We start from the raw sequence: 72,089 nt of genomic DNA, 5'->3' as shown, positions 1-72,089 counted from the left end.
CTCTAGTGGATCAGTCTGGGTTTGCATCTCAACCTGCAAAGGTTTCTCAGACTATTTTAATGCCTCTGTGATTGTTGGTTTCTTTGTTTCAGTGTATACCTCTACCTCAGTTTGTTTCTCTAATGGTATCTCTGTCTCTGATGGCCCTGTGCCAGCATCTTTACCTTCAGTAGGTTTTTCAGTTTCTGATGGTTTCTCTGCTTGGGTTGGGATGTCAGCTTCAACAGTTTCTACTAGTTTCTCTGCCATGTTGCCACTCTCAAAATTGTCTGTCTTAACCTCTAAATTATCCTTATCCACAACAATATTTACTTCTTGAGTATCCACATTCATGGTAAAGAGTATCTCTGATTCAAGATTTGTATCATCATGCATAATACCTTCAGTTTCAATAGCCGATGGATCTTCTGAGTGTACCGGTGTAGTATCCAAAGGTGGTGGTGGTAGATTGTCAGTAATCTTGATGTTTGGAACTCCACCAATTTTTCCTTTTCCCTTGTCCTTGTCTTTCTTATACACTTTGAATATCTTTTTAGGTCTACTCATTTCCTCCTGTTTTTCTTTCTCCACAAAAAATATATCCGAATTATTTGTAGTCTCATCTGCAATCTCTTTCACTCTTTCTACCATTAAGCTTACTTGCTGGTGCTGACTGGCAAAAATGTACCGATTTGCTTCATAAATAAGTTCATCAATTTCTTCTCTTGAGTTAACAGGATGTACAGCTAGAAGTTTTTCAATTTTTTTAGTTTCTTATCCAGGTCCATTACTGCTATCCTTTTTGCTTCCAATCTTCTATAAAGTTCATTTAGTAAATCATCCACAACTTCAATAAGAACCTTCTTATAAATGTCCAAGTGTAAAATAATGCTATTCACAATACTTTCCCTATCTGAATCATTAAATGTATTATACAGTTTGTGTACATTAGTCAAATTTCCATCATCAGTTATCTCATTCAACAAATCATTCAAAGAAGGGGTAACCGATTGCTGTTTCTTCTTTGGTGTTAGTTTCTTGGGCAGTCCCCTTACTGCCTGTTGTTTATTTATCAAAGTCCTTGTTCTATTAGGTGAAGGAGAGGCTACCGGTGAAGGTTTTCTCTTCCTCCTTTCAACTCTTTTAAATTTTGCTGCCTTATCACTGTCAGTTCTAGAAGATGTGTCAACCAATGAAATATGTGCCTCCGCTTGAAGTCCTTCAAGCTCACTAGCTGATATGCCACTAAGGCTCATGACATTTTCTTTGATTTCCTTTACTTTCTTAGAAGCATCTCTAATGTATTTTTCTCTTTTCTTTCTTTTCTTCAATAGATTTACATCACTCTCAATAGTCTCAGCACTACCAAAGACTTTTTCTGATGGTTCTCTCGGTGCTTCCAGTAAAGCTTTAGCATATGTTTCCAAAATAGTAAGATCTACTTCATATCCCATCTTGGTGACCCAAATTATCCTAGGGAGTATTGCCTCCATCCATGTCTCATCTCTTTTGATAACAAAACAAATTTCTTTGTCATATTTATCTACTACACTCTGTGGTAACCTTTCTATAGCTCACATCTTAGCTTGGAAAGTTTTAAAGTAATATGTTATGTTGTTGTCTCTAGCAGTTCCCATGTCGGTAAAAGCTTCCTATAGTTGTTTTCCTACCGGTATATCATAACTAAAGTCTTTGGGTTATGTACCAAGGATCTTTTTGGTGAAATATAGCATTAAACATACCAAAAGGTTTCCAAAATCGAATGTGCCTTTCTTGTCTCCCTTAATCTTTCAAATTGTCAATAAGCTCATCTTTTAGCCATTCACACACATCAATCATTGCATTTTTGTTTACCATCTCATAAGCATTGTGTATACAGAGACTAGAAACAAAATTTAGCCTATTAGCACAAGTGGTGTTGTATCCTAGCACCATACTTACAAATCTCGCATTGATGTTCTTGATATCATTTACCCTAAGCGATCTATTGTCAGATGTTGCTTCGGTTAGGCTTATCAAGTCTACTACCAGTTGAGGGTAAACCTATAACTACCCTAATTGCTTGTCAGGTTATCTTGCAAACAAAATCCAACCATAAGAATTCTCCATGTGCTCTACTCAATACAATCCTTACCACTTCCTTTGGAAATTGAGGGATATTCAGTATCTCCACAAAACCTAAAGTTTCCACAATCTTGTGTTCAGGTTTAACAACACCATGTTCATCACAAATGAACTTATTAAACATTTTCATTAATTCCTCAGATCCTAGATCTTCTATATTTCAATGTATATAAATCCTAGGGTCCTCTACAAATGCTACACCTTTAGGAATTTTTGAAAATGGCCTGATAGAGTCATCTTGTTTAGCAATTTTGGGAATTATCTTAAACACGGGCCTAGGGCCTTTCACATTTTCCACAATGGTAGGGTTTGGAATAAACTTGGGAATAGAAGAGGAGGCGATTGAAAAATACCTTTTACTGCCTGAAAATATTCTGAATGTCTAAAGAAATCACTTCGCACCTTCACCTTGAATTCCTTCGCTCAATTTTCATGCTCTCTAATAATTTGAATGTTCGATGAGTCAAAAATGAGGGAAAGAAGAATCTCCTACTAGTGGATAATTACTCTGTTCTAGGGGTGCAGAGATAGTTTCATCAACTTTCTGATCTCTCTTCTTAATCTATTGTTTTGAAAATTCTTGCTTTACTTCATCTACATTTTCTTTGCCTTTCAAACTAGATCCTTTATTGTTTGTCAGTGAAGTCTTGCTTTTACAAAATTTTGCAATATGTCCAATCTTGTTACAAGCATAACAATTTACATTATTCCTCTAAATATCCTTTCCATATCCTACCCCGGTTTATGTTCTGCATTGATTAGATAAGTGCCCAAATCTTCCACAAACATAGCATTTCACATTCATTCTACAATTTTTTGAATTATGACCAACTTTGTTGCATTTGGAGCATTGACCAGTGGGTGAGTTTGTATTCTAATTATTTGTAAATCTACACTGATTTTCTCTATGACCATATTTGTTGCAATTGAAACATTTTCCATTAAATTTATAAGCATTAGGTTGTCTTACCGATTTGTTCTGATCTAGATTGTTTGCAGTACCGAAACTTTCTCCAACTTCAATCCAAGTCCATTAGTATCTCCATTAGGTTTCTGACTTTTCAGCATGTCATCAAGCTCCTCTAAAATTTTCTTGAATTTGTCTTTATGTTTATTTTCAGTAGCCAACTCATTTTCCAAAATTCCCATTTGTCTCATAAGCTCAGTTTATCATGTTGCATGTGACTCAGATTTGTCTTCAGCATATCATTTTCATGACTAAGTCTTAGATTTTCATTTCTAGCATCATTAAATCTCCTAGCCAAGTCTTTTTCATTCTTCTTCATGTCTTCAATATCTTTACATAACCTCATAGTCATATCCTGCATTCCATTCTTCATATTACTATTTTCTTGTCTCAATTTGTTTGCAAGTTCTCTAAGAGTTTCTTTTTCATCATCATCTTTCTGCATCTTCTCATGAAGTTGTTTTGTTTTATTTTATGCTATAGTAAAGTTCTCCTAAAGTCCTTTAATGAATTCGTGTGCAGTTCTTAGATCATCTACAAGTTTGATATTCTTCAATTTCTCTATATCATAATCTACAAGAGCTCCTTCCAATTGTTTTCTTAGGTTCTCCATCTGTACTGGTGTCAGAATATTCCTCAAGCTATTAGGCTTTTGAAAATAGAGGACCAGGCTCTGATACCAATTGTTATAATCAATGACAGTCCCAAAGACATTGAGAGGGAGGGGGGTGAATCAGTGTCTAACCGGTTAACAAAATATTTATACTTATTAAGAACTTTGCATCTTAAAACAATGTACCGATAAATAAAAATTAATGCACAAAATAAGAATAATAGAGACAACATAGAGAACACACCATAACACAAGATATTTAATGAGGAAACCCAGTGTGGGAAAAACCTCAGTGGGATTTGTGACCCACAATATTCACTCACTGGCCAATGAATAAATATTACTTACATGAGGGGCTTGTACATGTAGGAAGGCTAGCAGCCTAGAGCTCACTGCTCAAGTACAAAATAGAAGTCTCGCTGACTTACAAAATGGATTATCAAAATCCAATACAATGTACTGCTTCAAATTAGCATCAAATACATCAGGTTCAATACTAGTTTAAGCTTAGTCTATTACCAAAACCTTCGCTGTCAATTGTATCACCTTATACAAAATTGCCTTATACATATCATCTCTCTTCCTAATAAAAAAGACCTATAAGATCTCATACATATATGAGTCTTTTACAATATGCCATGTCGGCTTTTACAAGAGATAATTACATTATAAAATAATAAACAAAAGTTTATTCCATGTCAGCTTGAGTACCAGTATGCATTGTTGCCACTGTCGATGAAGTGCATGCTAGTGTATGTAGAAGTCTATTGCCGGTGTCGGTAACTTCCAATTGGTTGCTACCAATGACAACATCAACTATTCTCATAAGAGTGTAGAATTCCAATAGCTACTGGTGCAAAAGTTTCTCCATAATCTTCTCCTTCTTCTTGTGCATAACCTTTGCAGACTAATCCTGCCTTGTTGTGAACTACAACACCATCTTCATTTAACTTGTTTCTGAATACCCATTTAGTACCTATAACATTCTTGTTTATCGGTCGGGGTACTAGGGTCCAAGTGTTGTTCTTCTCAATTTGATCCAATTCCTCCTCCATAGCTTTAACCTAGTCATCATCACCAAATGCCTCCTTAGCACTTCTAGGTTCAATAGTGGAGATCATACAAGAGTTCTCTCTTATTCTCCTTCTAGTTAGTAATCTAGCATCCTTATCCCCAATAATATGTTCAAGATTGTGATTCAATCTCACATACCTAGGAATAACATGATCATTCTCTTCAGGTTCAGCTTCTTCATTATCATCTTCTTTTGAATGTATCTGGTTGAACAAGTGCATCACAATTTTCTTTACCGGTTTCTGATTTAATAGTTTCAGGTTCGAAAAGAAAAATGCAAGGATCTTCATCCTTTTTCTCTGAACTAGTTCCTTCTAAGACTTCAAGACATTCATCTACTTGAACATCAGCACTCTCAACCATTCTCCGTGTCTAGTTGTTGAAACATTTGTAGGCCTTACTCTTGGTGGAATAGCCAAGAAATATGCCTTCATCACTCTTAGCTTCAAACTTTCTAATGTAATCACCTCTTTTAATAAAACATTTTCTACCAAATATATTAAAATAGCTAACATCAAGTGATCTTCCATACTAATATTCATAAGGGGTCTTGTCCTTACCTCTTTTCACCAGAGCCTGGTTCATTATGTAGACAGTTGTACTTACAACTTCTCTCCAAAATGTTTTCGCTACACCTCCTTGTATCAACATTGTCCTAGAAGCTTCAACCACTGACCGGTTGTTCCTCTCTATGATACCATTCTGCTATGGTGTCCTTGGTGCATAAAGTTGCCGTTTGATACCATTCTCATCATAGTGCTTAGTGAATCCCTCAGAAGTAAATTCACCGCCTTGATCTGTTCTCAGACATTTTATCTTTTTGCCACTCTCTTTCTCAGCTAAGGCCCTAAATTCCTTGAACTTACCAAAAGCTTCATTCTTATCCTTCAATAATGTGACCCACATCATCCTTGAATTATCATCAGTGAAGATCATGAAATATTTGTCATGTTGAATGCTTCTTATTCTTATTGGTTCATATAGATCTGTATGAACCAAATCTAACAAGTGCTCTGCTAAGAAGCACTTGCTCTTGAAAGTTGAAGAAGTCATCTTTCCTAACTAACATTCTTTGCAAAGAGCATTAACTAGTTTGTCTAGCTGAGGCAGACATCTTACTGTCTTGGACTTGCTCACTTTAACAATGTTATCAAAGTTTATATGAAAAAATCTCCTATGCCAAAGCTAGCTATCATCTATCTTTGTAATCAAATAGTTGCTAACTTTAGGATTAAGATGAAACAGATTGCCTTTGGTTTGTTTCTCGGTTACAATCAATTCACCTTTCTTGTCAAAGATTTTGCACATACCATTTCTAAAATCCAGTGGGTATCCTCTATCATTAAGTTGGGCCACACTCAGAATATTGTGCTTTAGACCTTGAACCCAATAGACATCATCAGCACTGCTCTTCCCATTAAGAGAAATAATTCCCTTACCTTTAAACATATAGGGTGATTCATTTCCAAATCTGACAACACCGCCATCAAATTCCTATAAGGAAAGAAATTTTCTTCGATCACCAGTCATATGATGTGAACAACCACTATCAATGATCCAATCATTAGAGTTATCCATCCTAGATACTAATGCCTTTTGATTTGATATCTCTTCCTTAATTCCTACAAACACAATATCTTCACTAGCATCATCATCAGATTCTTCATCAGTGATACCACTATCAACCGCTATAAGACAATCTCTCTTTCCTTTACCCTTTTACTTCTTGAATTTGTCTCTCTTGTGTTCATTTTCACCATTAGTACAATTAGCTACTATATGACCAATCTTGTTGCATGCAAAACATTTTAAAGGTAGTTTACCTCTGTATTTCCTAGTGCCTCTAGGAAGTCATTTTGCCAACAATGCTTCAAGTTCCACTAGGTTGTCTTCATCATCAACATCTTTTCTGGATCTAGATTCATAGCCATGACAAGTATCTCTACTTTTTCTCACAGATGGGTTAGAGACAGAAGCTCTGAATGCAAATTCTGATTTCTGTACACTACCATCATAGCCATTTAATTCAAAAGTAGTAAGTTTGCCAATGATAGAGTCAAGAGTTACCTTAGTTTTGTCAATGGACTTCAGCTCCTAAATAGCTGCAACTCAAATAGCATATACCAGTAGTAGGGTTCTCAGTACCTTACTAATCAATGTGGCATCTTCCACTTTCCCTTGTGCACTCTTTATTTCACCAACTATCTCTTTTATCCTTTGACCATACTGCTCGATATTCTCACCTTCAAACATTCTCATGTCATCAAACTTTCCTCTTAGGCTCTCCTCTTTAGCAATCTTAACATGTTCATCACCGCTATAAATCTCTTCAAGTTTTTTTCCACACTTCATATGCAGTTTCAAGACCATGAACATCTACATATTCAACATCAAACAGGGAACTGATACTGGCCTCCAATGCTTGATGATTTTCTTGTTGTTCTTTCTTTTGATCATTAGTCAGAGTTCCATAGGTGTAACATACTAAGTTTCTACATGATCCCAATACTAACATCCCAGACTCTTAATGTAAATCTTCATTATGTTGCTCTATATCCTATAGTTATCTTTGTTGAACTTCAGACCTTCCTTCTTCATCATGATCTACAAGATCTTTTCCTCAAGTGTGAGGCTTTTAGATTTAAGAGTACCTGAGACACTCTAATATCAATTGATGGTATGATGAAAGAATAAGTATAAGGTAGATTACTAAGAGTGGGGGTGTGAATCAATAAACTAAAAAATTGATACAAACTTCCCAAACTCAAACTCAATCACACAAAGTAAACTTATCAATAGAATATCACTGTCAAGATCAATACTCATAAGGATACTCAACATCAACTGGTTAACTATTATAACAACTTAACATTAAACAACTTTAATCTTGTAAATATCCAAATGCTTAATCATATATCAACACACTCCATCTCTCAATGCTTCCAGTTATCATGCCTTATCAGAAGTTAATCAAATTAACAAATAAGATTGTAACCACAAAAACATTCACCACATGACACAAATGTTTATACGTGGAAATCCCAAATAGGTAAAAACCATGGTGAGATGAGACTAACAATATAGCTATCTGAACTCTTCTGAATTTTGCCCTGTTAGGAGTCAAGCCTGTTAAAGCTTTTACAAAAAGTCCTATTAAGAACTAATCTTGTTAGGAATCACTCGGTTAAGGGATTTACAAATGCCTTGATAAAAAGAAAATACCCTGTTAGGAGTAACCTCGGTAGAGGATTTGAGAATCCAAGCTAATGGACCACCTTGTTAGAGGATTTAAGAAGTAACCAAGCTTGTTAGATCTTACCTGATTAGGGGATTTCAGTTCTGCTGTAATTGTTAGAAGACAATAGGTTTTTCTTGATCTGTCTAAATAGCACTACATTTTCTTGATTAGATCCTTTTGAGCTTCAATCTACCTTTACACAAACTGCAAATCCATTCTCTGGTTAGGCAACCACACACTCAACTGATTTTTGCCAACTCTTGCCAACACCTTTTACAAAACAACTTCATCGACCTTAAATACAAATCAATTAGGTCAGTAACACAACAAAAACCTAATTCTCTCATAGAGATTACAAACAAATCAGTTCAAGTGTGACCATTGGATTTACATAGCAATCTGTACACATTCTTTGAGAAAATTCCAACCACTCCATGATCACCACTTCATCAAACTTGTAACTCATCACGTGCTTTGCATTAGATACAATCTACTTTTCTCATTCCCTAGACAATCAAACAAACATGCCAAAACAATATGAACTTATCTTCATACAATGACCACACATGTCACCATCATTACCACTCAACATCAGATAATAAACCAACATAACCATTTCAAAAAACTTAATTAGTTAGGGTTTAACAAAAAAACAACTGGTAGGGTTTAACCTTATACACTGGTTACCAGTTCAACTCACATACTTATATACCAGTTTACAACATCTTCCTCAAATCTCTTCCTATAGGTTACAAGACAATATCAATAATAACAACAATATCAACAATATCATAAATACTATTACCAGTTCAATTGACATCAATGACAACATAACATATCATTAATGCAATCTTCATGCAAATGCCAATAGAAAATACCTTTATCAGTCTGATTAATTTGTAAACCTAAGAAAAATCTCATTTCTCCAATCATAGACATTTCAAGTTCATTCTTCATATTATCAGAGAATTCCATACACAACTTTTCCTCACCTTTATAAATGATATCATCCACAAAGAACTCAACAATAATTATGTAATCATTAGTGATCTTATGATATAGGTTATTGTCAGCATTACCTTTAGTGAAACTAAGCTTCAAAAGATATTTGTCCAATCTAGCATACCAAGCTCTAGGTGTTTTCTTCAATCCATATAAAGCTTTCCTCAATCTGCAAACCCTGTTATTGTCATCTGGAAGAGAAAATCCATAAGGTTTCTCAATGTAGAATTCCTCTTCAAGACCTCCATTTAGAAATGCACACTTAACATCCATCTGATAAACCTTGTATTTCTTATGGGCAGTATAAGCAAGAAATAATCTTAGGGCTTCAATCCTAGCTACCAAAGCAAAAGTTTCATCATAATCAATTCCTTCCTTTTGAGAATATCATTTTCATACCAATCTAGCCTTGTTCCTTGCAACTTATCCATCTTTATTCAATTTATTCCTAAAAACCCATTTAGTTCCAATAACATTCTTATTTTTAGGTTGGGGAACGAAAGTCCATGTTTTGTTCTTTTCCATCTGATCTAATTCCTCTTCTATAGCTTTCATCCAATATTCATCCTTACATGCTTCATCTACCAATGCCAATTCAATTTGAGAAATTAAACATACCTTTTCAAATGCCAACCTTCTCCTTGTCATCACTCCTTTGCTCTTGTCTCCAATGATCTGATTTTCTGAATGATTCAACATTGCATACCAAGGAGTCTTCTAACTTTCTATTTCTCTGCTCTGATCTTTAGTTATTGTTGAATTTTTTGATACAGCTAGAGTACCTGGTTCAACATTTTGTTCTAGTATAGGTGTTACTAGTTCAATTATGATCATTTCCACTTCCAATTCACTCTCATAAGTTCTAATTTGACCTCTGTACTGCTCATCCACTTTGACATTAGCACTCTCCATAATTATTTGCAATCTTTTCTTATAACATATATATGCTTTGCTTTCATTTGAATAACCAAGAAATATTCCTTCATCACATCTAGGATCAAAATTTCCAATGGAATCATCTCTTTTGATATAGCATTTACTACCAAAGATTCTAAAGTACTTAACTGTAGGTGTCATGCCCAAACTTTTGGGCAAAAACGCAACAACAATTTTTTTTAAAATAACATAAAAATACTAAATACTCTACGATAAGGATGAGATAAATATGTTTTTCTAAGCTAAGGGTTATCTCAAGCATTAAAAGAATGGGTTCCTAAAGTTAATTTAATTAACTTTACAAATATAACGTTTACAATGTTTTTTTTAACTTGAATAATCCTACCCCAAGGGGTCATCACAACTTTGTTTATTAATTTAATTAATTTACCCCAAATAATTCTTTTTTTTTTTTAAGCAAGTACTATCTATTGGTGGGGATAGCGCCCTATATTAATTTCAAAAACATTTTTTTTACATAGAATCTCAATACATAATCTGATAGCCCAATCCTATTCACAAGAGACATCTCATCTATAGATGAGGGAAACTAACTCTTACATGCACCTAACCTAACCCAACAACATAGAACATCCAAGACTTCAAAAACAATCCAAATTAAAGAAGACCACCAAGCTATATCAGACTACTTATAGTGGAAACCCTCACCCCAATGTCCAACACCTTATCAATAATATTGTCTGAGAGCCAACCCAGATTATCATCCATCATCCTACGAAGTGGAGTGGATGTCCCGTTAGTTACTCCGACTCAAAAAACTTCCCATGCTTCTGCCATAAAATTCTCCTTCCTTTTCTACAAATCAACGACTGCCCTCTGTTCCTCATCTTTGGAGTCCAAAATCTCTATCTCTGATAATATACACCCCGGGTTGAAATAAGGGCCCAATATGCTTGCCCACTCTTCTTCTACTTCCAAGAGTGCGCTCCCAGCTACCTCTGCATCACATTCCCAGATAAATCGATGAAGTTTTTCCACCATTGCTTCCTTGGATGGCATCACATCTACAAGTAAGCAAAGCACAATCTCATATAAATGACCATCATACCAGTGCCTATCTCCACTAAGGCCATTTTGGATTATCGCCATGATTGTTGTTTGACCGTCAACATTGATGTCAAAGATCCTATCACACTGTTCTTCTAGGGATTCCTCCTGACATAAACAACTGAGCCAAAATGGTGAATAATTGGTGCTAAAATGGAAGAGTATTTGAAGAATGCCTCAAAACAGCTAAAATCGGACTGGTTAAAATAGATGCTCCACAAACCTAGTCCATCAGGTGCCCAAATTGAGGTCGATTCAAATCTACTTAAAAATATAAGCGATACTGCAAATGACCATATCCTCTAAGTGTTTAGTCATATCAATGTACTACCCACCGCCCTTCCTGGAGTCTGCCATGTCACAGGATGCTAATGAAAATTATGAAAACTTGCCACCTCCTAAATCGTCTGTCCTAACCTGCATGCCTGACTAGAAATTAGCAGCATTGTCCAAGAGCACTGAGACCAATATCAACTGACAACGTCACTGATAGTTTGTTCTCATCCAATTCCCTGTCTATGAATCAAATCTCTTTCCTAAGAAATGATATTCAACACTGCCTCGAGAAAGGCATCAACACTATCAAATTCTCTGACATCGGATTCCTCAAGCCCCAAATTTGCCAGCACATCCACAACTTTGTTTCCTTCTCAATATATATGTTGAATGTGGAAGTCTCCAATCGAGTCCAAAAACATCTTGATTCTCAGAGTCCAATTATCTAGTCACCAATTTTGGAACTTAGAAGAACTAATCCCATTAAGCATGACTTGGGAATCACCCTCTATAACAAATTTATCAATCCTCTTGAATGCACACCATTTTAAAACCAACCTCCAATGCAGAGATTTCTGCCATGTTGTTTGTGGCAATGCCAACTGGACCTAAGAAAGCTTTCAGAGTATCTCCGAATTCATCCCTGACAGTTGCTCCCAATCCACTCCGCCCCAAGTTGCCTTTACTTTCCCCATCAAAGTTTAATTTCAACCACCCTGGAGGAGGGACCTGCCAAACCACATCCCTTCACTTCAGTCTCTCATCTTTTAATCTATATCACTGGTCTATCTAAGGCACCCCATCTTTTCCATATCCAAGTCCCATTTTGAGATGTATTTGTAATTAACTCCCTGAATCTTTCCGTTGATCACTTCTTCAATGGCAATCTTAATCATAATTATAAGATTATGAACATCTAACTCTCTTCCATGAAACACCCTCCTATTCCACTCCTTCCATACATGCCAAGCTACTAAGGAGGGGCTAATAATCCAGATGGGGCCCCATTTTGAAAATCTACCTTGAGTTGGCCATGACAAGAGAAATTCTTTGAATGTTTGGTTTCTGGCAATGTAGCATTACAACATCTCTAGCAGCCATTCCCAATAGTTACTAGCCACCAGACACCAATAAATGAGGTGATCTATTGTTTCCTCCACCTGTTTGCACATTAAGCACATGCTAGGACCGATAAAACCATAACATTTGAGTCTGTTCCCTGTGAAGATCCTGCCATGGATGGCAATCCAGAGCAAAGCACCTTGTTTTGGTAGAGGCCACTCACCCCAACAAAGAATGGAAGGCCAATCACTGCTCTGATCCCTCTTCCTTTGTAATTCATAACCTAGATTGACCCTATATTCACCCAACTTTGAGGCATTCCACATACAGCTATCCTCCTCATTTGAAGGGAAGACCTTTTTGTGGAGGAGAATGGTGTTAAGCCTTTTATGATTAAGAGGATGACATTTTCCCACTTCCTTCCATACCAATACAGAGGTCGACCAATGATGGAAATAATCTGCAACCCAATGGCCCACTGTATCTTTGATCTGGTTAACCCAATCTTTATCCTCAAATATCTTTTCCAGAGGCTCATCCCCATTCCATGAATCATGCCAAAACCTACCTTTTTTGCCATTCCCAAATCTCTAGGTCAAATGGTCTGTGAGAAGTCTGTGACTTTCCCATAAGAATCTTCATATAGGAGAACCCCTAATTGAGTTAGCTATTGTTAAAATCCTCTCCGGTGACTTTGAATCAAGATATTTGGCTACCATGATTTTGTACCAAGGTTTTTGTGGAAACTTATACATTTTCCATGCAAGCTTGGCCCCTAGAGCTAGATTTTGCAAATTCATCTTCCTTAGACCAGCCCCACCTTCTTCTTTAATCATGCAGGTGGTATCTCAGCTAATCAAGGGGAGCTTCTTCTCTTATTTAGAACCTTCCCACAAAAACTTTTTTAGCAAGCCATCAATAGCAATGGAAGCTCTTCTTGACAATCTATAGCAGGACATGTAGTATGTAGGTATAGCTGAAAGCACTGGCTTGACCATCTAAATCCTCCCAGCTTATGAAAGGCACCTATTTTTTCATGCATCCATTTTCAGCTGACACTTGTGAATAACCTCCTCCCATAACCCGTTGTTAATCCTTCCTACAAATAATGAAACACTAAGGTATAAAATGGGAAACTCTCCCGGCGTGAAGCCTAGAATCCCTGCAATTTTACAATGGAGGTTGCATTTGGTATTTATAAAATACACCATCAATTTGGTCATATTCATACTTTGATCTGAGCCCAATTCATACTCATCGAGCACTCTTCTCATGGTCCTCACCTCCCTCTCCGAAGCTTCCCTGAAGATAATGGTATCATCTGCGAATTGGGAATGGGAAATAGGTTCTAGACTCTCATGAATGGTAATGCCTCTCCAAAGCCCCAGTCTAGTTTTCTTTTTAATACTTTTCCCCAGAACCTCTACCATCAACACAAAAATAAAGGGAGACAAGGGATCATCTTGTCTTAACCCATTAGTAGCTTGAAAAAAACCATTCACGAAATGGAGAAGGTGATACTCATCACGCAGTGAGAGATACATTGCACCCAACTTTTATCAAAGATAAATCTAAGGAGGATACCAAACAAAAAGGACCACCAAACTCTATCGTATGCTTTATTGATATCAAGCTTCACAATCATACCTTGTTTCTTTTCTGAGTGCATAGTATGGATAGTCTGTCCTGCCAAAATGATGTTGTCAACAATTTCTTTACTAGGTACAAATCCATGTTGATCAGGAGATGCCAGATTACACAAAACGGGCTTTAATCTTTTCACCATGGCCTTCGAAATAATTTTGTACAAGGAATTGCATAGAGAAATAGGACGAAAATCTGAAATCTGCGAACAGTCTGGTTTCTTGGGAATCAAGGCGATCACCATGTGGTTGATTTCCCTGACAAACTTTCCTTTTCTTTGAAATTCCTCTACCACCTTGAAAATGTCTTCTCCCAAAAATCTCCAGCATTTTTGAAAAAATTCTGAGGTAAAACCGTTGGGCCCTAGAGCTTTGTTCTGGGGGTTGTCGAAGGTAGCCTTTTTTATCTCTTTCAGAGAGAATGGAAGTGACATCTACTTCTTTTCTTCCTTTGTCACCTCCCTTCCTATTAAGTCCAGCAATGAAGCATTAACATGGTTATCTTGGACCATGTCATCTCCTAGGAGATTTTTGAAATGACAAACTGCTAAATCTTCAATAATATCCACCTCTTCCTACCACGCTCCCGAATCATCTTGAATGTGAAAGATCTGATTACAAGCTCTTTTTGATTTTATGGACGCATGAAAAAACTTCATATTCAAATCTCCTACTTTAATCCAATTCTCACGCACCTTATCTTTCCAATAAACCTCTTCTCTCTAGAGAATTTCTGACGATTCTTCTTTTAGCAGTTTTTCTCTAACAAAATCCTCGTTTGACATACCAGTTGAGATCACTATATTGTTCAAATCCTCCAATTCTTTTTCTATTCTTAATTTTTCCACAAAAATGTTCTTGAATGAACATTTGTTCCACTCCTTGATTTTACCTTTTAATACTTTCAATCTTTTCAGAAAGCAGAAGCTCGGGGTTCTTGAGAAGATATTGCTTTCATTCCACCAAGTCTCCAACTTCAGGAGAAAATCCTTATCTCGCCACCACATACTTTGAAATCTAAAACTCCCTTTGTTATTTTTGTTTACCTGTTGGAGAAGCATCTGAACCAGGAAGTGATCTAAAAGAGACCAAGGAAGAATAGAGGAATCAACCTTGAATTTTGAATCCACCCAATAGGGTCTGACCATAAATCTATCCAATCTTTCAGAGATCCTAGAGAAATTTTCCCTCCTATTGGTCCACGTGAATAAACCATTCTTTGGCTTTACATCAAACAAAGAATTGCCTGCCACAAACTCCCTAAAGTCTTCCATAACTCTTGAATTTAGTCTTAGGCCACCTTTTTTGTCATCCAATTCCAGCAAAGCATTGAAATCACCTACAACTATGACTTTATCCTTATTAAGAGTCACGATTTTATTCGTAATATCTTTCCAGACTTTAGCTTTATCAGCTGTTTTAGTTGGACCATAGACATTAAAGAGAGGAAATGACACATTGTCCTTCAAGCAATGGACTACACCAAAAATCCAATACTCAAATTTCTCCAAATCTGAAAATTTAATGTTTTGAGGATTCCACATGAGTCCCAGTCCCCCCGCAGAACCATTAGCTTCTTGAAAATAACCTTCCCATGACCTGTAAGATTGTAAGAAGTTGAGGGCTTTATCCATGCACAATTTTGTTTCTTGAAGAAGAACCACTTCGCAAGAAGCTCTACTTAACACTCATTTTACCAAGTGTTTTTTGTCAGGGGCAGATAGGCCCCTGACATTCCAAGTGGTGATTTTCATTTGCCTCCAAGGGAGAGTCTATCTCCCTTGGCTTTCTTTATTAAATCCATGATGCTAATGATGCCTTTTTCCTTGGCTCTGTCTTCCCTCAATCTCCTATTGCTCCATCTACCCCTGAACCCTTTAGATTTTCCAAGGAGAACATTGGCTAATTGGCTAATGCACCGTGGATTGACATTGTCTAGTACATCTTCCTGCAAAATATCCTCATCCGAGCCTTTATCATACTCAAATTGTGTGTCTGGTAAGCTTTTTCCTATAGAGGAGAAAATACATGTAGGATCAAGCCCCTTGTGGTTACTAGCTAAGCCTTCACCTCCATTGGCATCCATTACTATTCTATTATGCTCAAAATGTTCTGACTTGTCTAGGGTCTTCGCCAAATCGGATTGCCCCCCCATTTGACATGCTACAGTAATGGATTTACCTTTAGATTCCTTAGCCGGATTGAGTGAGGTCTCATCACCTTTTGCCTTAGTGTGTTTACCATTAGTGTTCGATGAGGATTCTGTAAACTTCTCCTTGCTCCCCGATCATACCGCAGGAGGGTGCTCCTTCTCCATAACCATTTTTTCGATAGAGACTAATTTTCATTGCCAGTTTTGAATCAGTTTTTGGAAAACCTTTCTAGCCTTCCTGACAAATAATTTGCAACCCTCCTCTCTATACATCCTACTCCTGCATCTCTGACATTGGCGTATCTCTTTTTCAATCTCCAACTACTGATGCCATTCCCCATTGGCCATTAGAAGATATATACTTTCTGGAATATGCCTAACCGCTGCTATTCTCAGACTAGCATACTTGCAGAGATCTGCTTCATCATCCACATCAACCTCTAGAAGTGTACCTAACGTCTTGCCAACCTTTTCCAAAAATCCATCACCCTAATATTTGATCAGAAGATTATACAATCTGATCCAAACTAGGTCCAAGTAATACACCAATGGTATGGGATTAGAGTTTGGAGTCCATGGTTACAAGTAGAGTGCATGATTGTTGACAAACCAGTTCCTCTGGTTAAGTATACTATCTTTGGCTATTTCTTCTTTGAACAAAACAACAAAAAATCCTTTGGGAATAAATTTAATCACTATCCGCGAGCCCCAATTGCCTTCCACCCATTCCGTGAGTGCTTTTCTGGATAGGTTTAATCCAATGATTCTAGCAATAACCACTTGGCTCTCCCAAAAAGATTTGTCTTCCTCCATTTCTTCTGAAAAGTCAATGGTAATATCCTCATTGCTACCTGTTTGATGAGCCACCGACTGCTTCTTCCTCTTGTTCCCCGATCTACCATTGTTGCCTAACTGATTTTGTAGAGCAGCATCCTCCTCCACCATAAATTTGTTTTTCATCACCCCAAATAATTCTTAAATTATTAATCCAAAGGTATTCATCATCCCAAATAGTATTTAATTGCTTTTGGATTAATTAAATAATGTTAACACATATTTTATTGAATTTAAAATAATTAATCAAGCAATAGTAATAATGTGTTTAAATCCGTCTATTAAAATTAACTAAATCAAATATAAAAATAACCTAGCCAATAACCTCATTAATTGACAAAATAAATTTCCCCAACATTAAATATTAAATATTTAATATTTGACATTAAACTACCTCCTTAACATTCAAATAATCAAATATTTGATATTCAACATTTAAAATGCCTCCTTAACTTAAATTTAATCATTATACTATTTAAAATTTCTATTATAAAACATATTTAATAAATTTACCCAACATGAGTATAATATTGCTATATGATTAATTGTTTTACATCTTCCATTAAATTCCCTAAATAGTCAACTAAACTAAATAATAACTTAAATTAAATGGGGCAATTCCCATTTCAAATTTTAAAAGATATCTTTCCCTCTCCTTTATTATTATTTTTATTTTGTTATTATCTTCCAACCCTAACTAGGGTTTATTAAAAATCTATTAGCTTTCTCTTTTACCTATCTTCTTTCCATTTTACCTGAAATCAGGTTAGGGTTTTATGGAGCAACCCTTAACATTTTTTATTTTTTTTTGTGTGTGTGTAGGTGAAGGGAGGCGCAAAGGGCTGAAGGAGGATCATGGAAAATTCATACTGCACGGGGGTAATAGTGCCAAGAGGGGCGGAGGAGGTGACACATAGGGTTTGTTGAGAGACACACGGGGTAAGGTGTGGGTAGCTTCTAGGGTCTGCATGTTGGTATTATGGATATGTTGCATTGGTTTTTTCATTGATGTCAACACTTATCAACACTTATCCTTTTGGATATATTTGGTTATGTTCACCGACAAGTTCAATGAATTATGCATAGTCATCCGTATTTGGTTCACCGAAAAACTAGGAACTGGTATATGAGGTCGACATAGGAGATTGATCCAACAGGTCTACACATAAATAATTAGTGGCATCAGTCACAAAGTTTAATGTATTTATTTTAGTCTAGGCTGACATGTAAATAAATTGTAATATCATTGTAATTAGATATAAGACATTAAAGTTTATGTTTGGGAAGGGTATTTAAGTCAGTCTAGTTAGGTTATTTTGGATATACATACAGAGAGAAGGAATATATAGTGGAGTGATATTGTGTGAATAATGATGATTGACTAATGTGAATATAATATTCTGTAGTCAGTCTTGGTTATTGGTTTAGAGGTTTGGGATGCAAAGTAAGTTATCGGTCAAGGAGGACACAGTGAAAACTGGTATAGACAATGCTTGAACCAGAACTCATCCAACATAGCAGATGCATTCTCTAAGTTCATAATTTTTTTTGTAAACTAGTATTTGGTGTTTGTAGTCAGTGAGGCTCCTTTTGTGATGAGCAGTATGCTCTAGGATGTTGGCCTTCCTACATGTGCAAGCCCCTATTGCAATATTTATTCATTTGGCCAATGGATAGATATTGTGAGTCACCAATCCCACCATGGTTTTTCCTTTGTGAGGTTTTCCACATATAAATATTTGTGTTATAGTGTATGTTCTTGTGGTGGCATCATTTCTACTTACTGTTATATTCTTTTATAGTTACCACTTACTGAATTACTTTATTAATAAGGTTAAAATTGATCTCACCAGTAGAACATTGATTCACCCCCCCCCCCCCCCCCCCTCTTTGTGTTCTTGGATTCCAACACTTCGCCTAATCTTATTGTCCAAAATGTCTTCAATATGATCTGTCTCCTTCTGGGGCAACTGTTTCTCCAATTCAGCAATATTGTCTTCACTGAATTTTGATTCATGATATTGATGTAGATCTGCAAAGTTGAATATAGGTGAAATACTCAAACTATCTGGTAATTCTACTTCATATGCATTTTCAGAACTAAACTTCCTCATCTACAACTTCATTTCCAACTTCAAATTCCTTTTGTCTTCTCTTCTCATCTGCTTTTTCCTTGTAAATGTTGTTCATATCCTCCAAGTGTTGCTTAACCTGAATATGCAAGGCCTTCATGTGATTTGCAAATTCTTCTACCTCTGCATTCTTCTTGTCTTCATTACTGATATCTCTCAGTTCTAATATACCTCTATGGTGTGCTCTAGTCACAATATCAAAAGGTGTTCTTTTGGTACTCCTTTTCACTTAATTATTGTAGGCAAACTCTTCTTATGCAAGAATCAAATCCCAACTTTCGGTCTTCTCTCCAACTAAGCATCTCAACAAATTTCCCAAACTCTGGTTTACTACCTTTGTTTGTCCATGAGTCTATGGGTGAAAAGTAGAACTGAATCTAAAATTTCTCTTCGTCTTCTTCAAAAGTGTTCTCCAAAAATAACCAACAAACTTAGTGTCTATGTTTGAAACTATGCTTTAGGTAATCCATGTAATCTCACTACCTCCTTGAAAAATAAGTCATCTATATGCACTATGTTTGATGTCTTCTTACAAGGTATGAAATGAGCCATCTTCGAGAATCTATCCATCACCACAAATATAGAATCATTTCCTCTGTGTCTTAGGCAATCCAAGTATGAAATCCATTCTTATAACCTCCCAAGTTCTCTCCGGTACTATGAAAGGTTTATACAATCCCACATTCTAACTACTACCTTTTGCAACTTGACAAATTCTATAGCTTTGTTCTAGTGCCTCTCTCTGATTCATCTTGTCTTTTTGTATATCAAAAGAATATATTGATCTAGTTTAGTCTACTTTATGGTGATTTGATGGTATCATGTTATGTACTAACCCTATTTCATGATTGTATTGGATATGATGATGGATCTATATTTGATCATTATTCATGATGGATCATATTTCTTATGGGGTTTTGATGACATTATAATTATGCTAACCCTACTCTATGGTTATGATGAATGAGTTGATGCTATGATGTTTGTGATTGTCTTCTAATGTCTGTAATACCCTAAAAATGGTCACCTAAACCATTGGCCCCTAATCTTGGCTACATCACCAAGGTCCTAACCAAAGGTAATTAAATAATCATGAGAACCTAATTAATTAATTCTAAATCATCAATGTCACATGGCAAATAAATCATTCTATATTAATTAAATATTTATTTAATTAATTGATCATTCCAAGAAAATCATTTTAATCAATTATCCTATTTATTTAATTAATAAATCAATTTGTCATTAAATCATTAAAAAATAATTAATTTACAAAAATAAATCAAAAGGAATTAAATTGAAAAATCTCAGAAAAGAAATTAAATCAATTAAATATCAAAATTGAATAAAAATATTAAATAAATCAGTTTTTCTAATTTTATCTTAAATTCAGTTCAATTTCCTTTAAAGCTGAGAAAAGCAGGCAATCGAATCAATTACCTAGATTGTACTTCCTCTTGGAGAATCCCTGGCCCTCAGCATTAATCGATCTTGACCATTAGTATCTCTCTGGATTTTCTATAAATTCAGGCTCTCATCTCTCATTCAAGATTACCCTGGAGATTTATTGTTATTATGTTGTTTTTGCTCTAGGATCATTGAGAATATTACATCTTAGTTTATTACATATTTGTTTAACCATGATTTCTTTAATTCATCTAACTCAATATTCACTCATCTAGCTTGATCTTGCATCCATTTAGCTTAATTTTGTGCTAATATTGATGAAATCCTTCATTTAGGTATCATCTAGTCACTGGTGTTGCATAAGGAAATCTGAGAGAAAGACTAAAACTCACATCTATTAAAAGGCAATAGGTCGCTTTGTAATGGTTTTATTATTCATTGATTATTGATTTACTAACCATGCATCTAATGACTTAATTGAAGTGTTGTGTATTTAGATACAGATACAGGTCCACTTTTCACACACATTTTGGCACCCACCATGGGGCTCGAAGATTACAATTTTTGGCCTTGCAGATCAATCCTTTTTTATTTTCCAAATTTCTTTCGTACAGTCTTTGCAAAGTGTCGCACAAGATATTATATCACATAGTACAAGTTCTGAGTTTTTTCATATGGTTTTGTGGGAATCCTCGTACGACATTTTGCTTCTGTCATTTTATTAAATATTTACTCGTCTAGTTCGCTGAGAATACTCATCTTGTTTGATGAGAATTGTCATACAAATTTTTTATTTCTCATTTTAGAAACATTATACTTTTTAGGGTTTTCTTGAATTGAATTTGATTTTACTGACGCTAACCTTGATCTGTCTTTTGTCTATCTAAGAGATTTTCACAACCTAACTAGTTTTTTTCAGAATGCTTTTCAAAGAATCCATCAATCTTACTTATGCCTGTCAAAGAATCCATTGCTCAAAAACAATATGACTACTGATTCATTGTTTTTGCAGGTTGCCTAAGGAGAATCAACTAAATATTGTGTATTCTTTAATTCATTTCTAGGCATTTAAATTGTGATATGGTTAATGAACAAATCTATTTTTTTATGTTTGGGAAGCGTCTAAAAGGTAGGAGAGTATGCTCTTGTCTACACAGACAATCAAAAATCCAGACCCTTGAAGCTTTTCTAGTTTTTAGATTTGTGTTCCTTTAGTGGGCATATCATAATGGGAAAAAATAATCACCCTATGAGAACAACCCAAGTGAGTATATCTAAACCCAAGCATTCCAACTCACTATAATAAATAGGCCTTTCAAGATTAAAGTCTCGAGGGATGGGACTATTTGAGTTTTCTCTTTGATATCTCTCATATCATGCATTTTGTAGGACCTCACGGTCTCAATCACGCTTGCGTGACTACATCTTGTTTCAATATCTTGTTGGGCTATAGGCCTCAATCATTCTTGCATGACTTCAAGGGGTAATTTTGAATAAAAATCCTTACTAATAACTTTAAGATAGCCGCTACCCAGCTCACCTTCAAAAGAGGGATAATCTTTGTGCAAGAAAGATAGTAACTCTCCCAAGATACTTATCATTTCGTGCCCCCATTAGCATTTGGAGTCAGCTAATACAACGTTGAGAATCCATTGTGTGAGACTCAATGGCTATATTTTGTTTAGGTATTGGGTGTGTACCTAAGTTTGCAAGAAAATGTTTTCTCTCTTAGACAACTTCCTTAGAATTAGCGTGTTGTGTTTAAAGTCACTTTGGATCTTGCATGTTTGTTGTGTTTTTGTTCTGGAAACTAAAAAACAATCAAAAACATCAAAAAATCAGTGGTCAAAACTTTGTCCTTGTCAAAAACTCGTCCCTATCTAGTCCTCTATCATATGAGTCTTCTACTTTTTCATCCTGGTCTGTGAGAATTATCATTTGGTTAACTGTCAACTATCGTATGAGTCTTCTACTTAGTCATACTACCTAGTGGAAATTATTGTCTGGTTAACTGTCAAATGTCGTACGAGTTGTCATGATCTTTAATAGTTTGTCGTATGAAAATAGGCAACAACTCATACAAATTTCCCAGTTTGTCATCTAATAAGTAATCTTTTGTCATATGAGACTCTGATTCTGTCAATCCAAAAGCCTATCTTTTTACGTACTTTTCTAGATCTCTCATACTTGCCTAATATGTTTGCAGTAAGTGTATATCTGGTCATTTTAATCTTGAGCATAAAAAATCTTGATAGTGTACCCCTGCCATTGTGTTACACGACTTTGTCAATTATATCTCAGCTAATTCAATCAAACCCTCATAAATTTGATCAATTTGATCTACTTAGATCATGTCTTACATAGGATAGATCATTCCTAAAACCAAACTTGGTCTTCATCTCCTTAATTAAACCTCAAATGAATAACTAGCTCCGACTTAATCTTGACTTTTGTATCACTCCTAGCTCTCGGTCACTTTGATTGTAAATGCCTATTCAAACCAGAAGTTCTCACAAGATAGCTGCAAAAGGTAAGGGATAACCCTTTTCATCATGGGCTAATCCGTTCTTTATAGAAGATCTCATCTCTAAAAAACCTTCATCATCAAGTATACCAATTTTTATCAACCCTTCTCTCCCACCATGTCTAGAGAAAGGCAAGAAAGAGAAGTTGCTAAACGCAATACTCATGATAATATTAGAACCCATGCTACTAACAATGACTCCTCATCTAGCAAGTCTAAAATTTCTAAACCTATAGAAGTTGTTATAAATAACTGTCAAAATGATAATCATTTCTGAAAAATGATGAAAATTATCATGGCCAAAGAAAAAGAAGAGAATTTTCTAGAATTGGCAAAACAAGGTGCTAAAATTTCCATTGATTATAACGTTGAAAGCCTTATCACTAAAGAAGAAGATACTCCATTAATGATGGTAAACAAACAATTACAAGCATTGCAAACTGAAATCAAGGAACTGAAAAAATAAGGATAAATGATCTACAAAGTATTCTTTGGACACGATCTTCCCTTTCCCATTTGACAAGAACCTTTACATGCCTCCATTTCCTTCAAGAGTGGAAATTCCTAAGTTTGATAAATATGATGGTAACTTAGATCCTCAAGACCATGTCCAAGAATTATGTGCTTTATGTATGGAGTTCATGCATGAACATACACATCTCATGCACCTCTTTCCAAGAAGATTAGGAGGACAAGCTATGGAATGGTTTTCAATCCTTCCTGTGGGAATTAAATCTTTTGAAGAGCTAGTTTAATTGTTTCTACAACAATACTCCTATAACATTCATCATCCACTCACAATGATCGAGCTTTGTAATACCAAGCAGAAGACATGAGAACCTTTTCTCACTTTCCTTCAACATTGGAGAAAGATGTTCTCTAGATATTCACGACCCATTCTTGATTATGAGAAGATGGATATCTTTGTGAATAATATGATTCCTGAGTTGAAATATAATATCCAAATACATGTATACCCTTCATTCAACAAGATGCTGGATAACGCTCTCAAAATGGAAGATGTGCTTGTAAGGAAAGGATATATATCACTTTATAAAGAAACACATCAAGGCTCTAGTTCCAAAGAGAAGAACAAATACTGGAAATACGACAAAGATAATAACATAAATGTCATTAATGATGGAATGATTGATAATATCAAACCAAAATCAAAACCCATAGTATTCAATCTAACTAGTGGCACACAAGCCCTCAAAGCGTTGCAAAAAATCTGCCTAAGAAATCAAAAGATTGGTTTAAAGAGAAGCCTTGGGTTTCAAAACCTAATCATGATTTTACTCCTTTGGGAGAATCCTACGAGTCATCTCTTAAGACCCTATTAGAAAATGAACTGATCACATTGCCAAATAAATCCAAGCCATATGATCCTGAGGTCAAACGCAAATGGTGGTGGGAAAATGAGTACTATGAATATCATTGAAACAAGGGTCATACAACAAATAACTGCATGAAACTCAAACATGAGATTCAAGACCTTATCGATGCTCGAAAAATTGTTGTTGGAAATCATGCAACCAATGCTAATCACAAAGTTTTCAAAGATCCTTTACCTTCTTATGAGCACGGCGATTCCTCAAAATCCAAGGGAGGTGCCAAAGTCAATTACACCTATGCCAACAATGATAATGTGATCAACATGCTTGAGCCTTCCCAAGCTAAATATTACAATGTGATAATAGTCAAAGATCAGAAAAACAAAACACAAACTGTGAATGTTGTGACCCGTGCTCAAAAAAAGGTTACTCTCAAAGGAGCTAGTTCCTTCTCTCCTTATCAGACACCATCAAATCCATTGACAACATCAAACCTACCAACTTCTTGACATAAACAACTAGATATGATCACGACTAAATCTAAACAATTGGATTCATCTTCTTCTTCTGGTTATAGCATTATTGAACAATTAAAACAAACTATAGCTCACATCTCCATTCTTGAACTACTTAAAATCTTTTATGCTAATAGAGAGATTCTGGACAAATCTTTTCTTGCTACTAATGTCCCTAAAAACTTATATTTGGGTCAGTTTCAATCTATGGTGGGTCATCTAACTTCACCTCACTACTTGTCCTTCTCTGAAGAAGATGAAAAATCACTGAATCATCCACATAACCAACCATTGCACATTGAAGCTATGATCCATAAACACCGATTCAAGTGTGTTTTGATAGATGGAGGCACTAGGTTGAATATTTGTACCTACAATTTACTGATGCGGTTGGGATTTTTTCATAATGTCACTGATCCAATAGTCAAAACTTATGATGAAGAAGAAAGAACCTCTAAAGGTCTGGTACTATTACCGATCAGGGTAGGACCTATGGAAAGAGATGTTATTTGTCAGGTGCTTGATCTTCCTCTATCCTACAATATCTTGTTGGGCGGACCATGGATTCACAAAATGCAACCAATGCCTTCTACTTACCATCAGTGCTTGAAATTTCCCTACAATGGAGTTGAAGTTAGTGTTCCTACTGATACAACCTACACCTATAATGCTTTAAAACATCGTGTTGATACCTTTGTTCCTCATAACAGAGCAACCTCTCTAGCTAAAAGTTTAGAAATTTTGATGAAAGACATAGAAAAGAAATTGAAAATCATAGGTACTAGCATGGATGGATAATGTAGATAGGAAAATGGAATGCATCAAAGGAATATTAAACTAGCTCAACCACAAAAAATAGATTGCAATGATAAGAAATCCTAAAAACATTCAATAAAGGCATGAAGATGAAATACTAAAATAAAATGCAAACCTAAGTATGTATCTCCTTCATTGTTCCTCCATTGTTCTTCTTTCACCTTCAAATTTGATGTGGATCTCACCTACAAGTGCAAAATGCAAGTAGAAAGCAAGTTGTTGATGAAATTTGTAGTATAAGGTTACTTGAAAATGTGATTGATTCCTTTGATTGAAGAAAATCATCCAATTTATAGACAAATTGGAGAGAGGACAAGATTAGCATGAAGAGATTTGAAAGGAAATTCAAATCAAGAATGACAAATTATGACAAATTATGACAAGATTGAAATTCCATTCCCATGACAAAAGGGAAGAGAGAAAATAGTCTTCATGATTGCAACAAATGGAAGCATAAACATAGGAGAAAATGAGGGAATGAAATTAGGGGGAAAAATTAGAGAAATTGAAGACAATAGGAGAAATAGAAATTAGGTGAATTAATTAATAGGTTTTCATCCATTAATTAATTCATGAAAGAGACCTAGGAATAAATAAATAGATTTATTTTACCCACAAAGAAGAAGAAAAGGATTAAATGAACAAATCATAAAACCCTAGAAATAAGAGGACAAGGAATTAGGTCAAGACAATAAGAAATTAATGTAGGTTCAATCATGATTTTGATTGACAAAGGACCAATGTTGATAAATGATTGAGATTGGTTGACAAAAATCAATGAAAAATTGACCAAGATTGATAGGCACCAATTGACGAGGAACAATGACTAATCGATCCAAATTGACATGATTGAAAAGGACAAAGATCGATGATGAATCGATCACAAAATGACGAGATTGACAAGACAAGGATCGATGACAAATCGATTGCAAAATGATGAGATCGACAAGTTGATAATTGCAAATGATTACTAACAAGCTAAAGATGATTGAAAGATTGATAAGAGGAAAAAACCCTAATTCTATCATCGATTAGGATTGATGATGTCCAAAATGATGATAAATGAGCACACACCATGATGCGACAGGATAAGATCAACCAAAATCATGACTGAAGATTGCTATCGACAAGACCTAATTCGAAAGTGAGAAAAATGAGGAATGTAGAAGAAGGACTCGATGCTCACAAATGATAAAGACCAAGTGCGCAACATAGAAGAAATGTTAATGCAACGCAAAAACCCTAAAATAAGGCAATGCGCGAATGTTAAAGTATGACTCTGCAAGTGTTGACCATTTTTAGACATCTACATTTTGCCCCTCTTTGAGACAATGTGATTCTAAGCATTGTTTCAAAGAACAATAATGAAAATGCCCCAGACAATAACAACGACATATGCATGCCCCCTTGAGGAATTGGCCAAAAAAATCCAGAAAAGAGGCCAATTGATCGATAAGAATGACAGAAGATGATAGGTTCGAACAGATTGCCAAGACTGACGGAAGAAATGTTAGTAAGAAGAAATTAGATAGAGGACAGTTAGAGATGAAGGAAAACTTGCTTTTACAAATGCACATAAGTAGGTGAGAACTTTTATTTATTGTAGCAAAGTGGATGCAGAGCATCATGGCATTGAAGGCCAGAGTAGGAATGCAACCCCTTTTGCAAAAGACAGACACATCGCACACAAGGAATGAGTGAAGCATCCTAGGGTGCATACATCAAGGGTCGAGGTATGTGCGGCATTCACAAAGTGAATGTACTTATCACAGACACCCAATGATATAGTTGCCCCAGTTTGTGAAAAACATTCCATAAACAACAAACACCACAAAAAAGGAAAGGGACCATGAACCATCCTGGTCACTCTAAATCACTCAGTGACATCCTCGAGCAACATAGGAACATGATCGAAGCCAAAGATAAATCAGTAAAAATATAAGACGCACAAATTCAACCAAGTCAAACAAATAGTCTAATTGTCATTGTCAAAAGTGGAAAACAATAATGATCATGTTGTCTGGTTTTAGGGAATGCGGTACCACATCTAAGATAGGACACAGTCTAGTTTCGAGTATACCACACCCTATATAAGACCCATGATAATATTGACAAGGACCAATGGTAATGTTGATGCTATTTTGATTGATGTGACGACTGTGATCAGGTTGAATGCTTGCTTGGTTGAACAATTCATCTGTTATTGTGTGATTTCATTGAAGCACAATGTTTGATTGATTGTTGTTGGATGTATGCTCAGTGATCTGTCTATGCACAAAGGGGACCATTTATTGACAAAATGCAAAATGCCAAAGAAATTGTTTTTGGATTTTGATGTTTTTCACTTTGTAGGAATTTCGAGTTTTTTAAAAAAAATTTTGTTCATTTTTCAGGACTTTATTTGACTTTTTAGGGATTTTTTTTAGGACATTATTTGATTTTTAGGGATTTTTTTCAAGACATTATTTGATTTTTAGAGATTTTTTCAGGACATTATATGATTTTTTTGGATTTGGACATTTTAGCTGAAAATGAACACATGATTTTTTTTTATGTTTTTGAATGTTTTCAGGATTTTTTCAATTTTTTTTTTTTTAGTATTTGTTTTTTCTTAGGACTTTATTTGATTTTTTTAGGGATTTTTTCAGGACATTATTTGATTTTTAGGGATTTTTTCAGGACATTATTTGATTTTTAGGGATTTTTTCCAGGACATTATTTGATTTTTTTGGATTTTGATTTTTTGTTGCCCCCAATGTCTAGCAAGGCAAGGAATATGACAGGCGAATAAATAGGCTTTCTGAAATGATGGTGGATAGAGGGAAGACAGAGGCCTTTTGTCATGGAGACAATACGGATGCAATTTTCAAGGGCTATTGCATGATGGGACAAGAGATTGGATATGACAATGTAAAGTAGTGACATGGCATGAGGGACATGTCAAGAGGTTTTTGAAACCATGTTTAAATTTTGTGTCCTTATGTCGGATCAAGATCAAGGAATGAAAAAGAGTGTATGGATAGTTATAAGATATGGATAGGATAAGAAAGACGAAGAATGGATAAGGGACATGGACTGAAGGTCGGGGTAGGCTAAGGGATAGTGGCAGAAAGTTGCAATAAGCTAGGGAATATGGATGAAAGGTTATAATAAGCAAATGGATAAAGACCAAAAGCTATGATGGACTAAAAGCTGCAAACAAGATGCATGATGCTCATGAAGATCCTTAGCCTTGTCAAGATCAAAGGTGGAAAGAGGAAATGGACATGAGGGACAATAGGATAAAGTAGGGTAATAGGACATGATAGGGTAATGAAGTGTAATAGGATATGATAGGATAATGAAGGGTAATAGGATATGACAAGATAATGACAGGGGTTCGATAGGACAAAAGGATATGATAGGATAAAACCTGTCCCCAAGTACGGTATGCAAGAAGTTCATAGATTATGCATGACGCCTGTTTGCCAGGTTTTCATCACGATACTTGCCCAAGGCACCTATTTGCCAGGTTTTCACCAGTGGACGAATTATTTTTGCTTTACTTTTTTTTTCTTTTTCTTTTTTTTTTCACTTTTTTTTTTGTATTTTGACTTTTTCAATAGAAGATGGACAAATGATAAGGGATGGAAGAAGGACTCAAGCATATTATTATTATTATTATTATTGGATAGTAGCCTTGAAAAAAATGGACCACGACCTTTAAAAGTATGCTCAAAGACGTTGGTAGGATAAGGACATGGAAAAAGAGATGAAACTAAGGCAAGGATTTATGCAAAGGATTGGACCAAAGGGATCGAAGGATGGAAAATATGCATTGGATAATGGATAGGGTATTGGAAGAATTGGGCTTTAGTGGATGGAAATGAAGGCAAGATCAACATTGGCACACACCTTGAGGTGTGATGGACTGATGGAGGAAGAGTGGGTTTTGGATATGGAGATTTTGATGAAGGAATAGCTAGGGATTTGTGGACATAAGGACCCAAAATGGAAGAAGGAGGTGATGGAGGAACAAATTTGAGAGGTTTAGATGGAGGAATAGCAATTTTGGATGCCAAGTTGGATTTTTCTTTTTGTGCTTCAAGAAGCTGCTTAGGAACCCACATTGTTTTGGATTTTTCATGCTTTTGGATTTTTCATGCTTTTGTTGTTCTTTGGTGTGCATTGCTTGCATAAGGGATTTAGGAACCCATATATATTTTGACTTTTCTTTATTTTTCTCAGTGGGCCTTTGTGGCCTTTGTGGCCTTTTGGATATTTCTTTTTCTTTATAGATCATATTGTTCTTTGTTTTGACATGTCGATTATATTGGACATGTTGATCCTTGAATACATGTGGATTGCTAGACTTATGACTTTTATACTTGGCATTCAAATTGATTGGAGGGGGAAAGGAATGCATGGATGGATATGAATGAAATGGAGTTCTTTTGGATGGATGGAATTTACTGAAGGATGTGTGCCTTTGCTGACCTTGCATAAAGGATGAAGGGATATAAGGACCTAAGATGGATGGAAAGTATGATGGGGAAGGGACATGTTTGGATTTTTAAGGGATGTTGGATTTAGTAGGGGTACCCATGTCTTGAGTAATTTCACCAAGGCCATGACCCTTAATATTTTCTTTAACATGAAGGGATTCTTGCTTATGGAGATCTACTCCTTTGTCTTTATGAATATCTTGACTTGTAGGATACTCTTTTCTTTGGGAAGAAGACACAAGTCCATTATGAGGTGGATATGATATGAGAGAAATAATGAGATCTTGAAGTGGATCGGATTGCACCAAAGTGAAAGAACCCATTATGCATGTCGAGGGTTCATGAACATCTTGCACTGACATGTTAGAATCATGAGGGGGATTAGGATCATGAGGGGGACTATGATTGTGTAGTGGACATGGTTCAATGACAGGCTCTTCAAGAGATGGAATAGGAAAAATAATGGGATCATCAAAAGAAATACGATCTTGGAGTGTATATGGAGCATTAAGACAAGGAGATGGAGGAACAAAAGGATCTTGTGGAGAATTTAAAGGAATAATTTGATCTTGAAAAGGAGGAAGATCATTGGAATCCTCTTTAAAGGTGCTTTTCTCTTGACTTTTAATGGGATCATCGGAAAGGATATCTTGATCTTTCTTAGGAAGTGGAATGCCAATGGGATTTGAAAGGACATTTTTTTCATGAAATGGAAGGGGATCGTTTGGGATTGGATGGATTGGGATATCTTGATCTTGCTCGAGGAATGGAGTGTCAATAGGACTTTGGATAGGATGGACAAGAATAGGGGAATCATCGTGAATGTCTGGGAACATGGGGTCCTGATCAAAAATTGGATGGGATGATAAGGTTTGATCTTGATATGTTTTAAGACACATTTCTTCATGCTCTAAATTATCCTCTTGACATGGGGTTGGACTTTGGATATGCATGGGGGATTCTGACAAGGAATCAATGTTTTGGCATGAAGGAAATGCACTTTGAACATTTGTGATGGATTTTGGCAAGGAATCAATGCTTGAACATGAGGAAGAGGGACTTCAAATGGGGTCCTCTAAAACAGGTAATGGCAATAAAGTGCATGGTTGCATTGGGTCTAGTATTTCTGAAACATGACAAGGATGTGCATCATGAATTGGATTATCTTGGCAATCAATTATGGATAGCCCTTGGATAATTTCATCCTTGGGTGTATTATTTGATGAGGACAATCTGAAAGGTTCTTGTGAAACTTCTAAAGGTGTAGGGATAGATGTCGCTGGAGAGTCAATTTGTTTATGGGGGGATGAGGCATTGCTAGACATAAGTGTATTATCTTGATCTTCCTCAAAGAACTCACTTGGTAATTTCCTTAAGATCCTTGCAATAAGGCCACCTTTCTTTCGAGGTTTTGACATAGTTGTATCTAGAATTTGAACTTGTTTGGAAATGAGTTGGTTCTGGTCTGATGTCATGTTTTGATTTCGAACTAGATGTTGATCAAATTGGTTTGACATGTTCAAAATTTGGCTTGGTGCATGTTGCAAGTTTTGTTTTTGAATTTGTGATTGTAGTTGTTGATACTGAGTTGTCCATTGAGTTTGTTGTTGATAATTAATAGTTGGCTAGACATATTGTTGAAATTGGACCATTGGTTGTGTTGGTTGTATATGTTGGACCATTGGTTGTGTCTGTTGGAAATGTTGGAACTGTTGAACAATTGGTTGTGATGGCTGAAAATCTGATTGATAGTAAACACCTTCTTGTTCTTGTTGTGAAGGCACATAATGTTGTTGTCTTTTTTCTTGAAATTGTTTCATCATCTCTATTTGTGAGAGGAGATCTAGTATGTTTGATTGTTCAATAAGAGATCTTACATCAATTGGCTCACTATTTGGATTTCAACCTGGAATTTTTTTAAACAATTTGGACACTTGTGATCTATTCTTCTCAATGCTTTTCAACTTTTGTTCCAAAATCTCCTTTTCTTGAGCTAGTTTCTCCTCTAGTTTTTGTATTTGGACATTTACATCATCATGATAAGTTTGATCCAAGTTCTAAGACATGTAGAGATTGGATTGACATGATTGATTTCCCAATTGCAATGACATGGCTTCATAAGAAGGTTGAGACCTCATTTCAAAAAACATGTCACTATGCAATGCAACTAATGGGACTGACAAATGCAACCTAAAAGAATGACAATGCAACTTAATGTTTTTGTACCTTTTGAATTTTTGGAGACAAACTTTTGAAATGCAAAGCTAAAGACACAACCTTGGGAAATTGAAATGAAGTCAAGACCTTAAAGGACAAAGGACCAAATGACAATAGGACAAATTGACAATGTCTCACCTATATGCTTGGATACTAAGCTAGGTTTGACAAAAATGATATCAATAAAAGGACAAATTTTAGACAAGGTCAAGACTCCCCAACAACAACTTAGGGTATCATCCAAAGTTTTGATTTTTCAAGTTTGACAAACCAAAATTTTGAGACTAAATGCAAGAAGGCAATGATTATGACAATGACTTAGGATATGACATGAAAATGATCTAAGGATATGATATGACAAGATGAAGCCAAGACAAGATGACAATACAATGATAAGGATATGCGAAGACCAATGACTTGGAATATGAAAAATGCAACCTATGCAAGACCTAATTTTAGCATGACAAGGATAATGCACGAATGTCACCTAAATGGAAATCTAGCTTGGATATGACAATGAAATGCAAACTTAAGGAAATGATTTTGAACCTAAGTGCAAAATGAGGATGCTTGCAATGAAAATGACTAAAATGAAGTGGGATGACAATATGCCCTAGGACCTAAGTTGGACTATGCAAAACCTAGCCTAAAGTGACATGAATTTTGAAACAAAGATATTCAATGTTTTGACAAGCCATGTTCAAATGTTGGATGAATACTTGGACAAATTTGGACTTTTGTTTGGATTTTGTTTTGAATTGAAGGTTGTTGATTTTGAAAACCCAAGTTGATTATGAGCACTTTTGAAATTTTGTTTTTGATTTAACTTTTGACAATCACGGAAGACAAAATGTTTGTTTGACTTTGACTCAAGACAATCAAGCACATTCACAACAAATCCTATGGCTGGCAAGGGCAATATCTGTTGAATACTCTAACCATAAATACAACACTCAGCCAGATAGCTAGATGCTTGGTAGCACTGGCTCCCCCTTACAGTGCACTCACTTCTCAGACATACCAAGCTTTGAGTTCAAGGGGCATCACTTCCCAAGAACTTGCTATCTCTAACTGAGGAGCACATGAGAGGTGTCTTCGACATGCACATATCACAACACCTAAGCCAATAGATAGAAGGATTTTGGCATCTAAAAACAAGAGATTCTAGTAAGCACATCCATTCGGGTGGGTATTGATCCGGCGAATAAATCATCATAATACCATTCCAGCACCCGTTGTCTACAACTTTCGTTGCATCCACAGTTATTTAGAGTGGTTCGAAAGAGCTTGGCTTTATCCCATCACCACTTTGGGTTGTTCCCTCTCACCAATGCCTATGCAAAGTGCTAGGAAAATTGAGAGGGAGGCCCAGTTCTAAGGGTTAAAACATGCAATCAAATTAAAAATAGACAAAGCATGCATGGTGTTCATTAACCTTTAAGAAATAAAATGTGCAACTACTTTAAAAATCACAAGCAAGATGTTTTAATGAGAGTCTTTGACCGCATCCTGCATAAGATTCGTTAGTAGTTGCATGTTTAGTCTTCATCACACGTAATGCCAAGATGCTGCACAGAGAATTAGTACCAAAGAAAAACCAGAATGCAAGAAACAGAATGAAAACAAACAATTTTTTTTATTTTTTTATTTTTTTTTTTTAACATAGGCGCAAAATGCCTCAACACAAGTGCAGAATACCTCAACACAGGTGCAGAACCCATCAACACAGGTGTAGAAGTGCCTAGAGAGCTCTGAGTTGCCCTGTTTCTTGATTTTTTCACCTGCAAACAACTCAAAAGCACTCAAAACATGGTTAAGGGGTTAGTTCACGTCAGGTTCACCAGAAAATGTAGATAGGAAAATGGAATGCATCAAAGCAATATTAAATTAGCTCAACCACAAAAACTAGATTGCAATGATAAGAAATCCTAAAAACATTCAATAAAGGCATGAAGATGAAATACTAAAATAAAATGCAAACCAAAGCATGTATCTCCTTCATTGTTCTCCATTATTCTTCTTTCACCTTCAAATTTGATGTGGATCTCACCTACAAGTGCAAAATGCAAGTAGAAAGCAAGTTGTTGATGAAATTTGCAGTATAAGGTTACTCAAAAATGTGATTGATTCCTTTGATTGAAGAAAATCATCCAATTTATAGACAAATTGGAGAGAGGACAAGATTAGCATGAAGAGATTTGAAAGGAAATTCAAATCAAGAATGACAAATTATGACAAGATTTAAATGCCATTCCCATGACAAAAGGGAAGAGAGAAAATAGCCTCCATGATTGCAACAAATGGAAACATAAACATAGGAGAAAATGAGGGAATGAAATTAGGGGGAAAAATTAGAGAAATTGAAGAAAATAGGAGAAATAGAAATTAGGTGAATTAATTAATAGGTTTCATCCATTAATTAATTCATGAAAAACCTACGACTAAATAAATAGACTTATTTAACCCACAAAGAAGAAGAAAAGGATTAAATGAACAAATCATAAAACCCTAGAAATAAGAGGACAAGGAATTAGGTCAAGACAATAAGAAATTAATGTAGCTTTGATCATGATTCTGATTGACAAAGGACCAATGTTGATAAATGATTGAGATTGGTTGACAAAAATCAATGACAAATTGACCAAGATTGATAGGTGCCAATTGACGAGGAACAATGACTAATCGATCCAAATTGACATGATTGAAAAAGACAAAGATCGATGACGAATTGATCGCAAAATGATGAGATTGACAAGACAAGGATCGATGACAAATCAATCACAAAATAATGAGATCGACAAGTTGATAATTGCAAATGATTACTAACAAGCTAAAGATGATTGAAAGATTGACAAGAGGAAAAAACCCTGATTCTATCATCGATTAGGATTGACGATGTCCAAAATGATGATAAATGAGCATGCACCATGATGCGACAGGATATGATCGACCAAAATCATGACTGAAGATTGCTATCGACAAGACCTAATTCGAAAGAAAGAAAAATGAGGAATGTAGAAGAAGGACTTGATGCTCGCAAATGATAAAGACTCAGTGCGCAACATAGAAGAAATGTTAATGCAACGCAAAAACCCTAAAATAATGCAATGAGTGAATGTTAAAGTATGACTCTGTAAGCGTTGACCATTTTTAGATGTCTACAGATACAAGATAGAACTTGTACTCTCACTAATGTCTCTTCCACCATCACCAAAATAGTCTAGAAAACCATCTGAGGCTATGAAGCCACAAAATTCAACTACAAATGTCATCTATGATGGTTTTTTGTATAGTCCTCTACTTCCCTTGCAGATGAAATAGAAGAGGTAGCTATTCTCAAATGGCTTTTCAAAGAAGAGAGTGAAAATAGAGAAGGGCAACACTGCGATATTTCCCCTGAGCAATATGGTCCAAGCTATAAGATGATTTGATGCATGGGATATTCAAGCACTAGTCCTTTGGGAAATTGCCAAGAAGGAATCATCGAACCTATCAAGTTGTAAACTAAGTCTATAAATGATAAAACTGGACTCTGATACCATATAGAAGAGTCCCCAAATCAAAAACTTACTTCTCATCAATAGACTAAGTGGATGAAAAGGAAACTAAATCCAACATCACAAGAAGTAAATACTTGACAAACTTAGGAAGAGCATGAGAAAGAACAAGAAGAACTAGCAATCAAGAGAGAAGAACCAGTTTGTAATCAAGTTCCAACTGTATCAGAAACAACACTACAAGAAGTAGATATTCCAGAAGACATAAGAGAAGAGGTGGAAGGAATTAAAGACATGTTTGCACCACTAAACATTCCTATCACATATACAGGAAGACTGCAAGAAGAGGATTCAAAAACAGACTCGAATGAGTATGAATAGGGTCCAGAGCCTCTATTAGATGCATCTACCAAAGAAACTCTTGAAGAACCTAATGATATCATAGACAAAGCACAAGAGATAATACGCTTGAAGCTGCAAAGAGAAATAAAGGAAATTAGACTAAAAAGACAAGAAGATTATGAACAGCAGCTGAAAGAAGGAAAAGCATATGAAAAATCTTCACCCACTATATCTCCCTCTAATGAGACAGAGAAAATCAAATATGGGAATACAAATGAAGAACTGGAGGCTAGACAAGTAGGACCAATCATCAATCTAGAGGAAGTTAAATGGGAAAGAAGACAAAGTCTAATAGAGTCATCAAGTTTATGTCAATAGGTATGTCAACTACAAGTGATCATTGAACCAAATCATGAAGGAACTTGTAGCATAAAAGATGTTGATATTGATACTATACATGCTTTCACTAAGCCACTTGAAGAGGAGTCATATGCTTCATCTTCTGAGTCTAATCACTTTAAAATATGATCTATTTATGACATTAGCTATTTGACACCAAACTATGACTACTTTGTCATGAATGTCGAAACTCTATCTGAATAACCTGTTACTGTTGAACCACGATATGTCATCTGGTCTAAAGTAGAAGAAGGTGCTAGTGGTAGGTCTATTGGGTTAGATCCTCTAAATGCTAACGTAAACTTCGATAATAATGTTATTACTCTTCCTAGTCTTAAAATGCTTACACAAGGTAGTCTTCTAGAACTCAACTTGTTAGTCCGAGGTTGTGATGACAATACCATGAATTCCCTTGAACCTGTTGAATCTTTCTCCCTAGTACATCCTAAGATTATTGATTGTACTCTCCAAGATCAACCCTTGAATATCCCTACCTTTGCTAATGACTATACATTAGGCTATTATCTTAATAAAGTCTAACAAATGAACTCTCCCACCAGTAAACAAATTGAGAACATGATAGAAGCAGATGTCAAGTATCTTTGATAGGGAGAAGCCCACAAGAGGACCAATTAAAGCTAAGTGGAATCTTCTTGTTAAGAGACTCCTTCAAATGAGAGTGGAAAGATTTTGGTTTTCTTGATAAGGCCCACTTTCAATTTTCACAAGCTTCACTCAACCCACAACTTCCTCCTTGAGTTCTTCCCATCATTTGTTCATACACTTACTCAACTCAAACTATCATGCTCACTTACTCAACACTTACTCAAACCCTTACTATAAGTCCAAACCCCAAATATAGAAACTCTAATCATACTGAGGTGTTGGGAGGCTTCCTTGAGTGTTTTCAAATGGATTCCAATGGTTCTTCAAGACCATTCAACCTTACACAAATTGGGTTCACACTTTTTACAAAACTAGGCTAAAAAGGGCTACTAGTCGTGGAGGGCTAATTGTCACTTTTTTGCTTACCTAGCCCAACGATGGGAATTTACACCAAAAAAATTGTTTTGGATGATGTGTTAGAGGTCTAAGATCAAATATTTTTCAGGTCTTAGGCTCCATGAATTAGGTTTAGTGTCTGTCCTCCATTTTAGGCTTAAATGTAGGGTTTATTGAGGGTTTTGATGCTTGCAATGTTTGATTTCACAACTCCTTCTCAAAAAAAGGCCTAAAACTAACCGTTGGGATTTGCCACACCTTGGAGATCACTATTCAAACAATTTCCAATTTTCATTTTGCCAAACACTTGGTACACTAGCTGTAGAAGATGACAAAAACAGTCATTTTCACTATTTTTCTGACGTTTCACTGTTATTTCTGCACAATAGTGGGTTAGAACTTCTAAAATGCTTGCACCAAAACATATATAAACCTTTTATCAACAAGTTAACTCTTCCTTGAAGAATTATGGTGAATACTTCATGCATAGAAGGTTTCAAAGACAAACTTGATACCAAAAACCAATATATTTCCCCAAACAAGGAGTTCGCTGCCCTTTACAAACAATGATACTTTATAATGCACAAATGGATAAAACAAGGTGATAAAATCCCTTAAAAAGGCTTCTAGGATAGGTGCAGACCTCTATCCATGTTTGTTTCAGTACTTGATGCTTAGAATCCAAATTTTGAGCATAAAGGAAGGTTACTAGCCAAGTTAGACAACTTGCCTAATAAGTGCTCAAATTCATCTTTTCCATCATGACTGATAGTGAAAAATTAAAATACAATATGTACAAAGGTCCAAATTGGTCTCCAAGGTTCATTTTTTCTTGGTTACCCATGGAGACCAAGTATTTCAATCCATTTTCTTCAAAACCCCAGTTCAAGGCATCGAACTGGCAAAAAGTAAAAGAATTTTTTTGATAAACCAAAACATAGTAAAAAACTTAACACAGAATGAAAAACCTTCATAAAACCATGACACAAACTCCCATGAAAGAATAGTATGGAAATATTGCTCTGTATGGACCGTTACAACAGATTAGGCTTAAAAAGCATGAAAAACAGTCATATTTCATTAATTTCCTCTTGCTAATACAAAGCCAACCTATTTACAATGTTTGAAGTGTCCTTATATAGGAAAAATCAAACAATTTCAACCATTATGACATCCATAACTACCTTGTAGAGTGATTTTACAACTTTTCTCACCTTTTGTCAAAATGTTGCTTGACAACATTAGCAATTTTTGACTCTTAGTGCATTTTTGACCCACAAGACAAATATCTTCCACCTAACCATTCAATATGGTGTCAAATCAATAAATACACCTACTCCAATTCCTTTCTAGGCTTGTAACAAGTTTTTTAGCATATTTTCACTATAATGCCATTTTTGGCTTACAAGGCACTATGGGCCAAAATTGGAAAGAAAACTTGAGAAAAACTATCTAAACACTCTAAGATAAACCTAAACCATAATGAAACCTTAAACACACACTTGGACTTTTACAATAGTCCTTTATTCAATTCTTGATCCCATCAAGATCAAACAAGCCAAAATTGTGAAAGTGCTCTTGCACCATACTCCCCAAAATTGAAAAAGTTCCAAGTCCTCTTGGAAATGATACCTGCAAATCATATAGGCTTCATCTTGACCTTTGGCATGTACTTGTCTTTGGCTTCATCATGCATGGCCAAATGAAAATCTCCTTCCTTCATCTTCACTCTAGGCCTTGCTGTAAAAATCAACATCCACCATAGTTGTAGCTTCTCACAAGGTGTAAAGGACACCATCAACTGCCATTCCAATAAACTCTCAGTCCAAGAACAATTCCATGAATAGATATGAGAAATCTCAATGAACTTCATCTCAAAGTGAGGAGAAGTTCTCATTTGTGGGGACCAAAATAGGTGCTTGGTGTCATGCATTTCTCCCATAAAGGTCATGGCACCTTTATAAAGACTAATACCAATCTGATAGTGTTCATGCATGTAGACCTCTATAGCAACATATGGATCAGTAACAACTATCTCTATATCTGGCCTACCAATAGGCTTCTCAAGTGCATGTGACCCTTGTATCATGTCTTCTTCTTGTCCAATCTACTCAACAACTCCATCATCAGGATAAAGACTATGTGCTTCAGCCACATTGGTCTCTATCCCTTGCTCATCCTCAAGAACCTTTGCCATATAAGGTTCCTCTTCAACTCTTTGCTGCTCACTCTTCTCTTCAGCATGCATCTGTTGCTCAAAGTCACTGAATGGATTGTCTACCTCTTCAACTTCACCTTCTATGGTACTTGGGGTCACTTCTTCCACTAAACTTCCATTGTGTACTACTTCACCATTTGCTTCTTCAACATCTTCCTCCTGGTGATTCTTATGCTCAGGGAAAGCTATTCTCTCAACCAATCCTAGACTTCTTTATATACACCATGTAGGATCTTCTTCTTCCCTCATAGGGTTCAAGATAAAATTTATGCCATCCTTAGAGAATTGATAAACATTCCTATAAGCATCATACAGTGCAATTGTCATATTGCCATGCTTTTCCCAAAATCAAATGGCAATCTCTCAAGGGCATAATATCACATTCCACCATCTCATAGTAAGGACCAATATTGAAATGAACAATAGAATTCTCTAAAACATCAACCCAATGATCATCACTCAAACCAAATGCTTTGTAAGGTGACTCATCAGGAATCCTTGGTAGATTCAGCTTTTCCACCATTTCTATGGAGACTACGTTGTCAAGAGAACCACTTTCAACTATAACCTTACATACTTTACCCTTGCATTTGCACTTGGTTCTGAAAATGGATTGTCTTGGATCATATTTACTCTCCATGTTGTTAGTAACCTCTTTCTTCAACTCTCACAACTCACAACCAACTGCAAGGATCTACTTCCTTGCTCTGATACCAATCTGATAGGGAGAAGCCTACAGGAGGACCAATTAAAGCTAAGTGGAATCTTCTTGTTAAGAGACTCCTTCAAATGAGAGTGGAAAGGTTTTGGTTTTCTTGATAAGGCCCACTTTAAATGTTCACAATCTTCACTCAACCCAAAACTTCCTCCTTGAGTTCTTCCCATCATTTGTTCATACACTTACTCAACTCAAACTATCATGCTCACTTACTCAACACTTACTCAAACCCTTACTATAGGTCTAAACCCCAAATATAGAAACTATAATCATACTAAGGTGTTGGGAGGTTTCCTTGAGTGTTTTCAAATTGATTTCAATGGTTCTTCAAGACCATTCAACCTTACACAAATTGGGTTCACACTTTTTACAAAACTAGGCTAAAAAGGGCTACTAGCCGTGGAGGGCTAATTGTCACTTTTTTGCTTACCTAGCCCAACGATGGGCATTTGCACCAAAAAACTTGTTTTGGATGATGTGTTAGAGGTCTAATCTCAAATATTTTTTAGGTCTTAGGCTCCATGAATCAGGTTTAGTGACTGTCCTCCATTTTAGGCTTAAATGTAGGGTTTAGTGAGGGTTTTGATGCTTGCAATGTTTTATTTCACAACTCCTTCTATAACCAAGGCCTAAAACTGACCATTTGGCTCTACCACACCTTGGAGATCACTATTCAAACAATTTCCAATTATCATTTTGCCAAACACTTGGCACACTAGCTATAGAAGATGACAAAAACAGTCATTTTCATTGTTTTTCTAACTTTTCACTATTATTTATGCACAATAGAGGGTTAGAACTTCTAAAATGCTTGCACCAAAACATATATAAACCTTTTATAAACAAGTTAACTCTTCCTTAAACAAGTATGGTGAAGACTTCATGCTTAGAAGGTTTCAAAGATAAACTTGATACCAAAAACCAATATATTTCCCAAAACAAGGAGTTCGCTGCCCTTTACAAACAACTATACTTTATAATGCACAAATGGATAAAATAAGGTGATCCAATCCCTTCAAAATGCTTCTAGGATAGGTCCAGACCTTTGTCCATGTTTGTTTCGATACTTGATGCTTAGAATCCAAATTTTGAGCATAAAGGAAGGTTACTAGCCAAGTTAGACAACTTGCCTAATAAGTGCTCAAACTCATCTTTTCCATCATGACTGATAGCGAAAACTTAAAATAAAATATGTACAAAGGAACCAGTTCAGGGCAGCGAATTGGCAAAAACTAAAAGATTTTTTTTTGATAAACTAAAACACAATAAAAACCCTAACACAAAGAAGGAAAAACCTTCGTAAAACCATGACACAAACTGCCATGAAAGAACAATATGGAAATATTGCTCTGTACGGACCGTTACAATAGATTAAACTTAAAAATCATGAAAAACAATCATATTTCATTAATTTCCTCTTGCTAATACAAATCCAACCTATTTACAATGTTTGAAGTGTCTTTATATAGGAACAATCAAACCATTTCAACCATTATGGCGTCCATAACTACCTTGTAGAGTGTTTTGACAACTTTTCTTACTTTTTATCAAAATGTTGCTTGACAATATTAGCAATTTTTGACTCTTAGTGCATTTTTGACCTACAAGACAAATATCTTCCACCTAACCATTTTATATGGGGTCAAATCAATAAATACACCTACTCCAATTCCTTTCTAGGCTTGTTACAAGGTTTTTAGCATATTTTCACTATAATGCCATTTTTGGCTTACAAGGCACTATGGGCCAAAACTGGAAAGAAAACTTGAGAAAAACTATCTAAACACTCTAAAATAAACCTAAACCATAATAAAACCTAAAACACACACTTGGACTCTTACAATAGTCCTTTATTGAATTCTTGATCCCATCAGGATGAATCAAGCCAAATTTGTGAAAGTGCTCCTGCACCAATCTTAGTCTCAAAAATCAAAAAAGGAAAAATAAGTGTTCTGATGGCAAAAACCACATTGTGGCGGTGTCATAATTAAAAATAGTAAAAATAAAAGACATACCTAATAGTGAAAACCTCTCTGAGGCACCTAAAGGTGAGATACGTGATATTTTACCTAATCACTTTCAAGAGCGATCATCAGTGTTGATTGAATCTAGACAACCAGTGAATATTAGAATAGAAGAAACTCAATATATCATACATGTAGCTCAATCCCTATCAATAGAAGAACTGAAAGAATTTGCTAATTTCTTCATAGAGAAAAAGATCAATTTTGGATGGACATATGATGATATGTCGGGTCTAGATTCTGACCTCATAATGCATCATCTTTCTTTTGCTCCCGAAGTTAAACCTGCCAAGAAAAAACTCCAAAAAATGTGTCCTCATGTTGCATTACTTGTTAAGTTTGAGCTAGAAAAATTACTAAAAGCTATATTCATTAGAGCAATTGATTATGCTGAGAGTATATCTAATATTGTACCTGTTTCCAAACCTGACAAATCAATACATGTTTGCATAGATTTTAGAGATTTAAATAAAGCATGTCCAAAAGATGATTTTCCACTGCCTAACATAGACATGATAGTGGACATGACTGTTGGCTATGAAATGTACTATCTGATGGATTGTTTTTTCAGATACAATCAGATCAAAATTGCACCTAAGGATCAAGAGAAAATAATGTTGACCTGTGCATGGGGAATTTTCTGCTAGAATGTGATGCCCTTCTGCTTAAAAAATGTGGGTGCCACTTATCAAAGAGATATAAGAATGATCTTTCATGATATGATGCACAAAAACATGGAGGACTATGTCGATGATACTCTACTAAAATCTATGAAAAGGTCAACACATCTCTTAGAGCTAGCAAACCCCTAGCAAACCCCTAGGATACATTGTTTCAGTGAAAGGAATTGAAGTAGACATAGAAAATTTTTAACTTAGACTAAATCCTAAGAAATGTGCATTTGGAGTTACATATAGCAAACCCCTAGGATACATTGTTTCAGTGAAAGGAATTGAAGTAGACATAGAAAAATTTAAAGCTATAATGGAAATGCCACCTCCAAAGAATGTTAGTCAAATGAGGACTCTACAAGGGCGGCTCCAATCAATAAGCCACTTCATTTCTCAGCTCGAAGATAAATCTCAACCATTCACAAAATCTTTATGGAAAGGAGTTATATACAACTAGAATGAAGACTGTGAACAACACCTAAGGAAGATCAAGGAATATCTTTCTAATCTACCTATCTTAATCCCACTGATTCAAGACAAACCCTTGATTCTCTACATATCAACTACTGATACATCACTAGGGGCACTTTTGGCTCAATAAGATGAGAATAAAAAGAAAAGAGATGTATATTATATTAGTCGGACGTTGGTGTCCTATGAGATGACCTACACTATCATTGAGAAATCTTGTCTAGCATTAGTCTTCGCATCACAGAAATTAAGACATTACATGCTAGCACATTCTATCAAACTGGTGGCTAAGATTGATCCATTCAAATATCTTCTCAACAAGGCAACGCTTACAGGGAGATTAGCTAAGTGGGTTATGATACTTATAAATTTTGACATTGAATATGTAGAACACAAAGCTATCAAAGGAAAAGTCATTGCATATCAGCTTGTTGATTCTTCACTTGAAGACAATCAACCTTTGCACATAGAATCTCCAGATGAATCCATAATGCATCTTACTCAACGATCCTGGAAAATGTTCTTTGATGGGTCTTTTACTCAACAAGGTTCTAGTGCTGGAATTCTTTTTATCACTCCTCAAAGATACTCAATCCCAAAGGCGTACAAGATCCTCTTTCCTTGTACAAACAATATTGTGAAATATGAAGCCTTGGCAAATGGAATCAAGCTAGCTATTGAATGGAAAGTTGTTGACTTATACATCTATGGCAACTCTCAACTGATAATCAACCAGATCAATGATATATCAAACTCAAGATGAAAAAATGATTCCCTATTAAAGAATGGTTGATGACTTTAAGAAATACTTTACCTTTGTATCATTTCAGTAGATTCTTAGATTAGAAAACATAGCAGAAAATGCTATGGCTACATTGGTATCTATACAAAGCTACAAGAATTTGAGTACCACTATGAATTCTTGGTGGAAGATCTTCATTATCCTGCTTATGATTCCCCTGAGTCCCAGATGGTTTGTTCTATCATTGAAAATGACTCATCTTGCTATAGTCATATCTACTCTTACTTACATGATCAAATTATCCCTGATAACCTTACCCATAATGAGAAAAGAAACCTGATCTGAAACGCTTCATGGTATGTCATCATCGCTAACAATCTTTATAGGCAAGATTTAGATAGTACTTTTCTTAGGTGTCTAGAACCTGAAGAGTCTCAACGTGCATTATCTGAAGTACATAAAGGTATTTTTGGATCTCACTCAAACAGTTTAACTTTATCTCAGAAACTACTAAGGGCTAGCTACTATTGGATAGATATGGAAAAATATGCTATAAAATTCGCTAAAACTTGTGAGAAGTGCCAACTACATGGGAATCTCATACATGCTCCATCAAGAGAGCTAATACCTTTTATCACACATTGGCCTTTTTCAGCAATGGATGTTTGATCTCATCTGCCAAATCTATCTTGCATCATCTAATGGACACAAGTTTATCATAACTACCACTGAATACTTCACCAAGTGGGTTGAAGTAGTTCTGCTAATCAAAGCAATCAGCAAACAAGTAGCTATATTCATTCTTAACTATATCATCTACAGGTATGGAAGACCTTCTTCAATTGTGACTAACAATGGAGGGTAGTTCAAAAACAAGGATCTAGATGAGCTCTGTGAAAATTTCAAAATCAAACAACATTGGTCTTCTAAATACTACCCTCAAGGTAATGGACAAGTTGAAGCATCTAACAAAAATCTGTTGACTATCTTGCACATAATGATCAACAAATCTGGAAAGGATTGGCATCTGTTGCTCAATCTAGCACTGTGGGCTTATCAAACAAGCATCAAAACACCTACTAGGGCTACAACCTTTTCTTTGGTGTATGGGACTAAAGTAGTCTTTCCTATTGAATTGGAAATTCCTTCTTTGAGAGTTTCTTTGCAAGGTCTTATTGCTGATGAAGACCACACAATATCTAGATTGCAAGAACTAGAATTGTTGGATGAATGTCAACAAGTGGTGTTTAATAATCTGAGAGCTTACCAAAAGAGAATGTCTAGAGGTTATAAAAAGAAAGTTTGACACAAAGAATTTTAGGTTGGTGACCTTGTTTTAAGAGAGAATCCTAAAAATCAATAGTTTCAAGAACAAAAGGGGAAGTTTGAACCCAACTGGTTGGGTCCCTACATCGTTACTGCAGCATTCGGCTCTGGTGCCTACCAACTCTCAATGTTGGAAGGAGAACAACTCCATGAACCAATCAACACAATCCAATTGAAGAAATTCTACACTTAGCATTCTCTACTCCAACAATCTATACAGCTAAAGAGTCCTAAAAACAATCAAAAAAATCATAAAAAGTCTTGAAGAAAAAAAAAATCAAAATATGACAAAAAAAATCAATTGCCTTGGTGAAAACCTAGTAAATAAGAAGCTTGGTAGTAAAAAAAACCAAGAGAGAATATCTGACAAGAAGGTGAAAACTTGGTAAATAGACATCTCTTGTACTGAAGTGCTCCATCTATCAACGCAAATTTGGCATTTCTTGTTTTGTTTCCCATTTTCCTGCATCTTGTATCTAGCTTGTACATATCCTTCGGTCTCTTTTTTTACACCTTGGTTCTTCTTGGAACCCTCATGGCTTTAAATCGACCAACGTCCTAGTCTTAGGGTCATCAATTGATCATAAATGTCCTAAGTAGTTTAACCAAGTCTATTTTCTGTCAGTAATACTAGGTCATCCACTTTGTGTCAGTCACCTGTCTCTTAACCACTACAGAGTTTTACCATTAAGTAAACAAGCAAAACAAGAACAATGAAAACAATCACTAAAATTGTTTGAGATTTACTTAAAATTTTCTTTGTGTGTTGTCTTTTCAATTGGTTTTCAATTATTATTCCCTCTGAGTAACTTGAGGAATTCTATCTTGACTAAGAGGAGCAAGGACTAGGGGCATAATACTTTTTTTTGTTTTCTTCTTGTAGGAATAATTTAGATGATCTGAAAATATCTCATAAGCTGGGTGTCTGTGATAAGTGCCTTCACATCAAGGTGAAATCACCACACATGCCTTGACTTTGTTTATTTGTATGCTACAGGGAGGTTGGAATCATTTCTATGTCTATTTTGAGTAAATTTCTTTTATCATGCAATCTGGCTACATGCTTAATCTATCCTAGGATATGAATGATAAAAGGATCATTGTAGACAAGATAATCAATATTGCATATGACAAGGAAGGAACTCTGCTTTATCTAGTGTGTTTGCATGCAAGCAACATTTAGGTCATCTTGGCTCTTTATGCCTTGGTGCTTATGATCGCTTGCTATATTAAAAAGGATGTGACATTCAGGTCATCCTGGCTCTTTGTGCCTCAGTGCTTATGTTTATTCCTACATTTTTTCTCAGTGATGATAAAAATAAAATTAAAATCCAATGACTCAGTCCTAGTTTGCATACATGTCCTAGTTTGCATTCATACTATGTTTTGCATTTGAATTGATTTCAACATGATAGCAATGTTTCTGGGTGAGTTGAATCTAAATCAATCATCATTTCTCTGCCAAGTGGTTAATTGTATCATCATCATCGATACAATCAACTACCTATGTATCAATGTCACAAATCCTACATAAGATGTTAGCTGCATATATGAGCATATCATATAGATCCATAAGTCCATTATGCATTCATACTATTGCATGAAAAATAACAAAAAAATAAACATTTGTTTATTAGATCATCATTTTCATTCATCAAATCATTTATTTGCATATAAAAAAGAAACAAAAACATCCATATTCATCTCCATTACATACATATGTATTGAAAAGAAATGCATTCATATAGAACAACAACATATAGAAAGACATCTCATAAATCATCTCATATAAAAAAAAAAAGTACGATGTTGGTATTTTGGATATGTTGATATGGTTTTGTCATTGATGTCAACACTTATCAACTCTGGCACTTGGAGAATTGACAAAGTTCATCAGCAAGCAAGTGACTTATGCATAGTCACCGGTATCTGGTTCACTAGTAGGATATATTGTTCACCGGCACTTGGAATGACATGGAAAACACTTGGTTATGTCGAAGACATCGTTTGGACACTTTGTCTTGGCGATTTGTTCATTAGTATATTCATGTTTGAATATTTGTTGTTACCGGCAAATAGGTTCAGGATAAGCATCGATAGGCTTATCTATTCTAGATCAGCACGACATGCTATGGAGATGATTTATCATTGTTGTAAATGCATTAAGATGACATGTTGAATCGGATATTGCATCGGTTATTGTTTTACTTGTAAATTGTTTTTATTGTTATATCTTTGTAAAGTTGACCTATACATTTTGGTCCTAGGCTTCGGTATATATGTAAGATCTTATTTGTAAGATCGATAAGAAAATGTGAAGGAAGGAATATAATCAGTATATGTGAGAATAAGCAAAGATATACATGCAGACATCATTTGAAGGTTGAAGGAAGGTTTTTGTGAAGGCAATTAGAACTACACCGGTATTGAATCTAGCATATGAAGATGTTATTTTGAGCAATACATCATTATTGAATTTAATCATCCAATTGTAGTCAATGTGACTCCCATTTGTGTTTGAGCACTGAGCTCTAGGTGCTTGGCCTTTTTGCATGTGTAGACCCCCTATTGTATACACATACTATCTATAGTAGTATCATCTGATTGTGGGTAAGGTTTCCCACCATGGTTTTTCCCCTTACAGGGTTTCCACGTACAAATATTGGTGTTATTTGTTGTGGATGTTATTCTCTTTCTGTTTCATGCATTAATCTTTACCAGTACTACAATTAACTAATAAAATGTCTATCGGCATTAAGTTTAGTTTACTGGTATTAAGCATTAAGTTTGGATAAGTTGTTTTTGGTTTGAATTTATTTGACAACTAATTCACCCCCCCCCTTTCAGTTGTCTCCGAGACCTAAAAATTGGTATCAGAGCTTAGTCCTTTTTTTGTAGAAGTTTAACAGCTTGAGGAGATCCAATATCGTCTAACTATTTTAGGAAGGATAGTCCTAAACTTGATGGAACCAACTATGGCATATGGAAGATTGGGATGGAGACACTTCTGAATTGCATTGGAAAGGACATCTGGGAAGTTACAAAGAATGGCTATACTGCTCCTATTCGTAGTCAGTCTAATCCACCTACCTTAGGAAAAGATGAAGAAAATAATTGCAAAGCAAGAGAAGCACTTTTGAGCACATTATCAGATTAGAAAATCATAGGATTATCAGATAGGTCTACTGCTAAAGCTATTTGGGACCATTTGGAAACATTGAATGAAGTGATAGTTCTGATACTTAAAGATAAGTACAGATGCCAAGCTAATAAGATGAGAGGGGGGGGTGAATCATACAAACTTAATCTTCCATAAAAACATTAGATTCAACCTCGGTAACATATACTTCAGTAATATAACCAAAACTGCTAAACATGCAAACTCAAAAGCATATAAACATTGTAACACTCATAACACTAGATTTAACGTGGAAACCCAAATAGGGAAAAACCATTGTGGGATTTCGGACCCACTAAGAAATATACTCTTCTAGAGTATGCTCAATTAAAAGCAAATCCTGTTAAATATTACAAACACATTGCTAGATGTGACCCAGTTAAGGGATTTCCCTTAGATCTGTTAGGATCTTCACCTTGTTAGAAGTGACCTTGTTAAAGGATTTCAAACACTCAATTAGAATGTCAACTTGCTAGAGGGTTTTACAAATAAGACTGTTAAGTCCACTCGGTTAAGAGATTTTCTGTCACTTCACAAAATAACAGTAATAAAAATCTATCTACAACTTCACATCTAAAATGCTAAAGTAGATTCTTAATTGTTCAATACAATATAGACATAGAACTAATCTTGTCCATCTGCTGGGCTCTATACTTTGTTATTCAAAATAGATCTTCAAGATTTTGTGCTCGGTAATCACTATGTAGCATCCCTGTGCATACACTTGCCCGCATCCATTGTTTATCAAATGTTCCCTATTTATAAACAATTTGCCAACCGCTTAATCTCCTTGGTCACATTTCTCATGATCAATCATAGCCATCAGATCTTCAAACTTTGACTAGGTTCAATGTATCCTTAGATTTGAAAATGTTTTACCCCGCCTTGGAACTTGCATATATTTCTTGGAACTTGTGCTAGGGTATTGCGGTTCAACTTGAGCTATAGATCTTCCTACCGATTATCCTTTGCCATAGATTCTTTAACAAACTTCATTCACAACATACCAATCATTTAATCATAGCCAGCTCATCAGCTTCCTTCATTAAATAATGCTTTTATTCATTCAATGCATTCTGTTATTACTCAGTTGCAACTCGGTAAATACTAAACTTCACTCGGTAGACATTCTGCCTTCATTAACTGATAGCGATAACCTTAGGGTTTACTGACTAGGTTCCTTAGGGTTTACCGACTAGGTTCTTTGCTTGGTAACATAGTATAGTATTAACCTTTCAATCAATAACATATGTAGGATATCAAAACAATATAATCATCATGATGTCATCATTGTCTAACTCGGTAATAGTTGCCCATTGAATAATGTATTTCACCCCTTATCTATCATATTCTTTCTGTGTCTTTTACCGACATCTTTATACTCATCAAATCATACTTCTCAAGATATGGCAACATCATACTGAATTAGAAAATCAATTTCTTGACATCAATGACAAAATAATAATATTAAGATAGTAAATATCCTTAATCAGTTTTATCCATAATCATCAACAACCTTCTCAATATCCTTATTGAAATGCCAACAATCTCTCCTTGACTGTTATAATGCCAAAGGCCAACGATCTCCCCCTTTGGTATTGATGGAAAAACCAATTGATTTGACCTAATTGATTTGGATTGTTGTGAGATTCTGAAATGCTGAAATGCTCTCCCCCTGTCATCAGAATTCTCCCACATACATTAGTCTTCTCCTCTTCTTCAGTCTTTTCCTCTTCTCTTCTGTCTTCTCCCCCTTTGACAACAATGCCAAAAACTAAAGAACTAAAACATAATTTCTTCCTGTATGAAGTGATTTCCTACTATTATGTCTCAACTTAGTCTTGGTCAAAGCATCATGTCTTCAATTCCTTTTCCCTGTATTGCTTCCTGTATTGTTTCCTGTATTGTTTCCTGTATTGTTTCCTGCACACCTTTAGAAAACATCCTAAAGTGTGTAAATCAGCATCAACTCCTAAAAGATATTCTATAGAGTCATTGAGTTGATGCTTTCACCGAACTTGGTCAGTGAGTAGAAGATAGGGGTAGGACCCCTAACTTACTTCTGAGATACTCAAAAATGTCCCTTGGTAGTGGCTTGGTGAAGATATATGCTATTTGTTCCTTTGTGCTAACATATTCCAACACCACTTTCTTCTCTTGAGCTTCTTCTCTAAGATAATGATATTTGATAGAGATGTGCTTTGTTTTAGAGTGCATAACAAGATGCTTTGAAATGTTAATGGCACTAGTATTGTCACAGAATATAGTTACTAGCTCAGTAAATTTCTCATTTATACCTTCCAACAGTTGTTTGATCCATGCTATGTTGGTACAATTCAATGTTGTAGCAACGTATTCAACTTTTTCTGTTGACTGTGAAACACATCCCTGTTTCTTGCTAAGCCAACTCACTAGTCTTTCTCCTAAAAAGAAAGCTCCTCCACTTGTTCTTTTTTTGTCATCAATGTTGCCTGCCCAATCAGCATCAGTATAAACTTTTAAATCAAAATCATTTCTTTTCTGATATACTAAGCCATAGTCTTCAGTGCCTTTTAAGTATTTGAAAATTCTCTTGATTGTTGTTATGTGTGTTTCCTTAGGATCTGCAGAGAATCTTGCAACTATACCTACTGCATGTGGAACTTTCCAATCATGGATCAATAAAGTGTCTCATCAATAGATGCAAATTCATCATTCTTTGATAGTTTACAGTTGGTAGTCATAGGAGTACTTACTGGTTTTGAATCCTCCATTCCAAATTTCTTCAAGATTTCCTTTATGTACTTGGATTGAGTAGTGAAAATCTCATCTTTCATTTGTAGTATCTGTAAACCTATAAAATACTTTATCTCACTAATTAATGACATCTCAAATTATTTGCTCATTTCATTTACAAAGTTCTTACATAGAGAGTCATTCCCACAAAATATAATATCATCAACATATATTGCTGAGATCAGTATTCCATTTTCATCATTCTTCATGTAAATATTGTTTTTTTTACTTGTTCTTATAAAACCAATCTTGATTAAATAAGAGTGCAATCTTTCATACCATACTCTAGGTGCTTGTTTCAGACCATATAAAGCTTTGTCCAATTTACATACCGGATCTGTATTATTGTCTTCAGCAAATCCTTCAGGTTGTTCAATAAAAGCTTCTTCTAATATACCATTTAGAAATGCAGATTTGACATCCATTTGATATACCTTGAAATTCTTGTAAGTAGCATATGCCAACAATGTTCTTACTCCTTCAAGTCTTTCTATAGGTGCAAAAGTCTCACCATAATCAATTCCTTCTTCTTGGGCATAACCTTTGCAAACTAGTCTTGCTTTATTTCGAATGACCTCTCCTTTTTCATTCAGCTTGTTTCTGAAAATCCATTTTGTACCGATTACATTTTTGTCCTTCAGTCTTGGGACCGGTGTCCATGTGTCATTCTTCTTGATTTGATCAATCTCTTCTGTCATAGCATTTATCCAATCTTCACTGTTAAATGCCTCTTTCACTATTCTCATTTCAAATTCAGATATCAGACATGTGTTCTGTCTCAGTTTGTTCCTTGTCATCACTGGATTATCCTTATCTCCTATAATCTGACTTGGTGCATGATGTCTTCTATCATATTTGGCTAATACAGGATCAGTAGGCTTTGTATCATTTTCTTCATCACTCGGTAACTAGATATTCTCTTCATTTCCTTCTGCAGTTTTCTCGATAGGACTTGTCGGTTGAACATAGACAAATTCATCATAATCTTCTGGTTCCTTGGAATTTCCTTCATCATTTCTTTATGCAAATTCATCAATTTTCACATTTGCACTTTCTACTATTTTGTTAGATGATTTGATCAGACATTTAAATGCTTTACTTCTAGAAGAATAACCAAGAAATGTTCCTTCTTCACTTTTCTGATCAAACTTGCCATTTCTATCATCCTTGTGTACATAACATCTACTTCCAAAGATTTTAAAATAACTTACATTAGGTTTCTTGTCATACCAGATTTCATATGGTGTTTTCAAAGTACCTTTCTTTAGTTGTACTCAGTTCAGGGTGTAAGCTGTTGTGCTTATTGCTTCTCTCCAAAACGTTTGTGGCACTTTCTTTTCAATCATTAGGGTTCTGGTACAATCCACTATAGATCTATTTCTTCTCTCAGCAATTCCACTTTGTTGTGGAGTTCTTGGTGTAGATACTTGTCTTTTTATACCATGATCATTGCAGAATAAGTTGAACTCATCAGATGTGAACTCTCCTACTCTATCTGATCTAAGACATTTCAGTTGTCTTCCTCTTTCATTTTCAACTCTTGCCTTGTACCATTTAAACATTTGAAAATCTTTTGATTTTTCTTTTAAAAATATTACTGACATCATCCTTGAGTAATCATCCACAAATAATATGAAATATTTATCACCATAATAACTTTGAACTTTCATAGGACCACAAAGATCAGTGTGCACAAGATCTAAAATTCCGTTGGAGGTGTAGGACTTACTTGTAAAGCTTGATCTTATCATTTTACCCATCTAGCATCCTCAACACATAGCATTCTCAGGTTTTTCAAGACTTGGTAGACCTCTTACTTGGTGCTTCTTGCTTATTTTGATCAGATTATCAAAATTTACATGACAAAACCTTTTATACCATAACCAGGTATCATCTATCTTTACATACAGACATTTATTCCGAGTTGAGTCAAGGTGAAATGTGTTACCTTTTGTTTGTGTCCCAGTAGTAGCTAACTTTCCATGCTTGTCATGAACTTTGACAATTCCTTTATGAAATTCTACTCAGTATCCTGTATTGTTTAGTTGTGCTACACTCAACAAATTGTATTTCAAACCTTCAACCCAATAAACATTATTGCATATTGCATTGTCAAGAAGTGTTATGGATCCTTTACCTCTTACTGGACATGGTGCATCATTACCAAATCTTACATAGCCTCCATCGCAGTCTTCTAACATAAAAAACTTGTGTTTATCACTTGTCATGTGATGTGAGCATCCACTATCTATGATCCAAGAATCATCATTATTTATGTGAGATATTAGGGATTTTTCTTCATACCTTTCTTCATCTGATCCATCTTTCATAGCCACATAAACTACTTCCTCTGTATCAGTTTCATCTGATTTATCATCATTGGATTCCTCATTGGCTATTAAGCATGACTTTCTATCTCTTCTTCTGAAGTCTTGGTGTCCTCTATAATGATTATCTTTCTGTCTATCATCTCGGTAATCTCTCTTTTCAGTAGAATCTTTGTTAGGACAGTTAGAAGCCATATGTCCTATCTTATCACAATTGAAACATTTCAAAGGTAGTTTTCCTTCATACTTGAAACTCATATAGTTTGTGTACTTCTCCATGTTCTTGCAAAATATTTCACTTTCTCCACTATGATCCTCTTTAGTGTACTTACTCATTCTATCATTGTAATTATCAGATTCACCAATATGAAAAGAACTAAATGCAGATTCAACTTTATTTACTGATGACCCACTATTATCAAAGTTACTTAACTCAATTGCATGTAGCTTACCAATAGTAGCATCTAAAGAAACTGGCATATTAGGTATAGACCTCAATTCATTAATTGCAGAGACTCGAATTGCATAAGTCGGTAGAAGGGTTCTTAACAACTTACTTGTTATATCCTTTTCTTCAATAGTTCCACCTGCTCCTTTGATTTGATTGATAATCTCTTTTAATCTTGTACTGTACTAGGTTATGTTCTCACCTTCATTCATCCTCATAGATTCAAGTTGTCCTCTTAGACTATCCACTTTTGCTCTTTGAACATGTTCATCTCCACCATACACAGATATGAGCTTGTCCCACATTGTAGCCTTCTAGATCATTAAACTCTGAATCGGTCAATGCAGATGTTATTGCAATCATTGCTTGGATATGTTATTGCTTTTCCTTTATCTCTTCCATTATCAATGGATAGGTGCTTGATGTGATGAAATCATTCTCCAGATAATATACATCATATTCTCCAACTCCTGATAGGTGCAGCTTCATCCTTTTCTGTCATGTAGAGAAACTTGACTTGTTCAGCTTCGGTGCATCCCTCCTATACATCTTTGGATCTTTTCCTCAAGTACCTTTAAACTTTTCCTTTCAGAGTCCAAAGCTTTGATATCAATTGATAGTTCTGATACTTAAAGATAAGTACAGATGCCAAGCTAATAAGATGAGAGGGGGGGGGTGAATCATACAAACTTAATCTTCCATAAAAACATCAGATTCAACCTCGGTAACATATACTTCAGTAATATAACCAAAACTGCTAAACATGCAAACTCAAATGTACATAAACATCATAACACTTATAACACCAGATTTAGTGTGGAAACTTAAATAGGGAAAAACCATTGTGGGATTTCGGACCCACTAAGAAATATACTCTTCTAGAGTATGCTCAATTAAAAGCAAATCCTATTAAAGATTACAAAAACATTGCTAGATGTGACCCGGTTAAGGGATTTCCCTCATATCTGTTAGGATCTCCACCTTGTTAGAAGTGACCTTGTTAAAGGATTTCAAACACTCAATCAAAATGTCACCTTGCTAGAGGGTTTTACAAATAAGACTGTTAAGTCCACTTGGTTAAGAGATTTTCTGTCACTTCACAAAATAATAGTAATAAAAATCTATTTGCAACTTCACATCTAAAATGCTAAAGCAGATTCTTATTTGCTCAATACAATATAGACATAGAACTAATCTTGTCCATCTGTTGGGCTCTATACTCTGTTATTCAAAACAGATCTTCAAGCTTCTGTGCTCGGTAATGACTATGTAGCATCCTTGTGCATACACTTGCCCGCATCCATTGTTTATCAATAGTTCCCTATTTATAAACAATTTGCCAACTGCTTAATCTCCTTGATCACATTTCCCATGATCAATCATAGCCATCAGATCTTCAATCTTTGACCGGGTTCAATGTATCCTTAGATCTGAAAACGTTTTACCCTGCCTTGGAACTTGCATATACTTCTTGGAACTTGTGCTAGGGTATTGTGGTTCAATCTGAGCTGTAGATCTTCCTGTTGATTATCCTTTGCCATAGATTCTTTAACAAACTTCATTCATGACATACCCATCATTTAATCATAGCTAGCTCATCAACTTCCTTCATTAAATAATTCTTTTATTCATTCAATGCATTCTGTTATTACTCGATTGCAACTCGGTAAATACTAAACTTCACTCAGTAGACATTCTGGCTTCATTAACCGATAGCGATAACCTTAGGGTTTACCGATTAGGTTCTTTGCTCGGTAACATAGTATAGTATTAACCTTTCAATCAATAACATATGTAGGATATCAATAACATATGTAGGATATCAAAACAATCTAATCATCATAATCTCATCATTGTCTAACTCGATAATAGTTGCCCATTGAATAATGTATTTCACCCCTTATCTATCATATTCTTTCTATGTCTTTTATCGACATCTTTATACTCATCAAATCATACTTCTCAAGATATGGCAACATCATACTGAATGAGAAAATCAATTTCTTGACATCAATGACAAAATAATAATATTAAGACAGTAAACATCTGTAATCAGTTTTATCCATAATCATCAATAGCCTTCTCAATATCCTTATTGAAATATCAACAATCTCTCCTTGTCCATTATAATGCCAAATTCCAACATGAAGGAGATTCCATAGTCAAAATTTCAAAACTTGAAAGATTCTGGATCAGGTATGAAAATCTGAAAATGGAAGAAGATGAAAGGATTTCTGCTTTTATGGAAACAGTAAATGAAATTATTTTGGGTATTCAATATTGTGGAGGAACCTTAAGTGAAGATGAAATTGTATCAAAAGTTTTAAGAAGATTTCCACTGGCATACAAAATGAAATTTATTGCTATAAATGAGTTAAGAACAATGCCTAATACATCAATAACTAGAGATGCATTGATTGGAAAACTTTCAGCTTTTGAAATTGAGGAATTTCGTCATGTTGCTACTATAAAGATAGATTTATCTTTTAAAGCATTAACATCATCTGCACCATCATTTGACAAGTCTGACTAGAAAGCCTTTTATGCAAGAGAACTTGAAGAAATCAAGAGAGAAAATGAAGAACTTGAAGAGCTTGAAGCACTATTTGCAAGGAAAATGCCTAAAGGTCCAATTGGAAGTAAGTATGAAGGTAAAGCACCCTTTAAATATTTTAATTATAATAAGATTGGTCATATGGCTTCAAGATGCCCTAATAGACATGCAAGATTGAAAGAAGAAGCTAGAAGAACATACAAGCCTAACCCTGAATATCAAAGATACAGATTTAAGAAGAATAAAGACAAATCTTGTTATCTTGTTGATGAAGGAGTCATTGATGATTTTGATGAGGATCCGATAGACAATGGATGGGTTTTTGTTGCTATAACAAAAGATCAACTGACACCTACTATTTAACCGGTAGAGTAGGCCCTAATAGCTAAAATTGAAGTTAAGGATGAATGGATCATTGATTCAAGATGTTTACATCATATGACTAGTGATAAAAGCAAATTCTTGACTTTTCAGGAATATAATGGAGGTCTAGTAAGATTTGGAGATGATAAAGCTTGTTTGATAAAAGGAAAAGGTACTATATCTCTTGATGGTAAGCATAATACCAACAATGTTTACTATGTTCAAGGTTTAAAGCATACTCTTTTGAGTGTTGGTCAATTAGTTGAAAAAGGATTTCAGTTACAGTCCAAGAATGGGAAATGCAAAATTATGAACAGAACTAGTTTGGAAATTGCAATCGGTAATCAAACTAGAGGTAATATCTTTCATTTGAATAACAATGAAAAGACATGCTTGATTGCACATATTGATGAAAGTTGGCTATGGCATAAGAGACTCTACCATGTAAATTTTGATTGCATTGTGAAAATCAGTACAACTAAAGCAGTTAGAGATTTACCTAAGATTGTTATCAGCACCTCAGACACCACAACAGAATGGAGTTGTAGAAAGGAAAAATAGAACTTTCTTGGATGCAAATAGAAGTATGTTGTTAGAAGCAAATCTACCACATGTATATTGGAGAGAGGCAGTAAGCACAACAGTCTATACATTCAGCAAAGTTCACATCAAAGGTGAAACTAGTAAGACCCCTCATGAACTATGGTTTGGCATTACTCCTACTTTTAAATATTTCAGAATATTTGGAAGTAAATGCTATATTAGGAGAGATGAGTATATTGGCAAATTTGATCCTAGAAGTGATGAAGGAATATTTCTTGGTTATTCATCTAAGAGCAAGGCATATAAATGTTTTAACAAAAGATTGCAGAAAATTGTTGAGAGTACAAATGTGAAAATTGGTGAACAGTTTAGAGGAACTTCAAGGTATATAGACTCTGAACCAGCAATAGAGATACTGACAAATGAACCTACATTGAACACACCAGTATAGAATGAAGATCCAGTTACGCTGGTATCATCTGAAAATTGCACTGTAATTGAAGAACAGTAGCAAACAAAAACACCCCGATATGTAAGACTGAATCACTCTGAAGATCAAATAATTGGGAACAAGTATCAAGGAGTTATGACAAGAGGAAGACTGACAAATGAAGAGGTATGTCTTATTTATCAAATTGAACCAACATCAGTTAATGAGGCATGTGAAGATAAACATTGGATTAAAGCTATGGAAGAAGAATTAGAACAAATTGAGAAAAATAACACATGGACATTAGTTCCCTAGCCTAAAGACAAAAATGTAATTGGAAAAAAATGGGTATTTAGAAACAAACTTAATGAAGATGGTAAGGTAATCAGAAATAAAGCAAGACTAGTGTGTAAGGGATATTCATAGAAAGAAGGAATTGATTACAATGAAACCTTTGCACTAGTAGCAAGAATTGATGCAGTCAGATTATTCTTGGCTTTTGTAGCATGCAAGAACTACAAAGTATATCAAATGGATATTAAGTGCATTTCTAAATGGAGATCTTGAAGAAGTGTACATTGAGCAACCTGATGGATTTTCTTTGATAGATAATAAAGATATGGTTTTCAGGTTAAGGAAAGATTTGTATGGGTTGAAGCAAGCTCCAAGAGTTTCGTATGCTAGATTGGATAAATATCTTTTGAAGATTGATTTTTCTAAAGGTAATGCTGACAACAACTTATACTATAAAGTGACTAATGATGACATCTTGGTTATAGAAGATTTTGTTGATGATATAATCTTTGGAGGAGAAGATGGATTATGTAAAGACTTTTCTATTGAAATGCAACAAAAATTTGAAATGTCTATGATTGGAGAGATAAAATTCTTTTTAAGATTGCAGATTTCACAGACTGATAAAGGTATATTCTTGAGTCAATCTAAGTACTTGAAGGAGTTACTGAAGAAATTTGGGATGGAAAACTCTAAACCGGTAAGCACACCATGACTACAAATGATAAATTATCACTAAGGGACGAATCTACACCTGTTAATCTGACTAGGTACTGTAGACACCTAATATTAATATTTAATTAATTTAAGCCTATCAACATAATTCATTAATTTAATTGTGTTATCCGTATTCCTCTCAGAATCAATTAAATCTAATTTAATTAATCTTGTCACTATAGTCCAATAATTAATTTATCAAATAAATTAATTTCCCCTATTCTTCTAATGTCCCCTCCAATAATTATTTCCTCTAAAACCCACTCAATTAATTAATTCTAATTAATTAATCTAGTCATGTGAGTTCTACAAATCCCTTTTCCTAATCCCACTTATCCTAATTAATTCTTCTACAATATCTCATAATCATGATTATCATTATTCTCAAATTTTTAATTCCCACTCATGTCACATCAACATTGAGTCTCTCAAAGAAATTAAAATTTCTTTGAATCCTTCAATGCAGCCTTATTTTGAAATTTTTAATTCCTCAAGTTTGAAATTCAAATTTCTCCCCCCTTTTTCTAAAGGAATTTTGTATTCCTTCTTATTTTCCCAAGGCACCCTTGATCCATGCCTTCTATCTCAAATCAATCTCAACTATTCATAATCAAATCAATCTTGGCCCTCCATTGGCCTCCTCCAATCTATAAATTGGAGCTTATTATTCTCACAAGAAGGAACTTCTTCTCATGCATCCTCATGCTACTCAATTATCCTCTCATTTTCTTCATATTCCTCTTTCAAATCCATCAATCCTTAATCCATCACTCAAATCCAATAATCCAATAATCCATCAATCCATTAGTCTTGTTGAGCAAAGGAGATCATTCCACATCCAAATCAATCAAAGGAGAACATCAAGGGGTGCCTTCACTTCATCAAGCTCAATCCAAAGGAGAAGGTAAAATAGCAAGGTGAAATGGTTATTCTTTGATGTTTTTAGCATTTTCATGTCTATTTCATCATGTTTTGATCATTTTCCCTTCTAATCCATTTCCCCCTCTTTAGGTACAAGTCTATGATAGGAGGTTTACTGTATTTGACACAAACAAGACTTGATATTATGAATGTAGTATGTATTGTATCAATATTTAAGAGTAATCCTAAAGAAAATCATGAATCAACAGTAAAAAGGATTTTTCGATACCTACAAGGTACTACAAATCTTGGCTTATGGTATCCTAGAGATGAAAACTTTGAATTATGTGTATACACATATGCAAATTGGGAAGGAGATGTGGATGACAGAAAAAGAAGCACCAGCGGAGCATTTTTTCTTGGAAGTAGATTAATTTCTTGGTTGAGTAAGAAACAAAGTTGCACATCTTTATCAATAGCTGAATCAGAATATGTTGCAGCAGCAACTAACTGTACACAGGTATTATGGCTTAAGCAAATGTTGAAGGACATAAAGGTAAAATGCAAGGAACCTATACCTTTCTATTGTGATAACACAACAACAATTGATATATCTAAGAACCCGGTACTACATTCTAAAACTAAACATGTTCTATCAAACTGAATTTTCTGAAAGAAAATGTTGAAGCAAAAGAAGTAAAACTGGTTTATGTGAATACTAAAGAGAAGATTGTAGATATTTTCACTAAACTTGTGCCTAAGGAGACTTTTGAATATCCTAGAGATCAGCTTGGGGTCATACCCCCACTAGTAGAGACTTAGACAGTTGATGTTTGTCATCAACCAGTAGAATTATCAGAGAAATCTTTTATTTTGGCCTTGATGAGGAGAGTTACTTCTCAAGGGGAATAGTTGGTATACTGAATAAGTTGGTATTTTGTATTTGAAACTATTTTTTTTGTATTGCTTTGGCATTTGATGTCAAAGGGGGAGAGATTGATATAAAAAAACACAAGGAAAACACATGTTACTCCTAGTGGGAGAGATTGTTATTTTAGGAGAAATTGATTACTCTCTGTATCTAAATTTTTTCTGGTTATGATCTCTTTTGGGAAAATTGTTGGTTTTTGGTATTTGGCATTTCTATTTTGGCACTTTGATAGTTTTTCTATCTTGTGTTTCCATCAATGCCAAAGGGGGAGATTTTTGGTATTTTGGATATGTTGATATGGTTTTGTCATTGATGTCAACACTTATCGACTCTAGCACTTCGAGAATTGGCAATGTTCACCGGTAAGCAAGTGACTTATGTACAGTCACCAGTATCTAGTTCACCGGCACAATATATTGTTCACCGACACTTGGAATGACATGGAAAACACTTGGTTATGTTGAAGACATCATTTGGACAATTTGTCTTGGAGATTTGTTCATTGGTATATTCGTGTTTGCATATTTGTTGTTACCGGCAAATAGGTCCAAGATAAGCATCGTCAGGCTTATCTATTCCAGATCAGCATGACATGCTATGCAAATAATTTATCATTATTGTAAATGCATTAAGCTGACATGTTGAATCGGATATTGCATCATTTATTGTTTTACTTGTAAATATTTTTATTGTTATATCTTTGTAAAACCAACCTATACATTTTGGTCCTAGGCTTCGGTATATATGTAAGATCTTATTTGTAAGATTGATAAGAGAATGTGAAGGAAGGAATATAATTTGGTATATGCGAGAATAAGAAGAGCTATACATGCATACATCATTTCAAGGTTGAAGGAAGGTTTTTGTGAAGGCAATCAGAACTACACCGGTACTGAATCCAACATATGAAGATGCTATTTTGAGCAGTACATCATTATTGGATTTAACCATCCAATTGTAGTTAGTGTGACTCCCATTTGTGTTTGAGCAGTGAGCTCTAGGTGCTTGGCCTTTCTGCATGTGCAAATCCCCTATTATATACACATACTATCTGAGTAGTATCATTTAATTGTGGGTAAGGTTTCCCACCATGGTTTTTCCCCTTATGTCATGCCCAAAATTTAGGGCAAAAACGGAATGATTTCTTTTTTTTTTAAATAATAATAAATTAACAAAGTTCGCTAACCTGACATGCATTAACATGTTTGCCATATCTATATTCGAGCTAACTCTGATACTAAACTAAGTAACGAAATTAATTAAAATTTATTTGCGGAAAACTGAATGATTTAATTTATATTCTCATCAAACGTAGTCAATAGTTTAATTAAATCAAACTCATTAAAAATAGTAGATGAAGATAAATTTAATCTCCAATAAGACTATACAGTCTAAAATCCATTTTTAAATCAATAATTAAAATAATCGATTAAAGTGTCATTTAGTTTAGATAATTAATTTACATGGGCAAAATTAATTACAGGTAGCTATTAATCAACTTTAGAAAGCTAATTAAAAATTATTTTTCTAGCATCCATTCTAACATCAAAATGAAGGGTGCTTAAATTAATCCCTTTTAAATCCAAACTTAAAAGTAAATACTCTAATTAGATTAACTAGGCACAATTAACTATTTACCATACTAAACAAATTTTAAAATATAAGGTTGGGCTTTATTCTTTAAATTTTCCCCAACTTCCTATTAAATATCATTTATGGGTATTTAAATATTTGTATCTTCATATAAATACTTACCCAGATATAAATATATATATATATATATATATATATATATATATATATATATATTAGCCTTCTTAAAAGATTTCCCAACTTAATAGCAAATAAGCCCTTCAAACCCTAATTAGGGATTTTCAATTATAAAATGGTCCTAATCTAAATGAGTTACCATTTTATTTTATTTATTTATTACCCTAGCCCTACCCGGGCTAGGGTTTAATATATATATTTTTCTGATTAACACTTTGATGCAGTGCCGAAACCCATCAAGCGGCGGCCATGGTAAATTTCACAGGTTAAAGGGGGCGACGGGGCACCACTGTGTGTCCACATAGTGGCGGCACGACACCACTATGTGTCCACATAGTGGGAGCTGCAGCGGCCCACACCACTATGTGTCCACACAGTGGCGGCTGGGGCCGACACTATGTGTCCACACAGTGGGAGCCGCAGCGGCCCACAGTGTGTGACCACATAGTGAAAGCCATGGCCCACACTGTGTGTTCACACAGTGGAAGCCACAAGGCCAATAACTATGTGTAAACACAGTGGGGTCCGCGGCAATACAAAAAAACCCCTTTTTTTTAAAGTTATAAATATTTTTATTTTTATGTATTTTTTTTTTAAATATATATATATATTGACATACATATCTTTTTTTTTATATTTAGATATATATATGTATATCATTATATATATATATATATATATATTCGACGCATTTTATTTTATTTTCTAAAACATAGTTATAATGATATACATGCAAACTGCCTTAATACTATATTTGTATGAATTTATAAATTCCATGAGGCATCCAATTAAAATAAATAGGCTCTAGTATTTTGATTTAGATGAAGAGGATATAGATGGGTTAATGATTTTCGAAACTTCATTCTACTATATTGCTTTTACAGGAAACAGAAATAAATAATTTATTTTTCGATATACAATATGCATGCAAATCTAACTTATGCCTTTTCTATTTAATTTTATTTTGTATGCCTAAGCATGAAATAAATTTCCTGCTAACTATTTATCATAGCACATCGGATAAACTTTATTTCTGAGCTTAGGGAATACTAATTTAGGAATACATTATTCTTTTCTGCGATAAATACATTTACTGATTATGCAATTTGTACAGCAATTGACTAGATATTTTTATTAAAATCTAACAACAACTACAACTCATATTTTCTACAATTAAAATGAAGACAAGTTCACAGATAACAGAAAAGTACAAAATTAAATAAAACTGATTTTCATATTACAAGGACTTTTGCATGCAATTCTAAAGTAATTCTTTTCGAATAGAAAGTAGGAATATCTCTAGCTTTTTTACAATATTAAAGATATTTTGCAAGGTTTACAAGATGTTTCTTTATTTAAATACAATAACTAATCTCATGTCTATATTTTGAATTTATAATTGGCCTCTCATTCCAATGAATGAGGGTGTATTACTCATTTTAAAACTAATAAATACAATTGCAATTAAATTTCTGCAACAATAATCTCCTGCAACTTTTCAGTTGTCCTATTCTTTTCTCCTGACAATCCTGCATAATAAATCACAAATATGACCATGGAGTGCTCATCTCCCAGCCTAGGCTAACTGGTAGCCACCCCCAAGCTCAGAGAACCAAGCCCTAGATGAGTAACAAACATGCAAACACATAGAAGACAGAAAACACACAGATTTCAAACACACTCCCAACTTGGCTACACTGCACCACATTTTGGTGATGGCCTTTTCAAGGGTGGTAGTGGACCAATACCCTGAGGAGAACTGAAAGTATGGAAAACATGTAGCCACCTCATGGCACAACAAATACATCAAGAATTTCAACCCCTTATTCCTTATGCCCCCCAAGGCATTCTAGCCTTATATCCCTCCTTATGACCCCCATTGCACAAACAGGCCATGCAGCAAGGGTCACACAAAAATCCCTTGTGATTGCTCTCAAAATGAGAGTCTCTCACTCGAGGGTTGTCACTGCTACCACCCACAAGATCCTTCTCTCTCCCAAGAGTAAGAAGTCTTGAAAAACTCCCAAAAACCCATACAAAACATAATGCAAAACACCAAATGAAATTTTGAAAAAGGACATATAAGAGCAGAGTTCTTACACCAACATACCTTCAAAACACATGCAAACAGAAGTCATTTAAAGAAGAATGTAACCAACCTTAATCTGCCCAAAGGTAGGATAGTATTTGAGGAAGAGCTGCCCAATTTCATGGATCTTCTTCTTCTACCCTTAGCCAAATTTTACTATTCAAATCTATTCTATTCTTTTTTCAAAAATTCTCATCTCCAAAAATGGAGAGTGGGTGATTACCCTCAAATTTTCAAATTCTTTCTTAAGAAGCTCCTTCTCTCAGTTCTCACATGTTTCTAAAAACTAAAGAGGAAGGTAAGACAAAATGGGAAAGAGAACTCTCATTCGAATAGGAAAGTTTACAACTAGGTTCAACTTCTAATTTCAATTTTCGCACAACTCAGAAAAGCCAAATCTTAGAGTGTCTAAAAGGTCACTTAGGCGTAGAAACTTGCCTAAAATTACCCCTAACCCTTAGGTATACCTTATGGGCTTTAGGAAACCCTATTAAACTACCCCTAGGTGTTCATTTAACCCATTTTAAACCCCTCTGAAGTTTATTTTCGGGTCAAACCTATGTTGACAACCCCAAAGATTCTTTACCCAAGGTATTTATGACATCACGTTACACTAAATGAAAAAGCTATAGTTGAACACTTTCCCACCAAGAGACAAAAATAAAACATTTAAACTTAAATCCACACATGTGTCAAGTGACACAAATAAAACACTTTTACAATTTAAAGCATGAAATCGTCTCTTGTGGATTTTACACAATAAATTTAAATAACACTTAACACACATGCAACATATACTGTTACGAATAAAATACAACACAAACGGGGTGTTGTCTCTCCAAATAGACAACCCCTGGCTTACGAACATACATAAGTCTAGGTTTGGTTCTCCGTAAATTTTCCATGGTCACATGGTTAACTTCCTGTGTATTTCAATTTACACATTAGTACTTTCAAATATCCACATATTATATAATTCCAAGGAATAATAATACACATCATCACTTGCATACAATTTACATCTGAACAAATTAAATACATCTTTTATCCACGCAATTTCACATAAGCAATTCATCCTAATTCTCATAAACTTAAACATACATCAAAATTCTATTATCATAATAAAGTCCTGCAAAATCAATAATGACATTTATCACCGCAATTTCATCTTATTCAAAAATCATGTAGTTTTCTATCTCATAAAGCATATAATAAATCATTAATATATAGCAATGTTATCCAAATCCTGAAATCATATAAGTTCCAAGTTTCAAAATGCATCAAAATAAAGTATCCATAATAATCTCAATATCAAAATCACCAAAATGTCAGACTAAGTTGAGGTGAGGCCTCACACCCTCCCCCTCTAGGCATGAACTTCGTCTTGGAGTTCATCAAAGAGGTGGGGTTACTCTGATCTCATACGTGCTGCGTCCTCCCATGAAGCTGTAACCTCATCATAACAATCCCATTGGACCATACCCTGGTCCAGCTCTCGACCTCGAAGGGCCAGCGTCAGTCGCGCCAAAATGTGAATGGGCTCCAAAGCTAGCTGCCCATCCAACTCCACTTGCAAGGCATCCCAATCTAAAATGTGAGACTCATCATAGATATATTTTCTCAAAACTGATACATGAAACACATCGTGGATGTGTGATAGGCTAGGTGGCAATGCTAAACGGTAGGCAACTGGGCCTATCCTCTTAAGAATCTCAAAAGGTCCTGCAAAGTGAGGTGTGAGCTTAGAACCCTTTCTGTAATGGATTGGACTCTTATGCGGTCGCACTCTCAAGAAGACTCTATCTCCAACCAAGTAGCTATGATCTATCCTCTTTGCATCAGCATATTTCTTCTGTCTATCCTGAGCCTCTCTCAAACGCTGCTTAATCAAATCCTCCTGCTGTTCCATATCCCGAACTATCTCAGGACCAATAGCAACTTTGTCCTCTATGCGATCCCAACTCAAAGACGTCCTACAAGGCTTGCCGTATAATGCCTGATAGGGTGGCATCCCCAAAGAAGTGTGTTTCCCATTGTTATAGGCAAACTCCACTAAGGAAAGATACTCCTCCCACCGGGTCTGATGATCCATGACGTACATGCGAAGCATATCCTCTAACACCTGATTGACCCTCTTTGTCTGACCATCTATTTCTGGGTGATAGGCTGTATTAAAATTGAGCTTAGTGCCCATAGCTTCCTGTAATGACTTCCAAAAGGAACAAGTGAAAAGAGAATCCCTATCAAAAATAATCTTGCGGGGCACGCCATGAAGTCTAGCAATGTCTCGCAAGAACACCTGTGCTACTGCTGGAGCTGTGAATGCAGTACAGACTGGTGAAAAGTGAGCTACTTTGGTCAACTTGTCAACTGTCACCAAGATAGCATCATGGCAATGAGAAGACATAGGAAGACCAATGATGAAATCCATGGATATAGTATCCCACTTCCACTCTGGTATAGCATGAGACTGGAGCAACCCACCTAGATGGCGGTGCTCTGCCTTTACTCTCTGACACTCGAGGCATCAAGATACTATCTCAGCAATGAGCTGCCACATTCCCGGCCAATGATATAACTACCTCAAGTCAGCATGCAACTTTTTAACCCTGGGATGCATTACATAAGGAGCCCTATGAGCCTCTGTGACAATGAACTCTCGCAACTCTCCGGAGGGAGGTACATAAATGCGCCCTCTGTGGCGTAACTGTCCATCAGACTCCAAAGAATAATCCACATATTTCCCCTCTAGAGTAACATGAGATCGTATTACCTGACCAACCTCTGCATACCATCCATCCTCTGGCAAGTGCTATAGTATACGGTCTCTCAAATCCATACCCATAGATATGATGTAAACCTCATGACATCTCCTACTCAAAGCATCTACAACTACATTTTCCTTTCCTTTGATGTAGTGAATGTCAAAATCATATTCGCACAAGAACTCCATCCATCTCCTCTGATGTGCATTAAGGTTCAGTTGAGTGAAGATGTACTGAAGACTCTGATGATCTGAATGTAGCTCAAAGTGATGACCTAAAAGGAAGTGTCTCCACCTCACAAGTGCATGCACTACTGCTGCGAGCTCAAGGTTGTGAGTGGGATAATTAAGTTCATGAGTCTTAAGTTTCCTGGACTCAAAAGCTATGGCCCTACCATCCTGCACAAGAACTACTCCTAAACCCTCTAGTGAAGCATCTGTACAAACCATGAAGTTAGCTGTGGGATTTGGTACAAAAAGGATAGGAGTGCTAGTAAGTGCCTTTTTGAGTTCCTAAATTTCCTTCTCGCACTTCTCTGTCCACTCAAATTTCTTTCGTTTATGCTGAAGAGAAGTAATAGGGTGTGTGACTTTGGAGAATCCCTCGACAAAACGTCAATAATACCCTGCTAAGCCCATGAAACTCCTGACCTCTGTCACACTGGTTGGCACTGGCCAATCCATAATAGCTCTAATATTTCATAGGTCAACTAAGATCCCATCACCAGAAATAACGTACCCAAGGTACTTGACCTCTGATCGAAAGAAAGCACACTTCAACAAACTGCCAAACAACTGGTTATCCCACAAACACTGCAATACCTATTTCAGGTGCTCCTCATGCTCATTCTCATTCCGAGAATATATCAGTATATCATCAAGAAACACAATAACAAAATGGTCCAGAAATGTACGGAACACCCCATTCATAAGGCTCATAAACACTACTGGGGCATTCGTAAGTCCGAATGGAACTACGGTGAACTCATAGTGACCATATCTAGTGCGAAATGAGGTCTTGTGGATATCACTCTCCAGTATTCTCAGCTGATGGTATCCTGACTTCAGATCTATTTTGGAAAAGACTTTGGCACCCTAAAGCTGGTCGAATAAATCTTCAATTCTGGGTAAAGGATATCGATTCTTGATGGTTACTTTATTTAGCTGCCGATAATCCATACATAATCAGAGAGATCCATCCTTCTTCTTAACGAAGATGATTGGTGCACCCCAAGGGGATACACTAGGATGAATATGACCCTTCTCAAGGAGTTCCTCAAGCTGTATTTTGAGTTCATTAAGCTCATTTGTGGTCATCCTATAAGGTGCTCTGGAAACTGGCTTAGCTCCTAGTACTAGGTCTATATGAAAATCAATCTCTCTACGGGGTGACATTCCCGGTAACTCTGAAGGAAATACATCTGAATATCCCTTAAGGATAGGACAGTCATCAAGTGATGTTTATTTTTCTTCCTCTTCTCCTTTGTCACTGATAGTGATAGCAAAAAGCTGACATCCCTTTCGCATGCTCCGCTTAAGCTGCATTGTGGAGATCATACAAAGAGACACGGGCCTTTGAATCTCAGTAATAACTATGGGCAAACCATGATCATCCTCACACTCGATCTTTTTCAGGAGGCAATCCATCTTGGCTCTGTGGGTATAAAGCCAATCCATGCCAAGTATGATTCTGTAAGATCCAAGTGGAGTCACTCTAAGGTCTACTAAAGTGGGGGTCTTGCCAATCTACAGTTGACATGCCCTAACCTCTTCCACTGACACTCTAGCCCCTAAAGCTAATTCCACTTCCCAACTGACACCCTATCTAGTTGCCACTAGCCCGCAACGCTCCACAACCAATGGAGATATAAAGGAGTCAGTAGCTCTTGAATCAAACAAAATAGATACATTGTTACCTTTGATCATACCTGTAGATTCGATAACCATGGCCTGATGCTCAGCCTGGTGGTTGTCAACCGCTATGAATACTCTATGGGACCTGCCCATATCACCAACTGTCGGCTTTGAAGTGGCCATCCGATGATTCCCTGCCACCTGACCCTGAGGGCAATCCCTCGCCATATGCCCCATGGCTCCACACATAAAGCAAGCGCCCCGTGCCTGGAACTGGGTGCCCTAAGGCCTAGAGAAAGCTTGACCTCCTGTCCTACTAGATCCGCTGTACCCACCCCTGGAGGACTGTTGAGTCCTCATCGGCTGTGTGTACTACTACTGTGCTCTCTGATCACATCTCTATCCCTGAGTTTGCCACTACTTGGGCTTAGAACCCTACTGATACTATGGAGGCTTCTGCCTCTGGTTTCGTGGTGTCTGTTGCAGAGGAGGGGGTTTGGAGAACCCCTGAGAATTTTGGTTGTTTCCTTTCCAATGTGGTTTCTGGAATCCATAAGTCTGGGGTGTAGGATTTTAGTTCTAAAACCGATCCCTATTGTCCTGTGGTCTGACCTGAATTTCCTTGGCAATCAATGCCTTCTCCACAGCAACCTGAAGGCTCTCTGGAGCGGACATCCTAACAGGCCCGGCTATACCGGCATTTCACCCTCTGATGAAGTGGTTTACAAGAAGTTTCTCATCCTTTAGATAATCTACATAAGGCAACAACTCAAAGAATTTACTCTCATACTAGGTTACTAATAAGCCTTTTTGTTGGAGATCGTGAAATTCATCTATACGATGCTGCCTGAAGTGTTCTGATAGGTACCTCTCATAGAACCTCTCTATGAATATCTCCCAAGTGAGAGTATCAGGAACTAATCCGCATTTGTACTCTTCCTGTCTCCACCAAGTGGAGGCTGACCCTCTCAGTAGATGAAATGCGACATGTGCTTTTAGGTTGCTCTCGTAAGAACGCAACACAAAGCACCTCTCAAGACTCAAAATCCATGCCTCGGCCTCTACCCCATCAGTAGAACCTCCAAAGGATGGTGGCTGGAGGTGCATGACCTCCTTGATAAGATCCCCTGGATCCCCACGAGCTCTCTCAAAATAAACTAGTTCCACCGCTGGAGGTGGTCCTGGCATATGCATAGACTCTGGCTCATTTCCACCCTAACTCTCTACAGGAATAGGAGTTGGGCTCCTTCTTCATTCTCTATCAACATATCTATGACTCCCAGAGTCATGACTTCTAACCTAAGGGTTCTCTACTGGGATCCTTTCCTGAACTATGCCAATAAGATTCTGTATTGTTGCTAAGAGGTCTCGGTTAGGTTCATTTGGCTATTCGGGAGGTGCTCTTGGGTTCTCTTCTGGAACCAATGCCTCCCTCACTACCTCTTCGCATGCTATGCACACACGTCTAGGACCTTGTCCACGCTTGCGAGCTTGTCGCATTGTCGGAGGCATCCTAAGAGGAAAATAAAGAAAAATAAATAATTAATTTCTTTTTTTTAGAATATTATTAATTCAATTAAATTTAAATGTCTTATAAAATCAATTTAAAAAAAATATATTTTAAATAATCTAAGGCGAAACGTAAGTGGAGTAAGGTTCCTAGTGTGGAAACCTTGCTCTGATACCAAAATGTCATGCCCAAAATTTAAGGCAAAAACGGAATGATTTAAAAAAAAAAAAAAATACTAATTAATTAACAAAGTTCGCTAACCTGACATGCATTAACATGTTTGCCATATCTATATTCAAGGTAACTCTGATACTAAACTAAGTAACGAAATTAATTAAAATTTATTTGCGGAAAACTGAATGATTTAATTTATATTCTCATCAAATGTAGTCAATAGTTTAATTAAATCAAACTCATAAAAAATAGTAGATGAAGATAAATTTAACCTCCAATAAGACTATATAGTCTAAAATCCATTTTTAAATTAATAATTAAAATAATCGATTAAAGTGTCATTTAGTTTAGATAATTAATTTACACAGGCAAAATTAATTACGGGTAGTTATTAATCGACTTTAGAAAGCTAATTAAAAATTATTTTTCTAGCATCCATTCTAACCTCAAAATGAAAGGTGCTTAAATTAATCCCTTTTAAATCCAAATTTAAAATTAAATACTCTAATTAGATTAACTAGGCACAATTAACTATTTACCATACTAAACAAATTTTAAAATATAAGGTTAGGCTTTATTCTTTAAATTTTCCTCAACTTCCTATTAAATATCATTTATGGGTATTTAAATATTTGTATCTTCATATAAATACTTACCCAAATATATATATATATATATATATATATATTAGCCTTCTTAA

This window comes from Cryptomeria japonica, chromosome 3, assembly GCF_030272615.1.
Source record: "Cryptomeria japonica chromosome 3, Sugi_1.0, whole genome shotgun sequence".
NCBI classification, from domain to species: domain Eukaryota; kingdom Viridiplantae; phylum Streptophyta; class Pinopsida; order Cupressales; family Cupressaceae; genus Cryptomeria; species Cryptomeria japonica.
The sequence above is the reverse complement of the archived record's forward strand: the minus strand, read 5'-3'. Positions refer to the sequence as shown.